The sequence below is a fragment of the Hemitrygon akajei genome, chromosome 5, assembly GCF_048418815.1.
Source record: "Hemitrygon akajei chromosome 5, sHemAka1.3, whole genome shotgun sequence".
Classification (NCBI taxonomy): Eukaryota; Metazoa; Chordata; class Chondrichthyes; order Myliobatiformes; family Dasyatidae; genus Hemitrygon; species Hemitrygon akajei.
In genome coordinates this window covers 89,840,345-89,912,433 of record NC_133128.1, presented here as the reverse complement: position 1 = coordinate 89,912,433, position 72,089 = coordinate 89,840,345, and the positions used below count along the sequence as shown (strand labels likewise).

General features: G+C 42.0%; 1 protein-coding gene across 1 annotated transcript; it reads right to left on the bottom strand.

The window, feature by feature from the left end:
- Positions 1-11,464: 11,464 nt before the first annotated feature.
- On the bottom strand, positions 11,465-60,908 carry LOC140727334 (coiled-coil domain-containing protein 122). The gene is made up of 5 exons (XM_073044602.1): positions 60,864-60,908; positions 58,070-58,188; positions 44,155-44,553; positions 33,497-33,613; positions 11,465-11,614 (listed from the first exon to the last, which is right to left on the bottom strand). The coding sequence occupies exons 2-5, from the start codon at positions 58,184-58,186 to the stop codon at positions 11,465-11,467; spliced, it is 783 nt and encodes a 260-aa protein (XP_072900703.1). The 5' UTR covers positions 58,187-58,188; positions 60,864-60,908.
- Between the last annotated feature and the right edge of the window lie 11,181 nt (positions 60,909-72,089).

The following is a 72,089-nucleotide window of genomic DNA, read 5'->3' as shown; positions in this document are numbered from 1 at the left end:
ACAGGGGGAACGTGGACAGCCCGGACCTTGGACTTGGACAGGGGGAACGTGGACAGCCGTGGACCTTGGACTTGGACGGGGGGAACGTGGACAGCCCGGACCTTGGACTTGGACAGGGGGAACGTGGACAGCCCGGACCTTGGACTTGGACAGGGGGAACGTGGACAGCCGTGGACCTTGGACTTGGACGGGGGGAGCGTGGACAGCCGCGGACCTTGGACAATGGGAACGTGGACAGCCGCGGACCTTGGACTTGGACGGGGGGGGGGGGGGGAGCGTGGACAGCCGCGGACCTTGGACTTGGACGGGGGGGGGGGGGAGCGTGGACAGCCGCGGACCTTGGACAATGGGAGCGTGGACAGCCGCAGACCTTGGACTTGGACGGGGGGGGGGGGGGAGCGTGGACAGCCGCGGACCTTGGACAATGGGAACGTGGACAGCCGCGGACCTTGGACTTGGACGGGGGGGGGGGGAGCGTGGACAGCCGCGGACCTTGGACTTGGACGGGGGGGGAGCGTAGACAGCCGCGGACCTTGGACTTGGACGGGGGGGGGGGGGAGCGTGGACAGCCCGGACCTTGGACTTGGACAGGGGGAACGTGGACAGCCCGGACCTTGGACTTGGACAGGGGGAACGTGGACAGCCCGGACCTTGGACTTGGACAGGGGGAACGTGGACAGCCCGGACCTTGGACTTGGACAGGGGGAACGTGGACAGCCGTGGACCTTGGACTTGGACGGGGGGAGCGTGGACAGCCGCGGACCTTGGACAATGGGAACGTGGACAGCCGCGGACCTTGGACTTGGACGGGGGGGGGGGGGGAGCGTGGACAGCCGCGGACCTTGGACTTGGACGGGGGGGGGGGGGAGCGTGGACAGCCGCGGACCTTGGACAATGGGAACGTGGACAGCCGCGGACCTTGGACTTGGACGGGGGGGGGGGGAGCGTGGACAGCCGCGGACCTTGGACTTGGACGGGGGGGGGGGGAGCGTGGACAGCCGCGGACCTTGGACTTGGACGGGGGGAGTGTGGACAGCCGCGGACCTTGGACTTGGACGGGGGGGGAGCGTGGACAGCCGCGGACCTTGGACTTGGACGGGGGGGAGCGTGGACAGCCGCGGACCTTGGACTTGGACGGGGGGGGGGGGGGAGCGTGGACAGCCGCGGACCTTGGACTTGGACGGGGGGGGGGGGGGGAGCGTGGACAGCCGCGGACCTTGGACTTGGACGGGGGGGGAGCGTGGACAGCCGCGGACCTTGGACTTGGACGGGGGGGGGGGAGCGTGGACAGCCGCGGACCTTGGACTTGGACGGGGGGGGAGCGTGGACAGCCGCGGACCTTGGACTTGGACGGGGGGGGGGGGGAGCGTGGACAGCCGCGGACCTTGGACTTGGACGGGGGGGGGGAGCGTGGACAGCCGCGGACCTTGGACTTGGACGGGGGGGGGGGGGAACGTGGACAGCCGCGGACCTTGGACTTGGACGGGGGGGGAGCGTGGACAGCCGCGGACCTTGGACTTGGACGGGGGGGAGCGTGGACAGCCGCGGACCTTGGACTTGGACGGGGGGGAGCGTGGACAGCCGCGGACCTTGGACTTGGACGGGGGGGAGCGTGGACAGCCGCGGACCTTGGACTTGGACGGGGGGGGAGCGTGGACAGCCGCGGACCTTGGACAATGGGAACGTGGACAGCCGCGGACCTTGGACTTGGACGGGGGGGGGGGGGAGCGTGGACAGCCGCGGACCTTGGACTTGGACGGGGGGGGGGAGCGTAGACAGCCGCGGACCTTGGACTTGGACGGGGGGGGGGGAGCGTGGACAGCCCGGACCTTGGACTTGGACAGGGGGAACGTGGACAGCCCGGACCTTGGACTTGGACAGGGGGAACGTGGACAGCCCGGACCTTGGACTTGGACAGGGGGAACGTGGACAGCCCGGACCTTGGACTTGGACAGGGGGAACGTGGACAGCCGTGGACCTTGGACTTGGACGGGGGGAGCGTGGACAGCCGCGGACCTTGGACAATGGGAACGTGGACAGCCGCGGACCTTGGACTTGGACGGGGGGGGGGGGGAGCGTGGACAGCCGCGGACCTTGGACTTGGACGGGGGGGGGGGGGGAGCGTGGACAGCCGCGGACCTTGGACAATGGGAACGTGGACAGCCGCGGACCTTGGACTTGGACGGGGGGGGGGGAGCGTGGACAGCCGCGGACCTTGGACTTGGACGGGGGGGGGGAGCGTGGACAGCCGCGGACCTTGGACTTGGACGGGGGGAGTGTGGACAGCCGCGGACCTTGGACTTGGACGGGGGGGAGCGTGGACAGCCGCGGACCTTGGACTTGGACGGGGGGGGAGCGTGGACAGCCGCGGACCTTGGACTTGGACGGGGGGGGGAGCGTGGACAGCCGCGGACCTTGGACTTGGACGGGGGGGGAGCGTGGACAGCCGCGGACCTTGGACTTGGACGGGGGGGGAGCGTGGACAGCCGCGGACCTTGGACTTGGACGGGGGGGGAGCGTGGACAGCCGCGGACCTTGGACTTGGACGGGGGGGGGGGGGGAGCGTGGACAGCCGCGGACCTTGGACTTGGACGGGGGGGGAGCGTGGACAGCCGTGGACCTTGGACTTGGACGGGGGGGGGGGGGAGCGTGGACAGCCGCGGACCTTGGACTTGGACGGGGGGGGGGAGCGTGGACAGCCGCGGACCTTGGACTTGGACGGGGGGGGGGGGGGAACGTGGACAGCCGCGGACCTTGGACTTGGACGGGGGGGAGCGTGGACAGCCGCGGACCTTGGACTTGGACGGGGGGGAGCGTGGACAGCCGCGGACCTTGGACTTGGACGGGGGGAGCGTGGACAGCCGCGGACCTTGGACTTGGACGGGGGGGAGCGTGGACAGCCGCGGACCTTGGACTTGGACGGGGGGGGAGCGTGGACAGCCGCGGACCTTGGACTTGGACGGGGGGGGAGCGTGGACAGCCGCGGACCTTGGACTTGGACGGGGGGGGGGGGAACGTGGACAGCCGCGGACCTTGGACTTGGACGGGGGGGAGCGTGGACAGCCGCGGACCTTGGACTTGGACGGGGGGGAGCGTGGACAGCCGCGGACCTTGGACTTGGACGGGGGGGAGCGTGGACAGCCGCGGACCTTGGACTTGGACGGGGGGGAGCGTGGACAGCCGCGGACCTTGGACTTGGACGGGGGGGGAGCGTGGACAGCCGCGGACCTTGGACTTGGACGGGGGGGGGAGCGTGGACAGCCGCGGACCTTGGACTTGGACGGGGGGGGGGGAGCGTGGACAGCCGCGGACCTTGGACAATGGGAACGTGGACAGCCGCGGACCTTGGACAATGGGAACGTGGACAGCCGTGGACCTCGGACTTGGACCCTGGGGACTTGATTCACCACCGCCAGACACTTGGATACCATGGATCACTGCAGCCAGAAACGTGGACACCAAAACGGAGGACAAGGCATCTTGAACCAGGACTCCTCTTTCAGATCAGGCATCGAACCGGGACTCTTCGAGGGATAGATACGGACAACGGGCAGGAACATCGAGTCAGGACTCCGCCTTCCACTCAGGCACCGAGCCGGGACTTCTTTGAGGGGTAGACACGGACAAGGGGCATAAACGTCGAGTCCGGACTCCACCTTCCACTTATCCCTGGTAGATTGACCTTGCCCGGACCCACTCTGGTGACAGAAGGCGAATTGCTGGTACTCCGATGTGGGCTGGATCACTCTTCGCTTGTCGTAGCAGCGGCGACTTGCAAAGGCTTCTTTAACACTCTCACCCCGAACGGCTAAAGCCAGGGGTTTATAAGCTGCCGGTTCGGGTCGAGGGTAGATTACCTTGATTGCCAAACTCAAAGGACGCGTGAAACGAAGTTAAAAGGGAACAAGGCGTCAATGGTCTGGATCGCAACCTAACTAAATTTAAAGGGGAACCGATCCGGACCATGACATTTCCCTTACGTATGAGAATACTGTTCAGGGCCTTGAACTTATTTGTTCTTCCATTTATATCATAGTGACTTTGATAAATTTACCTTTGCTTTCTTCACAAACTTATCAAATTGTATCTCGAGTTTTGACTAAATTTCTGTCTTAACAACTAAGCTTTGTATTAAACTCCACACTTCACTATTTTTTGCAAAACTTGTTATCCCCACTATTCTAATAGAAAATCTGTAATCTCTCATTCATTACTCATCAGGAGCGTGGTAGTCTGTTACTGCATTACCCTTACACAATTCAAAACACCTTTATTGTATTGCCATGTGATCTTTGGTCTCCAAATAAAGTAGAACCAGATAATCATGTAATTTAAAAAATTCTTGTACTTGTAACAGTTCACCTTATCATGAAGTATCCTTCAAAATCTTGAAAACCCTTATGTATCAGGACCCTATTTTACCACTTTAGCTCTTGTGGAGATCCTCATTGTTTTTGACAATTAACCATTCATATCTGCAAAATTGCATGGCCTGATATGGAAACACTTATGGCCAGGAATGAAAAAGACTATAGAAAGTGCCAGATACAGACCATCACAGGCAAAGCCCGCTCCAGCATTTACAAGGATCACTGCCACAAGAAAGAAGCATGCATCCAAGCTATGCTCTCCATTTGCTATTGCCATTGGGCAGATACAGGAGCCTTAGGTCCCACATCACCAGGTTCAGGAACAGTGCCTACCCTGCAACCATCAGGCTTCTGAACTGGCATGGACAACTTCACTCATCTCAACTCTGAACTAATTCTGCAACCTACCTTTTAAGGACTCTACAACTCATGCCCTCACATATTGTCTTCTCTTGTACATTGGTTGTTTGCCAGTCTTTGTGTATGTATAGTTTTTCATAAATTCTACTGCATTTCTTTATTTTCCTGTTAATGCCTGCAAGAAAATGAATCTCAAAGTAGTACAAGTATATGCACTTTGACAATAACTTTACATTGAACTTAGAAAACTGACAGTAAATTCACAATTCTTTTATATCATCTTTCTAAGGTAATCCATAACCTATCCATGTATGTAGAAAACCCACATTTATCAAATACAGGTGGACTATCATTACATTTCTGTAATTGTATTTCATCTCAAAAAATAAAAAAGCGAATTCTTCTCCATTTCCCATCCTCTTTTCCCTCTCTCACCATTTCATTGCCCACCCATTGCCTCCCTCTGGCACTCCTCCCCCCTTTTTCTTTCTTCCATGACCTTTTGTCTCTTTCACCAATCAACTTCCCAGCTCTTTACTTCATCCATCCCCCTCCAGCTTTTACCTATCACCTGGTGGTTCTCTCTCCCCTCTCTCCACCTTTAAAATCTCCTCAGCTTTTTTTCTCCAGTCCTGCCAAAGGATTTCAGCCTGAAACGTTGACTGTATTTTTTTCCATCGATGCTGCCTGGCCTGTTTAGTTCTTCCAGTATTTTGTGTGTGTGTTGCTTGGATTTCCAGCATCTGCAGATTTTCTCTTGTTAAGTCTTCAATTGCATACTTTTTGTCTTGCTATGTATTTGTGAATTGTCTATTTTATGTTTTTATGATAAGGATAGGTGTGGTCCTTGTAGGAGACTTTTAAATTGGAGTAGGGCAAATTACAAGGACATTAGGAAGGAATTATGAAGCGTTAATTGGAAACACCTTTTCTCTGGCAAGTCTATATCAGACATGTGGAGGGTGTTTAAAGATCAATTCCACAGAGTACAGGAAAGGTGTATTCCTGTTAGAAGGAAGGACAGGGAACCTTGGATGTCCAGAGAGGTGATGAATTTAGTCAACAAGAAAGAGGAAAAGTATGAAAAGCTCCAGAAGTCAGGATCAATCAAAGCACATGAAGAGTATAAAGCTAGAAAAGAACTAAAGAAGGAAATTAGGAAAGTCAGGAGGGGCCATGAAAAGTCCTTGGCAGGTAGACATTCTATACGTACATCTTGAGTAAAATGATAACTGGGGAGTGGGTTGGGCCACTCAAGGACAAAGGGGGGAGCATTTGCTTGGATATGGAAAATGTGAGTGAGGTACTTGATGAGTATTTTGCTTCAGTATTTACCGAGGAAAAGGGTATGGGGACCAGGAGATCAGACAGACAGACATACTTTATCGATCCCAAGGGAAATTGGGTTTTGTTACAGCTGCGCCAACCAAGAATAGTGTAGAAATATAGCAATATAAAACCATAAATAATTAAATAATAATAAGTTAATCATGCCAAGTGGAAATAAGTCCAGGACCAGCCTATTGGCTCAGGGTGTCTGACACTCCGAGGGAGGAGTTGTAAAGTTTGATGGCCACAGGCAGGAATGACTTCCTATGAAGCTCAGTGTTACATCTCGGTGGAATGAGTCTCTGGCTGAATGTACTCCTGTGCCTAACCAGTACATTATGGAGTGGATGGGAGTCATTGTCCAAGATGGCATGCAACTTGGACAGCATCCTCTTTTCAGACACCACCGTCAGAGAGTCCAGTTCCACCCCCACAACATCACTGGCCTTACGAATGAGTTTGTTGATTCTGTTGGTGTCTGCTACCCTCAGCCTGCTGCCCCAGCACACAACAGCAAACATGATAGCACTGGCCACCACAGCCTTGTAGAACATCCTCAGCATCGTCCGGCAGATGTTAAAGGACCTCAGTCTCCTCAGGAAATAGAGACAGCTCTGACCCTTCTTGTAGACAGCCTCAGTGTTCTTTGACCAGTCCAGTTTATTGTCAATTCGTATCCCCAGATATTTGTAATCCTCCACCATGTCCACACTGACCCCTTGGATGGAAACAGGGGTCACCGGTGCCTTAGCCCTCCTCAGGTCTACCACCAGCTCCTTAGTCTTTTTTACATTAAGCTTCAGATGATTCTGCTCGCACCATGTGACAAAGTTTCCCACCGTAGCCCTGCACTCAGCCTTATCTCCCTCGCTGATGCATCCAACTATGGCAGAGTCATCAGAAAACTTCTGAAGATGGCAAGACTCTGTGCAGTAGTTGAAGTCCAAGTTTTAGTGCTGAGTGCTGAGGTTTTAAGTGTGTTAGGGCACTTAGAAGTCAAGGAGGAGAAGTATTGAGTCTCATAATGAGTATTAATATGGTTAAGTCCCTAGGTTATTGCAGGAGGCAAGAGACGAGATTTCTGGGACCTTGACCAGTATCCTCTCCAGCCACAGGAGAGATCACAGAGGACTGCTGAGTGGCTAATGTTGTACCTCTATTTAAGAAAGGAACAAGGGAAAATCTGCGAACTATAGACTGGTGAGTCTCACACTAGTTGTAGGGAAATTGCTGGAGAAAATTCATAGGGATAGGATATGTGAGCATTTGGAAACCTATGGCCTAATTAAGGAGAGCCAGCATAGCAAAATGTAGATGGGTAGATTAGTAAATTTGCAGATGAGTTGCAGATAGTGTAGAAGGCTGGCAAAGAATACAGCACGATATAGATCAGTTGCAGATGTAGGCTGAGAAATGGCAGGTGGAGTTTAACCCAGATAAATGTGAGTTGTTGTATCTTGGTAGAGAAAATGCATGGAGACAGTACCCTGTTAAGGGCAAGGTCCTTATCAGTGTTGTTGAACTGAGAGATCTTGGGATTCAAGTTCACAGCTCCTTGAAAGTGGCTACATGGGTTTATGGGGTGGGGTTAAGAACGTTTATGGAATGCTTGCTTTTATTTGTCAAAGCATTGAGTTCAAAAGTCAAGAGGTTATGTTGCAAGCTTATAAAACTCTGGTTAGACCACATCTGAAGTATTGCGTACAGTTCCGGTGGCCCTACTATAGGAAGGATGTTGAGCTTTTGGAGAAGGTGCAGAAGAGGTTCACCAGGATGCTGCCAGGTTTAGAGAGCATGTGCTATCACACAAGGCTGGATAAACTTGGACTGTTTTTTCTGGACTCCTGGAGGCTGAGGGGAGATCTGATAGAGGTTTACAAGATTATGAGAGACATAGATAGAGTGGACAGAGAGCATCTATTTCCCAGGGTTGAAATGTCTAGTGCCGGAGGGCATGCATTCAAAGTGAGAGGGCATAGGTTCAAGGGGGGTGTGAGGGCTAAGTTTTTTACTCAGAGAGTGGTGGATGCCTGGAATGCACTGTCTGGTGTGGTGCCTGAGGCTTTTAAGAAACATTTGAAGAGGCATGTAAGAGGAAGATAGAGGGATATGGTCATGGTGTAGGTAAGAGGGATTAGTCTTTGGGTGTTTTTGATTTGCTTTTTACCTAGTTCGGCACAACAATATGGGTTGAATGGCCTGTTCCATGCTGTACTGTTCTATATTCTTAATCAAAAATACAGTATCAAATAAATATTTCATATTGCAATTATATGCTAGTAATTATAGTCAGACAAGTTACAAATTAAAGATTTCCTGAAACTCAGTGATACTCTAAAGGATACCTGTGTTTGGTAACATTGTTCACCCTTAGCATATTTCCAAATAAATCTTTCATTCTGTGTGGCATTTACTAGATTTTCAGTTTTCTGACTCATTCCGTGCATCAAATACTGCATCAGAGAACCAAACTGTAATTTAAATTCAAGGTCTTTTTCCCATACACGTTCTTGATTACAATGCTCCTGAGCATTATATTAACAGGACAAATTTCCAGTACATTTTTCATAATTTCACCACAGAGCTCCCGAATCCCAGGACTTCTACAATCTTCCAATGGTTCCATATTAACAATCCTCTGTTCAAAGATTCAAAGCACATTTATTATCAAAGAATGTATAAATTATACACCTCGAGATTTGTTGCAAAGCAAGAAACCCGAATAACCCAATTAAAAAAAACCAAAACCACTCTGTGGAAAAGAGAGAAAATAAAGCACACACATCATATAAATAATAGAAGCAAGCCAACAGCACCCTGAACCAGATTGAGTCCCAGATCCATTCCCGGAGCAGCTAGAGTAGGCCCAAGCCTCAATCTCCAGTACTTCAAACCAATGGGGCAGAAATGCACAGTAGCCGGATCAGTTCACAGCCTCGGCACTGCAGCAAAAGGAATAAACATTCACGGGACAGCAAGCAGAATCAGCCTGGCCCTCGTCTCCATACCTGATGCTTGGGCCTACAGTCTATCCCCCACCTGCCATCTTCTCTCCCAACCTTACTTCCCTTCACTTCTCACACTTGTCTTTCCAAGTTAGGCTGCATCAAACACAGCTTTGGCTATAAATCATCTCTATTTCAGCTGGGGAGTATCCTGTGGTGGATAGTGAGTGGTAATAATTAGAAACAAAATGCTAATAAGCTTCCTGATCATCAGTAGAAAGCAGATACCCTAGGAGGTCATGTGCTACAAAGTCCAAGCTTCAGTGGTATGTTCTGCAGAGGTACACAATTAAATGGGAATGCTAATAATCACTGAATGGTTGTCAACCAGCAAAAGAAAATTAAAATCAGACAAAAAAGTGCAGATGCTGCATTTCTGAAATAAAAACAGAAAATGCTGGAAACACTGGCTTTATCTGATTTACTGAATCAGGCTGGAGACCCTTCAATCACAGATACTGCCTGACAAACTATCTGTATCCAGCTTTTTCTAGCAAAAGAATGTGGTTTAATTCCAGCTGAAGGAAGTTGATATGTACCAAATAGATGAGACAACCCAGGAAGCTCCACATTTGGACCAGAGCAGCAGGCAAATATGGCACACAATCTTAACAAATTATATGGGGCTTTCCCAGATCTTCAATATCCTAATCCCACCTCAGAATAATATATCTACCCTCTGGCCACCACTATCACATGCATCACATTCACGTCCTGTGCATATTTGTCCTTCAGTATATGCACATTTGAAATTATTTTTCTGGGTTCTCCAAAGGCAGCTTTGACACACCAGCAGTTTATACTTTCTTCACCAGGAGGGTCTGATCTTATCACTCATTTTCATTTCTGATTCACTCCATCCTGACACAGTATATTCATACACCTACCACAGGGAGCATCAGTAAAGTGGCTTTGGCAGTCTTATTGTCTATGATTAAAAACCACCTCCACCAAGTTACAATTGAAAAGAATATCATTTTTTAAGAGCAACTATTGCTTTTGTTCTCAGAGCATACTGCTTCGATGTACACTAATAGCATAATCCGGATGAGACAACAAAAAAGTTCACTGTAGCTCAGCAGCTGCTATTGTCAGAGTATCGAAATGTGGTGCTCAGATAGCCACTAATGGTTATGCTTTGTAATAAAGTAAAATGCTTGCCAACCAAAACCCTTACCACAAATGCTGATGGCCAATGCCACCTCTGGAAATTCAAAGGTTACAGGGAGAAGGCAGGACAAGGAGGTTGAGAGGGAATAATAAACAGCCATGATTGCATGGCAGAGCAGACTCAATGGGTCAAATGGCCTATTCCGCTCCTATGTCTTATGAAGTTAATCAGATGAAAAAAATATGGCATAAAAATGCTGGGTGAATAACATCTTGTTTCTCACCACCATCCTTAAGGGAAGGAGTGGAGGGAGAGAGGATGCAAGGTTTAGGCCAGACTTAGTAAAAATGCAGCCATGGATGTGTTAAGTAGAAAGCAAAAATGAATAGTGAAGAGAATGAATGTTATGGCATGAGTATAGAGGGATGGAACATAAAGGGAGTGATGGAAGCACATGACATGACAGAAATAAGAAAGAGGCCACTGCAAGTTGTAACTTCCCAGTGATATCTACCTAACTGCAGCTAGTAACGGTTCATTTCCCTGCTGTAAAAAAAGAAAAAGATAAAGCAGGTGTGGAGATAAAGTGGAACAAAAACAACTAAAAGAGGAAGCATCAGAGAACAGGATGCAAAAAAAAGTGTAAAAGAGTAATTTCAATAGAAACAAAAATAAAGAAATATCATCACTATGTTCTCCAATGTATTTGTGCACAGTCACAAGAGTATTTATTAAATATTTATTAAAATTGCAGATGAAATTCTATTTCATTGTTTTGTGAAGCTCAACAAATTAAAAGGTTGTAAACAAAACTAATAAAATGAAATGCCCTGAACTAGAATAAAAGTGACATTTCTTAACTCGGCCGAGAGCTGAGAGAAATCTCTTATGACCAAATAAAATTTTAAAAGGTTATCAAGTGTACTCTTTGAGATATTTTTAAAGGTTTATGTCAATCAAAAATATATTTTGACAGTTTTGCAAATGATAGAAGTTACAATAGATTCATGCATTAATGTTAAGAATATATTTGGACTGAAATACTACCATTCCATTTTAGAACATGTGCATTACTAAATCCTTGAGATCCCTCTACCCAACATTTTAAAGAACACACTACAAAACAAATTGCTAAAATAACTGACAATGGTGCATTTGTCTCTATCATCCTGTGAAATTTCAGTCCTATATGAAGTTTATTCACAATATCAACAAGTTTAAACAATATATATTTTCTTACATTGGATTTTAATTCAGTACAATTTTTAAATCTTCAACATTAAAAGTTTTTACTGTGTTATTCCTAGACAACTTCTCAGGAGTGCTGCATTTTTTTCCATCTGTTGAATGTCCCAAGTCAACTGACGTTTGTTGGACTGAATTTTATTCAACTGAGAATATAAACGCTTAAGTATCGCTTCACATCTTTTGTTCTGCACCTGGAGAAATTAAATGAAAATTATTTCTTTAATCCATTCAAAGGAAATAAAATCCTTTGATTACTAAGTGAAAAGCATCTTCTAGGAATTTCTTTTTGGTAGAATATAAGGCCCAAGGGAAAGATAATGATTGCTCTCTTGACTATTGGTTAAATAGCTTGATTATGTGGACTTTATCTCTTACTTGATGTTACCAATTATTCCACAAATAAACTATGCAAAATATGTTATAAATAAATCACTGCAATCAAACAGTTGGTTAGAAAGGTAATTCTGTATTTAAGAATATCTTCTTTGCCTTCATCCATAGGAACAGCTCCTGAATGTCAACATACTTCTGCCATAATTCTCTTATTCCTGTGTCAGAAGGGGATTTGAACAACAAAGTAATAAGTGACCTGCCACTCCCAAATTTACGTACATGTCATCTGACATTTATTGCTAATTTAAAATACAAAAAGCCGTATACTAAGGATGCTGGAAATGTGACATAAAAACAAAAAATAATGGAAATACACATAAAATAAGGCAGAATTATACTTCTGATCTATGCCTTCCATCAATCAGCACTGGGAAACATTTGATTTAAAATAAATGTTAACATAGACCTTAGAACAGTGTAGCACAGTATAGGCCTTTTGGACACAATATTGTGCTGCCACTTTAACCTACTCCAAGATCAGTCTAACCCTTCCCTCCCACATAGCTCTCCATGTGCCAGTCTAAGAGTTTTTTAAATGACCACCATGCATCTGCCTCTACCACTACTCCTGACAGCGCATTCCACGTACCTACCACTCTTTGTGTAAAGTACCTACCTTGGCTATCCCCCCTAAACTTTCCTCCTGTCACATTAGCCATTCCCACCCTTGGAAAATGTCTCTGACTGTCCACTATATCTATGCCTCTTATCATCTCGTACACTTCTATCAAGTCACTTCTCATCTTCTCTCTCTCCAAAAAGGAAATATCCCTGCTTGCTCAGCCTATCCTCCTAAGACATGCTCTCTAGTCCAGGGCTGGTAAATATCATCTCCACCCTCCATAAAGCTTCCACATCCTTTCTATAATGAGGTGATTATAACTGAACACAGTAAGTGCCTCTTACCTATCACTCTGGCTCCTATTCCCCTGTCAAACTAGGTTAAACGCTCCCCAACAAATCTAGCAAAAATTCCCTCAAGTTTAGGTGTAACCTGTCCCTTCTGTACAGGTCATACCTTGCTGCAAAGAGCCACACATTCATCTGGCAATTCATTCTATTCTTACCCAAACTGGTGCATAGCACAGGCAGCAGTCCAGAGATTACCCCCCAGGAGGTAATCACTTTTAGCTTCCTACCTAGCTTCCTCAATTCTGTCTTCAGGACCTAATCCTTTTACCTACCTATGGTGTTGATACGAACTTTGTACTATGATTTCTGGCTGCTACCTCTCCCTTTTAAGAATGCTGTGGACCTGATCTGAGATGTCCCTGGCCCAGACAGCCGGGAAGCAACATACCTTTGGGGAATCTCTGTCACGCCCACAAAGTCGCCTGCTTATTTCCCTATTGAATATTCCTTCAGCACCACTGTTCTATTCTCCCTTTTCCATTCTGAGCCACAGAGCCAGACAATGTCAGAGACCAGACATTGTGGCTTTCCCCTGGTAGGTCATTTTCCTACACACACCCTCCCCCAACAACATCCAAAGCAGTATATTTGTTATTGAGGGAAATGGCCATAGGAGTACTTGGTACTGTCTGCTTATTCCCTTTCCCTTTTTCTGACAGTCACACAGCGACATGCCTCCTGCAACTTAGGTATGATTGCTTCCCTGTAGCTCTTATCTATGAAATCCTCATTCTTCTGAAAGAGCCGAAGGTTATCCAGCTACAGTTCCCAAAACATGGTCTGTAAGGAGTTGCACCTAGATGAACTTATCGCAGATGTAGGAATTAGGAAGATTGGAGATCTTCCACATCTTGCACGAGGAGCACACTACTGACCTAGGATTTATTGTCACTACCCTAGCTAGGCACTAACAGACAAAGAAAGAGCAATCTGACAGAAACTTCACTTTAGCCTCCATCTCCTTTTGCCAAAGCCTCATTTCCCCACTCTAACCCTGGCTACTCCACTTAAATTAAACTTTTTTCTACTGGCCTTTGCCAAATGCCTATTAACCAAAAAGTATCTCAATCTTGGCAGAATGTCCTGAGAGGTCCTGCTCACTTTTAAAATCTGGTACTCAAACAGTGCAAGCAGCTGTCTCTGTAATCTCAATTTCCACATTTAGGTTATACATGTGACAAATATTGTATTATCATCCTATCAGTTTAAAGTACGGGCTGAGCACCACCAGATGAGGTGCTCCACAAGGTTGTGTGCTTAGCCCCTTGCTCTACTCACTTTATACTCATGACTGTGAAGTTAAGTATAGCTCCAATGCCATATTTAAATTTGTTGATGACACCGCTGTGTTGGCCAAATCCAAAGTGGTGTCGAATTGTCATATAAGAAGGAGATTGAAAATCTGGTTGATTAGTGCCACAACAACAGCCTCTCACCCAACGTCAGCAGAACTAAAGAGATTCTTATTGACTGAAGGAAGAGGAAACAGAAGGTCCATGAGTCATTACAAAGAAAGCACAGCAGCGCCTCTACTTTCTTAGAAGTTTGCGAAAATTTGGTAAGTCATCTAAAATTTTGTCAAACTTCAGGCTTCATCACAACCTGGTATAGAAACCAATGCCTTTGAACAGAAAATTCCACAAAAAGTCATGGATACAGTCCAGTTCATTATGGGTAAAGCCCTCTCCATCACTGAGCCCATCTACAAGGAGCACTGTTGCAGAGAAGCAGCATACATCATTAAGGACACCCATCAACCAGGTCTGCTCTCTTCTCACTGCTGCCATCTGGTAGGAGGTACAGGAGCCCCAGAACTAACACCACCAAGTTCAGGAACAGTTATTACCCCTCAACCACCAGGCTCCAGAACCAAAGGGAATAAATTCACTTGAATTCAGTCACCTCAACACTGAAATGTTCCCACAACCTGTGGAATCATTTTCATCTCATATTCTTGACATTTATTGCTTATATATTATTATTATTATTAATATTTTCTTTTTGTATTTACGGTTTGATGATTTGCTGTTGTGTGCAGATTTTCATTGATTTTATTGTGTTTCTTTGTATTTACTGTGAATGCCTGAAAGAAAATTAATCTCTGGGTTGAATATGGTGACATACATGTAGTTTGAAAATAAATTCACTTTGAAGTTTTAAGTGCCATTACACAGAAGGCACGAACAGCACCTCTATTTTCTTAGAAATTTGCAGATTCGGCATTTAAAATGTTGGCAAACTTCTAGATGCACAGTGGAGAGTATCCTGACTGGTTGCATCACAGTTTGGTATTGAAATGCTAATGCCCAAGAATGGAAAAGCCTACAAAATGTAATGTCCAATCCAGTCCATCACAGGAAAAACCCTCCCCACCACTGAGCACATCTACAAGGAGCGCTGCCACAAGAAAGCAACATCAGGGACTCTCAACATCCAGGCAAAGCTTTCTTCTTGCTGCTGCCATCAGGAAGGAGGTACAGAAGCCTCTACCAGGTTCAGAGCTATTCCCTTCAACCATCAGGCTCCTGAACCAGCATGGATAACTTCACTAACCTCAACACTGAACTGATGCTACAACCAATGGACCACACACAAAATGCTGCAGGAACTCAGCAGGCCAGGCTGCATCTATGGGAAAGAGTAAATAGTCAACGATTCGTGTTGAAACCCTTCATCAGGACTGGAAAAAAGATGAAAAGTCAGAGCAGGAGGGGAGGAAGAAATACAAGGTGGTGGATGATAGGTGAAACCAGAAGTGGGGGAGGGTGAAGTAAAGTGCTGGGAAGTTGATTGGTGAAAGAGATAAAGGGCTATATAAGGGGTAAATCCGATAGGAGAGAGTAAAAAATCATGGAAGAAAGGAAAGGGGAAGAGAAAGTAAACATCAGCTGTTTACTCTTTTCCATAGATGCTGCCCGGCCTGCTGAGTTTCTCCAGCATTTTGTGTGTGTTGCTTGGATTTCCAGCATCTGCAGATTTTGTCATGTTTATGCTACAACCTATAGACTCACTTTCAAGGACTTTACAACTCATGTTCTCAATATTAATTAATTTATTATTATACTTTTTTTGTATTTCCAGTTTGTCTTTTGCGCATTGGCTGTTTGTCAGTCTTCTTTGTGTGTAGTTTTTCATTGATTCTATTGTATTTCTTTGTTATACTGTGAATGTCTTGAAGAAAATAAATCTCAGGGTAGTATGTAGTGACATATTTAAACTTTGAAGAAGGGAAGAGATAACTGATCTTTGTCAGTATATACAACATGCATTACATTCTTTAAACACATCATTACTGAGCATGGCACTCCAAGCCCTCAGTTTATATCAAGGAAAAATTATATCACCTTGAACTTTGGTGATTTTCTCCTATCACACTCTGTACTCCTTTCTTGCATCTTGTTAATCCCCATCATTGTACAGAGAATATAAGGATTGAATACCTTTGTCTAAAATTACGGGTGTATGGAAGAATTTGCCTTTTCCAGGGAGGTGGTTGATGTATGCAATATCCATCTAAAGGTCATTCTCTGAGACTTCTTGCTCAAGCTTCTGCTGTTGTAGCAATGAGTATACTGTGTTGTGCAAAAGTAAAGCTGCTCTGTCTTCTACCAGAGCTAATAACAGCATCTGTTTTATTATGAATGTCAGCAGGAAAAGCTGTAATTTTCTTGACATTAGAAGCTGTGCACAGTAACATTAAGCCATCTAACATCAATAACAGCCTTTGTCAACAGAAAAGGTATCATTCAATTAATGTGCAATGGGTCTGTGATCAACACATTGGAATAATGCACATTTCTGCTTGTTTCCTTTTTTCTGAATCCCTTAACAATTCAACTTCAGAAGGTAACCACTAGAGAAGAGAAGCTTTCTCTGCACATATGACTCATGGAGCATGTCTATCATAGGAACTCAGCTCAAAGGGGAAGATACACTTAATGCAAATTCATGCACTATTTCGGCTGGATGGATTATCACTGTTATTCTTGTTCAATATATTCAGACTTCTTACTTTATCTGTGATGAACTGTGTCCACTACTCACTTCAGCTTCTTTGGTTCTTTTGCATGGGAAGTGCTTAACCAGACCATGATGCAACTAGTAAGGATAATTCCAACAGTGCATCTTTAGAAGTTTGTTTGCATATTTGGTGACACCCCAGATCTTCCTGAACTTCTAATGAAGCAAAGGTGCTGGTGTGCCTTCTTTGTGATTACATCTATATGCTGAGCTCATGACAGTTCATCTGAGATGTTAACACCAAGGAATTTGAACCTGCCTACCCTCTCCACCTATGAGAACAGGCATGTGATCTCCTAGCTTATTTTTTAAGTCTTTGGTTAGCTTCTGGATTTTATTGCTGTTGATTGTGAAATTGTTATCGTAGCACCACTCAATCAGATGTTCTGCCTCACTGCTCTGGCCTGACTCATTACTATCCATCATTCGGCTAACACAAGGACCCAGTTTGAAAGGGAAGCCCAAAGGTCCAGGTTTTGGTGCTTGGTGGTGAGATTGGAGGGGTAATTGCGTAGGTTTTGAACATCATCCTGATATATGCATTACTGTTGAACAGAGGGTCCAAAACTAAGTGGAGAGCCAGTGAAATAGCATCTGCATTTGACCTTTTGTGGTGATAAGAAAATTGAAGGTAATCTAAGTCACTTCTGTAGCTGGAGTTGATTCATTCCATAAACAATCCCTTGAAGCATTTCATTATGTTGGATGTAAATAGTAAAGGATGGTAGTCAATGAGGCAGGTCACCATGTTCTTCTTAGCTATCAACATTTTCTCCCTCTTGAAGCAGGTGGAACCTCAGACAGCAAAAAAGAGAAAGGTTGAAGATGTCCTTCAATATACCAGTCAGTTGGTCTGCACAGATCTTCAGCGCTTAGTCAGGTAAACTGTCTACGTTAAACATTTTTCATGGAATCACTCTCTTGAAGTATGCTCTGATGCTGGTCTCTAATACGAAAATATTAGGGCTGTGAGAACTTATCGGGGTTCTGTTGGAGTGTCATCTTTTTCCCTTTCAAAACATGCAGAAAATGATGTGTCATTTCCACTTGTGCTGTCCCATTCTACCTTGTAGTAAGCGATAGTGTATATGAAATTCTGTGGTGTACATATACTTAGCATGCACTAGTGCATGAATAGAATAGCCTCAAACTTTGGATTGAGTTCAGAAGACCACTTCAGCTTTCATATGTCCATGGCACTAGCAGAAGGGTGGGATCAATACTTAGAGTATGACAATGTTCTTGGATCTATAAGCTTACAATGTAGGTCTGCAGGAAAGAAGGAAGATACTTCTTTTATATAATCTGTTGAGTGTTTAACACAACTTTTAAAGAGAGTTTCAAATGTTCCTTAATAGATTCTAAAAATTCATCAACTATGAATTTTTTGCAGAAACATTTAAGTGCCTTTATAATTTTAACAGATGGTAAAATTGGGGTCTGAGCTTGACTAGTTGTCAAAGCTTCCACAGCAATTCATTACATTGTCAGCACCCTGTTGTTGCTTAAGAGCCTTACTGCTTGACTCCAGGACTGGCTAGACAAGTAAGATAACTTTTCTGAACTCAGCTCATTTAAGTTTATGGAAGTGGAGATCTTGGGTAGGGTGCCTATGTTGGTAAAATCAGGCCATTATTTTATCCCTATTTACTTTATTATTTTCCCTATTATTTTATTCCTATGTTATCTTATAAATTTTGCCCCACCAGTAACATTTTCACATTTGGATTATTTATACAATGGATTCCGGTTAATTGGGCCATTGGTTAATCAGGGCAGGCACTTATTTGGGACAACTCTTAAAGGACAAAAACTAATCCAGAAGATAGCTGGGATTCCCTTTGTTCATTTGGGACATTACACCACTTAATTAGGACAGGAAACCAAACAGTTTCTAACTAGCGTCAGTCCTGTGCACTTGTTAGACATTACACCGTGCTTAAGAGTAAACGGTTTTTAAATAGCATCAGTTGTGTGCATTTGTTTTCAAAAACCAGTTATTTTCGTCCCTGATAGTTGGCGCGAAATAAGCATTAAGACTATTCAGAACTGTTTTGTTAACTGCGGTTTCAAGCATTCAAGCTTGGAGATCCCGGAAATGGTCAGGAGTGAAAATGAAACGATTTCACTACTTCTGTAAAGAATTTGAAGGTATCACCAATCATCTTGAATGCTACAATGAAAATGAAGATTTGGAGGATACAAATGTTGAAAGCATTGTACGAAGGCAGTTCTTCATTTGCACTGATTTTGTTCATTTACAGTCAATCAAAAGAACATAGCAGCATACACTGGATGAATTCTTCCATCAATAAACATTAGGAACTAATATACAGTTTTATAGTATTGTAGTAGTATTGTTAGTGATAGTTGAAAAGGTATAAAAAAGATAAACTATTTCCATGAAACTTTGGCAAATTGGGACAGCCACTTAATTGGTCCAAGTGTGTCCCAATTAACCAGTATCAATTGTATTTGTATAACTATTGGAGTTGCTTTATTCAAGTGTCATTTGGTGGTTTTGGTAAATAAACTGTTGTGGGAAACATATATTTTCAAATAAACAGTTTTGGAATTGATGATCATAAAATGCCTAGATATGAGAAAAGCCATTTATTATTTGTTCATTCATTCACTAAGAAGAGTGATCTGAATATTGGGGCACAATAGGAGGGAGAAAGGAATAGAGTGCCAGTTTATCCCACAAAGCCGGGTGCAGCAGCAACGTCTTCATTGTGGTGATTAGGAGCAACAGCAAGAGATAATCAGCTAATAAAAAAGTGAATGATATTTACTGATAAAAATATAAAGGTTCTTTCCTTCTCAAGATGAATGGGAATACTCTCTATAGCAACTTGATTTTATATTAGAGCTGCCAAGAACAATTTGGACCTAGTCTGACTTCGGTGGTGGGCAAATTAATGGAAAAGATTGTTTGAGACAGGATTTATAAGCATTTGGAAAATCATAGTCTGATTAAAGATAGTTAGCATGATTTTGTGAGGGGAAAGTTATATTTCAGGAGACTGATTGATTTTTTTGAGGATGTGACAAAGCCCATTGATGAAGATAAGAGCAGTGGATGTGAAGTGTATAGATTTTAGTAAGGCGTTGGATAAGTTTGTCATGGAAGGCTCGTTCAGAAAGTGGAGACATGGGATCCAGGGAATCTTGGCTGCGTGGATTCAGAATTGGCTTGCATAGAGAAGGCAGAGGGTGCTTTTAGATGGTGTGTATTTTTTCTGCCTGGACAAGTGCTGTTCTGCAGGGATCTATTCTGCGGCCCCTCCTCTGTGATTTTCTACATTATTTGGATGAAGAAATGGAAGGGTGGGTTAGTATGTTTGCAGGTGACATTAAGGTTTGTGGAATTGTAGATAGTTTAGAAGGATGTCATAGGTTAAAATGGGATATTGACAGGATGCAGAGCTGGGCTGAGAACTGACAGATGAAGTTCAACCTAGAAAAGTGTGAAGTGATTCACTTACTTTGAAAGGTCAAATTTGAATGCAGTATACAGGGTTAATGGCAGTATTCTTAGTAGTGTAGAGGAATAGAGGGATCTTGGAGTCCATGTTGATATATTCCTCAAAGTTGCAGTGCAAGTTGATAGGGTTGTTAAGAAGGCTTATGGTATATTGTAAACACAAGAGATTCTGCAGATGCTTAAAATATGGTGTGTTGGCCTTCATTAATGGGGTGATTGAGTTTAAGAACTATAAATTAATGTTGCAACTCTATAAAACCCTGGTTATACCACACTTGTTCATGAATGTTGTTCACAGTTCCAGTGGCCTCATTATAGGAAGGATGTGGAAACCTAGGAGGGGATTTGGGGGATAAATTGAGCTAGCCAGGGCTTTCCTCTTTGGAAAAAGAGATAATGAGAGATGACTTTATAGAGGTGTACAAGATGTTAAGAGGCACAAATTCAGTGGATAGCCAGAGACTTTTGCCCAGGGCAGAAATTGCTAATACAAGGGGGCATAATCCTGATGAAGGGTCTCGGCCCAAAATGTTGACTGTTGATCCATAGATGCTGCCTGACCTGCTGACCTCCTCCACAACATTGTGTGTAATAATTTTCAGATGACTGGAGGAAAATATAAGGGGATGCCAGAGGTAAGTTTTTTTTACATAGAGGGTGGTGACTGCATGGAATGCACTGCCAGTGGTGGTGGTAGAGGCAGATATATTTGGGACATTGAAGAAGATTTTATATAGGTGTATGGATGATTAAAAAAATCAAAGTGTGCTATACAGGAGGGAAAGGTTAGATTGATTTTAGAGTAGGTTAAAAAGTCAACACAACATCTTGGGTCAAAGGGCCTCAACTGTGCTTTTATGTTCTATGTTCCAGTGATCATAATTTCATTTATTTCAACATAATTGTGGAGAAGGGTAGGGCAGATACTCACTTTGAGATTTTAAATTGGAGAAAGGACAATTTGGATGGGAGCAGAAAGTATCTGTCAGGTGTGGATTGGGAAAAGATGTTTGGGTGTGTCACCTTCAATGGTTTTAATCCTGTCTTTGGCCAAGGTATTAGCAATGGATCTATGGACGGAAGTTAGCACTGTTTCCTCCATAATGGCCAGAACAGTCCACTTCTTCCAGTTTTTTGGACAGCTGCAACTGTGTGCAAATTGAAAGATCTGAATGTGACCCTTGCATGTTATATGGTTGGGATAGTGGTTGACTGAATAAATTACTGGACTGATAACCCAGGTGTCTAGACTAATGATCGAAAGACCAGAGCTCAAATCATATCATGGCACCTGTAGAATTTAAATTCAGTTAATAATTTCAACAAAAACTAGTCATTAGTAATGATGACCATATAAATATGGTGGTAAGAACTTATCTTTAAGGAAGGAAATCAGCTGATCTTGACTGGCCTTGCCTATATGTGACTCTATACACACATAAATGTGGTTGATGTTTAACTGCCCTTCTGAAATGGGCTAGCAAGCTACTCATGGCAAAGAGTGATACCTAATAAATGGTAGTCGAAACCTCATTTGTTGACCTTAATTGCTATTGAAGTTATTTACTATGTTGAAGTCAAAGTTGCGCTTATTCTCGTATGCACATGTACAAATATGCATAACAAATTGCAAAACTTGCTTACAGCAGCATCACAGGCATGTGGTATCTGATGCACAACATTCATTAGCAAAACATGAATTAAACATTAATTAAGCAAGAAATTAAGTGGCGCATGTAGAAGGGCATCCAGGACATCACCAATTACAGGACAACATCACCTGACTGTGAGGGTGATGCCTCTCTCCCAGATGCGCTGAATAACTTCTATACCTGTTTTGAGGTGAAAAATGATGTGGCGGCAAGGATGTCCACCCCTCCTACAAATAACCAGGTGCTGTGTCTCACCGTGGCCGATGTGAGAAGAACCCCGTGCGGGGTCAACCCACGGAAGGCTGCTGGACCAGACAACATCCCTGGTAGAGTGCTCAGAGGATGTGCAGACCAGCTAGCAGATGTTCTCACTGACATCTTCAACATCTCCCTGAGCAGCGCCACTGTTCCAACGTGCTTCAAGGCCATCACCACCGTCCCCGTGCCGAAGAAGTCTTCAGTGTCCTGCCTAAATGACTACCGTCCCGTTGCACTTACATCCATCATCATGAAGTGTTTCGAGAGGCTTGTCATGAGCATATCAAGACCCTGCTGCCCCCCTCACTGGACCCACTACAGTTTGCATACCGTCCCAACTGCTCAACAGACGACACCATTGCCATCACCTGGCCCTAACCCACCTGGACAAAAAAGACACATACGTTCGGATGCTGTTCATAGACTTTAGTTCAGCATTCAACACAATCATCCCTCAGAAACTGATTGGAAAGCTGAGCCTACTGGGCCTGAACACCTCCCTCTGCAACTGGATCCTAGACTTCCTGACTGGGAGATCTCAGTCAGTCCGGATCGGGAGTAGCATCTCCAACACCATCACACTGATCACAGGGGCCCCCAGGGCTATGTGCTTAGTTCACTGCTGTTCACTCTGTTGACCCATGACTGTGCTGCAACACACAGCTTGAACCACATCATCATGTTCGCCAATGAGACGATCGTGGTGGGTCTCATCAGCAAGAACGACGAGTCAGCTTACAGAGAGGAGGTGCAGTGGCCAATGGACTAGTGCAGAGCCAACAACCTGTCTCTGAATGTGAACAAAAGAGATGGTTGTTGACTTCAGGAGGGCATGGAGCAACCACTCCCCGCTGAACATCGACGGCTCCTCGGTAGAGATTGTTAAGAGCTCCAAATTTCTTGGTGTTCACCTGGCGAAGAATCTCACCTGGTCCCTCAACACCAGCTCCAAAGCAAAGAAAGCCCAGCAGCATCTCTACTTTCTGTGAAGGCTGAGAAAAGTCCATCTCCCACCCCCCATTCTCATCACATTCTGCAGGGATTGTATTGAGAGCATCCTGAGCAGCTGCATCACTGCCTGGTTCAGAAATTGCACCATCTCAGATCGCAAGACCCTGCAGCGGATAGTGAGGTCAGCTGAGAAGATCATCGGGGTCTCTCTCCCCGCCATCACGGATGTTTACACTACATGCTGCATCCGCAAAGCAAACAGCATTATGAAGGACCCCACACACCCCTCATACAATCTCTTCTTCCTCCTGCCGTCTGGGAAAAGGCACCGAAGCATTCGGGCTTTCATGACCAATCTATGTAACTGTTTCTTCCCCCAGGCTATCAAACTCCTCAATACCCAGAGCCTGGACTGACACCTTACTGCCCTATTGTCCTGTTTATTATTTATTGTAATGCCTGTACTGTTTTGTGGACTTTATGAGGTCCTGGGTATGTCTGTAGTCTAGTGTAGTTGTGTGTTTTTTTTTGTGTAGTTCAGTCTAGTTTTTGTATTGTGTCATGTAACACCATGGTCCTGAAAAAACGTCTCATTTTTACTATGTACTGTACCAGCAATTATGGTCAAAATGACAATAAAAGTGACTTGACTTGACTTGTCTTGAATAATATTTAAGCAACAAACAAAAAAGTCCAATGGAATGCAGTTAGCAACGTGGTAATAGTGTTATTATACTGAGATAGTGGTTAGAGTTATGTATGTTCATTCAAGAACTGTACGGTTGAAGGGAAGTAGCTATTATTGAACCTGGATGTGTGGGACTACAGGCTTCTATATCTCCTACCCGACAGTAGCTATGAGAACCTTGCGTGGTCTGGATGTTGGGGAATTTTGATGATGGATGTTATTGCCTCACATAGATACTACCAATAGTGGGAAGGGATGTCAGTCATTTACTGACTGCATCCATTACTCTCTGCAGCATCTTATGTTCCTAAAAACTGCTGAACTAGACAATGATGCAACCAATCAGGATACTTTAAATAATACATCTGTAGAAGTTTGTTAGAGTAGTCGGTGACATGCTTAATCTCCTTTACTTTTTAAGACAGTAAGTACGCTAGCACATTTTTCTTATGATTGGATCTATGTATTCAGCCCAGGACAATCATCACATATGTTAATGTACAGACATTTAATGCTGCTGATCCTCTGGCTGGAGTATTCACTGAGCTCCTTAACCTCTTGCTTCAGCAATCTGAGGTACCCACCTGCTTCAAGCAGGCTTCAATTATTCCGGTGCCCAAGAAGAGCATGGTGACCTGTCTCAATGACTGTCACCAAGTCGCACTTACATCCACAGTGATGGAATGTTTTCTGAGCTTGATGATGAAATATATCAACTTTTGCCTGAGAAGTGACTTTGATCTGTTCCAATTTGCCTACCAGAACAACAGGTCCACAGCAGATACTATTTTGTTGGCTCTTCACTCAGCCTTGAGACCACTGGACAGCAAAGGTGCATACATCAGGATGCTCTTATCAACTACAGCTCAGCATTCAATTGCATCATCCCCTCAAAACCAATCATGACCTTGGCCTCGATACCTCCTTGTGCATTGGATCCTCGATTTCCTCACTTGTAGACCCCAGACAGTTCAGATTAGCAACATCTCCTCCGTGACATCCATCCGCACAGGTGCACCACAAGGCTGTGTTCTTAGCACCCTGCTCCGCTCACTTTACACTTATGACTGTGTGGCTAAGCACCACTCCAATGTCATGTTCAAGTTTGCTGATGAGCTGGGACCAGCATACAAGTGCAATTATGAAGAGAGCAGCACCTCTAAACTTTAGGAGTTTGTAGAGAATTAGCATGACATCTAAAACTTTAACTTCTATAGATGTGTAGTGGAGAGTATATTGACTGGCTGCATCACAGTCGATATGACTGGCTGGAACACCAATACCCTTGAACAAAAATCCTACAAAAAGTAGTGGATATGGCCCAGTCCATCACAGGTAAAGCCTTCCTCACCATTGAGCACATCTACATGAAACACTGGCGCAGGAAAGAAGCATCCATCATCAGAGACCCCTATCACCCAGGACATGCACTACTTTCTTTAATACTTTTTATAAAATTTGTACTTCTTAACAAACATGTATTTTTCACAGTATGTGATGGTTCATCCCCACTCACTGACTGAAAGTGGTATAGCAGCTAAACTAATGGTTTATCACCTTTCTCATTTTTAATTGGCTAGGTATTAGCACATTACCCACATGATGTAATTGTTTTAATTATGTAGCCTATTAACTAGCTTATCCCTATTTCAATAATTTCTTACCTTAGCTGTACAAGTTCCTCATGTCCTCACCTACCACACCACCAGCCTCCATGTCCAGCACGTAACCTCTGCAACTTCCGCCATCTCCAAATCTCCCGCCCCTCCTCCCACTTTTTGCGTTCCGCAGGGATCTATATGACTCCTTTGTCCGTTCGTCCCTCCCCAATGATCACCCTCCTGGCACTTATTCTTGCAAGCACAACAAGTGCTACACCTGCCCCTACACCTCCTCCCTCACTACCATTCAGGACCCCAAATGTTCCTTCCAGGTGAAGTGACACTTCACCTGTGAGTCTGTTGGGGTCATATACTGTATCCGGTGCACCCAGTGTGGCCTCCTGTATATTGGTGAGACCTGATGTAGATCGGAAGACCGTTTCACTGGGCATCTACGCTCCACCTTTCAGAAAAAGCGGGATTTCACAGTGGCCATCCATTTTAATTCCACTTCCCATTCCCATTCTGATATGTCTATCCATGTCTATCCTCCACTGTTGCAACGAGACCACACTCAGGTTGGAGGAACAATATTTCATATTTTGTGTGGGTAGCCTTTAACCTGACGGCATGAACATCGATTCCTCAAACTCCCTTCAGCATTTTCTACCTGCTTTTCCCTCTCTTCATCTTATCTCCTTGCCCACCCATGACCTCTCTCTGGTGTTCCTCCTCCCTTTTCTTTCTTCCATGGCCTTCTATCCTCTGCTATTTGATTCTCCCTTCTCCAGCCCTGTAGCTCCTTCATGAATCAACTTCCCAGCTCTTCACTTCATCCCTTCCCCTTCTGGTTTCATCTATCACCTTGAATTTCTCCCTCCCCTCCCCCCACTTTTAACTCTACACATCTCTTTCTTTCCCCCCAGTCCTGCTGAAGGGTCTCGGCTTGAAATGTCAACTGTACTCTTTTCCATAGATGCTGCCTGGCCTGCTGAGTTCCTCCAGTATTTTCCAAGTGCTGCAAAGACTGCTGGAAAAAGACGCTAGACAGGTAGTAATTGTGGACAACAAAATGGCGAACAAATTAAATAAATATTTTGCATCAGTATTCATGGGTTATGAAGTGTGTGAAGATACCATAACTAGAGATAAGGTTCTTGGGAAACTGAAAGGTTTGAAGGTGGACAAGTCACTTGGACCAGATAAGGTACACCTCAGAGTTCTGAAAGAGCTGACTGAAGAGACTGTGGCGGTATTAGTAATGATCTTTCAAGAATCACTAGATTTTGGAATGATTCCGGAGGACTGGAAAATTGCAAATGTCACTGCACTCTTCAAGAAGAGAGAGGGTCAGAAGAAAGGAAACTATAGGCCAGTTTGTCTGACCTCAGTGGTCAGATGTTGGAGTCAATTAAGGATAAGGTCTAGGGGTATTTGGAGGCACATGATAAAATATGCTGTAGTCAGCGTGGTTTCCTCAAGAGAAAATCCTACCTGACAAATCTGTTGGAATTCTTTGAAGAAATAACAGGCAGGATAGACAATGGAGAATCAGTTGATGTTGTGTATTTGGATTTTCAGAAGGCCTTTGACAAGGTGCTACACATGATGCTGCTTAACAAATTACAAGCCCATGGTATAATAGTAAATATTCTAGTATGGATAAAGCAGTGGTTGATTGGCAGGAGACAAAGAGTGGGAATAAAGGGATCTTTTTCTTGTTGGCTGCCAATGACTAGTGGTGTTCCACAGGGGTCTGAGTTGGTATCTATCATTTTTACGCCATATGTCAATGATTTGGATGATGGAATTGATGGCTTTGTTTGCAAGGTTTGCAGATGATATGAAGATAGGTGGAGGGGCAGGTAGCTTTGAGGAAGTAGAGAGGGAACAGAAGGACTTAGACAGATTAGGAGAATGGGCAAAGTAATGGCAGATGGAATACAGTGTCAGGAAGTGTATGGTCAGGCACTTTGGTAGAAGAAATGAAGGGGTTGACTATTTTCTAAATGGAGAGAAGATACAAAAATTGATTTGGAAAGGGAGTCCTTGTGCAGAATTCCCTAAATGTTAATTTGCAGGTTGTGTCTGTGGTGAGGAAGGCAAATGCAATGTTAGCATTCATTTCAAGAGGACTAGAGTATAAAAGCAAGGACGTAATGTTAAGACTTTATAAAACATTGGAGAGGCCTCACTTGTGGTATTGTGAGCAGTTTTGGATGCTTATCTTAGAAAGGATGTGCTAAAACCAGAGAGAGTTCAAAGGAGGTTCACAAAAATGATTGCAAGATTGAATGGCTTGTCATATGAAGAGCTTTTGATGACTTTGGGTCTGTATTCACTGGAATTCAGAAGAATGAGGGGTGACCACATTGGAACCTATTGAATGGTGAATAGCCTTGATAGAGTGGATGTGGAGAGAATGTTGTCTATGGTGGGAGAGTCTAAGACCAGAGGACACAGCCTCAGAATAGAGGAGAGTTCTTTTATAAGGTAGATGAGGTGATATTTCTTTAGCCAGAGTGGTGAAACTGTGGAATTCTTTGCCGTAGGCAGCTATGAAGGCCAAAAACACACCACCAAAATCTTCTTCCCCACAGCACATATCCCTGCAGGCTAGAGAAATGCTGCACTTGCCCATTTGCCTCCTCTCACCTCCATTCAGGGTCCCAAAGACTTCTTCCAGGTGAGGCAACACTTCACCTGGGAATCTTTTGGGGTCATCTGTTGGTGCTCCAGATGTGGCCTTCTCTATATTGGTGAGCCCCAACATACTATCAAGCACTTCTGTTCCATCTGCCAAGAGTGGAATTTTCCAGTGGCCAACCATTTTAATTCCTATCCCTTTTCCTGTTCCAACATATTGATCCACACCTCATCCTTTGCCACAATGAAGCCACTCTCTAAGTGGATGAGCAACACCTTATATTCCATGTGGGTAGCCTCTAACCTGTTGGCATGAACATTGATTTCTTTTCTGGTAATTTCTTTTCCTTTCTTTATCCCCCTCTCCCTTCTCTTATTCCCCACTCTGGCCTCTTACCTCTTTTCCTCACCTCCCACTGGCACCCCTCCTTCCTCCCTTTTTTTCCATGGTCCACTCTCCTTCCCTATCAGATTCCTTCTTCTCCAGCCCTTCACCTTTCCCACTCACCTGGCTTCACCTATCAGCTTCTACTTAATCCTCCTTCCCCTCCCTCCCACCTTTTTATTCGGGAGTCTTCCTCCTTCCTTTCTATTCTTGAAGAAGGGTCTTGGGCTGAAACATCTATGGCTGGTTTTAAATTTCCATAGATGCTGCCTAACCTGCTGAGTTCCTCCTGCATTTTGTGTGTGTTGCTCTGGATTCCCAGTATCTGCAGAATATCTTGTGTTTATAACAACTGTTATGTTTATTAAATCCAGAAACCAGATCCAACATAGGATTTCATCGAGAGGGTGGTGAATCTGGGAATTCACCACAGTGGATTATGGAGGTCAACTCATTGGATGCACTTAATTCAGAGATTGATTAGTTCTCAATTGGTAAGGGAGTTAATGGGGAGGTGGGAGAATGAGTTCAAAAATAATCAGTCATGTTTGAATGATAGAGCAGATTCAATTGGCTGGATGAGCTAATTCTTCTCCTATATCTTATGATCTTCCTGGAATCAATCAAGTATGCCTTCCTTGCACTGTTTGGAGTACAAGAATGTATCCTACCTTAAAAAAGGTACTGAAAATGAGTTCCCTGTGGAATCCAAAACTGAGAGGACAAATACAAATCAAACAGTCACAGCTGGGATATGTTCCTCTGACTTAACTTAAAAATTCACCAGATAAAAGCATCATGGCAACTACCTAAGAATCACGTTGCAGATGCAGGTAGATCAAGAGTAGACCTTTAAGACTAATTAACACTTCTAGGCAATACATCTATTAAATGCACCTTAATTATCATTTGTACAGTCATTACATTCATAGGTAGTCAGCCTTGATAGTATACATCAGAGAGCTTATCTGGAAGAAGAGAGTGTTCGTGATGATAAAATTGTGTTCAGCACATTTAGTGAAAAGTAGTATTCCATTTGAGTTGATCTTGCTTATGCTTTCCTTTCCTATGGTACTCTTCCAAAGGTTGAAGTCCCAACAGACCCTGGCACTAATTTCCCGAAGAATTGAATTGACTTTATTTCTTACATCTTTTACATACATGAGGAGTAAAAAAATCTTATCCTCCTTGGGAATGCTTGATACCTTCATGTCTAGGCAAGTATAGGTGGCCTCTTTTTCATACACATTTGAGTCCAGAATTGGTGCATTAGTGCTCACAATGGTTGCCATCTGGTTGTTGGCAAGCACCAAGCAGATTGTTCTGAGACATTCACTGATCCCCATGGAAAATTCGGATTCCTTCTTGCAAATCCAACATCATGGATCCTGGATCCTTAGTTATCTCCCCCATCTAGAAGAAGGTGTAACCACCTTTCTCCACCCTCAGCTGCCCTTCACCTGCCAGACTGGTTACAGAAAGAGCAGCTAGGTCAACCTGGCATCTCCTTAGTTCTCTGGCAATGATTGCAGTTTTCCTCTCCAAGGCTATTGCACAATGGCATGTCAACCCTCACGGTGAAGACAGGAGTCAAACGGGGCTGTATCATTGCACCCATGCTATTTGCCATCTTTCGCCTCATTGGCCACAGGATATCCTAATTATGTACTGAATGGACAACAGGCTTTTCAACCTCAACCAGTTCAAGGCCAAGAACCAGATCAGTACCACTATTGTTAGATTTTGTTACTACAAAACATTAAACTAATTAAAAGGAATACATGAGAGCAGGGAATGTGAGTCTAACTTAGTTTATTTTCTCTTTAAGTGAGGTGCACTTGTATCATGTGATACCATCGTGATGTATGTAATTCTTGTAACTTTACATATAAGCTGTAATGAATTATTTAACTCAATCAAACAATATACTTACAACATTACTCAAATACAAAACAACCACTATCATGGAGCTTCAGTATGTGGATGATGCCATTACAGCACACTCTGAAGAAGGTCTCCAATGTATCCTGAATACATTTGCAAAGGCATATTGTGCTCTGGGTCTTGTGGATATAAAAAAGACAAAGGTCCTATATCAGCCTCCACCCAACCAGCCATCTATCCATCCCTCCATAAAAGGTAGATATTGCCCTTGAAAATGTAGACCACTTTCCCTACACTGGCAGCATTCTCTCCTCAAAAGCAGACATTGACTCAGAGATCATCTCCATCTGAGTAGTGCTGGTGGAGCCTATGCAAGATTAAGAAAAAGAGTCTTCCAAGACAGAGCCTATAGGTCCAAACAAAACTTTTGGTCTATAGAGCAGCTCTCCTTCCTACATTACTGTATGGAACTGAGTTATTGACCACCTACAGTAGACATTTGAAAGCCCTGAAACAATACCACCAAAGAACTTTATGAAAGGTTTGAAAATCATCTGGAAGGACAGAGGCATTAACACTATCAAACTGGAAAAGGCCACCGGGAACAGCATTTCTACCACATAAAGCAACACCAACTCTGTTGGATAGGTCATGTAATTTGTAAGGCTAACTTACGTCTCCCCAAACAAATTCTTTACTCTGAGTTTAAGGTCAGCGAACTCCTGGTGGGCAAAGGAAACACTTCAAATATACATCAAAATCAGTTTGAAGAATTTCAACATTACATCTAAAAACTGGGAAGACATTACATTGAATAGATGCACCTGGACAAAATCTTTACAAGACGGAGTTGTGCTACATGAGAGCAACCTCTGCTGTGCTGCAGAGAACAAGTAGCAGTTGCGAAAGGAGAGAATGAACAACCAGAAGATTTGACCACTAACCACAGCCACAATTATTTGTGTCCATTCTGCACCAGAATATGTGGATGCCAGATCAGTCTCTACAGCCATCCTAAGACCCACCAGTACACAACCCCTAACCCACATCTTACTCGACTCGATGACCACACTACAGGTAGTCAGCCAAGACAGAAAATTCAAGTGCAAGCTAATTATCCATAGTTAATACTCTCTTGTGCACTTAATGATGGAAGAATTATAAATATTGTATTATTAGGATCTCTGTCTCTCTTGCAAAAAGATCGCAGTGTTTGGAATGAAAATCCCTGCTAATCATCACCTGCAAACTGCATTAATTAGGCACCAGAATTAGTCAAAAGCATTTGCCTTGATGTTTAATTGATCCAAGGATAATTTTAATGAAAACGTATTTAAGAGTCAACACCAGGCATTCTGTTCATCTGGATGTGAAGTAATCTCTGTAATGTAATTTTGTATAAATATATTAATTTCACAATCTTGGTTTGGTTTCTTTAACATTCGTCATTAGTATGTTTGTATACCATGGTACCTATCTGAGGATTATCAGCTGGAAAGTTGAGTTCCTTTTGAAGTGTGTGGAGATCAAGAAATTTCTACTGGTACCTTGTTATTGTTAGAAGTTGATCATACGAAATGCTGAGTTTGCATAACCAGGCATTTCTGTGGATAATGTCATCTTACTGCAAGGTTATCATAATGATAGAAATCTTCAGTCATCTATTTGCATGGAAAGGCTCTAGATTCATGTAGAGCAGATCTGTACACCAGCTTTCACAACAGGGCTACCAGTATCTGACGCTTCCTTATTTCATTGAATATATTCCTATGTCAAATTATTAAATGCCTTTTTAGTATACTTTAAGAGCACATTCAATCAGCATTTTAATTGCTTGAAACTGAAGTCTGTTTATGATTATATTTAGTAGGTTTAGAAACTTTTAAAAAGTATGCATGTAAATTTACATGAAGTTACTCTACAGTGCTAAGAGACACGTGTCATTAATTTGTGTAGGTTTCTGTCAATTGATTGAAAATCTATCTCTATTCCTGATTTAGGCTATGATATTTAGAGATCTATTTATTATTTCTATCTAAAGAGGTAGCATAACCTAAGTTTTAGACTGTCCTGTTGTGAATTTGTAAGAATTTTAGTGTCAATTAATTATTGCTCTTGAATGAAGGCTCTGTGTAATGGGTTGCATCAATACCATATTTACATGGAATATTATAAAAGTTTGCATCCAATTATAAACATTTCAAAAGAAACAGAATTATATCTTTTTAAGCAATCTGTAAGCATGTGTTTCATTTATATTCAAGACTTAATAATCACACAACTCTGCCTTCAGACACCTATAATAGTGATTGCTTTCTAACATTCAACACACTTACCACCTGTATACAAATACCTTGTTCAAATTCAATATATATCCCCCATTGTTAGGCATTATTTATTATAAAATTACAGGAATATACAGCACAGGAACAGATTTAACCCCCTACTTTCCCTACAAACTCTCCAGCTACTGACTTGCTGCTCTGATTCCTACATCTCTGCCATGCTAGTTTAAACCCTCCCAAGTAGCATGAGCGAACTTCCCTGCAGGGATATTGGTGCCCTTCCTGTTTAGTTGCAACCAGTCCTTATTCTACAGAATCCATACGTCATGTAGGAGAATCCAATGATCTGTGTACCTGAAACCCTCTCTCCTGCATCAGCTCCTAAGCCACATATTTAACTGCACCTTGTTCACATTTTTTTGCCTGATTAGCACACGGAAGATCATCCTTGAGTTACTGTTTATTGACTTTCCAGAGAAAGAGAAAAGGAAACTTGATGTTTGTTTGTAATGGCAAAAAAATGTTGGGTTCTCCAAAACTGAATATCAGAGCCAGTATTAACATGTTTAGAATGCTTTATGTTCTGTTACATAGAAAGTTCAAATTTGGCCAGGCTGGGGTTGCTTAATCTTAAATACTTTTACTTCATTTCAGCATCACCTCTGTTAGAAATGTTATGAGCTAACCTTTGGAAATACAAGATATTACTAACAAAGCCCGAGGTCCTTGGTAACCCACTTGTTGAGAATAGGACCTGGTCAAATATTATTATCTGCCACTGCGAACACAAATCTGAAGGAGTACAAGTGGCAGACTGGCATTGCATTTCACAATGTTTAATTTGTATCAGACTCTTTCAACATGCTCCAACCCATCAACCTGAAAATTAGTTTCCATGTACCTTAGCTTACCTCAATTTCTTTCTTAAGATGAATCTGATTTTCTTGTTCCTTGCTTAATTGAACAGATTTTTCATTAATCACGACTTTTATTTCTGATATTTTAGCCTTTAATTCTATAATTTCTCCCTGTTTAAATAAATAAAAAATAATCCTTTAAATAGACATTAATTGAATTTTGAAAATTCTAAAACATCCCAATTTCTTTAATTTTGCAGTGAGGGCAAAATTAGTACATATATAAAAATACTCTATCAACATTTATTAAGGTTTCTATCTATTTTGTTGTTTTAGAAAATAATTCTGTCTATTCAGCTATAAAAATGTAAACATAGCATACTAGGAGTGCCTGAATTTGAACTGAGAATTTTTGTACATTCCAGCAATTCCAATGTGCTAACATCATGCACTGAATTGTTATCTAAGTAGCAAGCAGAAGAAAGTCGAGGTTATTGTCACATGCTTCTGTGCGCAGGTGAGAAAGTTATTGAGGAACATCACTGGCACATAGCGTCAAATGAGCAACATTCACGAGAAAAACATAAATTAAACACACTTCTTTTCAAGATGGAACAGAATTAAAACAAGAAGTCCTTTGAGTGTAAAGCGATCAAAGTGGTCATAGTGTTACTAAAATGAAGGGATTAAAGTTATTCCGATTGGTTCTAGAACCAAATGGTCCAAGGGAAGTATGATGTGGGACTTCAGGCTTCTATACTCCCTGCCCAATAGTAGCTGTGTGGCCTGGATGGTGGGTATCTTTGACAGTGATGTTATCTTCTTGAGGCAGCACCTCCTGTTGGTGGGGAGGGATGTGCCAGTGATGTATTGGGCAGAATCCACTGCTCTCTGCAGCTTCTTACACTTTTATGTATTTGAATTGCTGTACCAGATCCCAATCAGTCAGGATACGTTCAAGAATACATCCATATCAATCTGTTAGTGTTCAGTGATAAAATGAATCTTCTTAATATCCTAGGAAAGTAAATATACTGGAATGCCTCCCTTGTGATTGCATTTAAGTGCTGATTCCAAGGAAGCCATTTGATATGTCAAGGCCAAGGATTTTAAAGCTGTTGTCTCTTCCACCCTCCTTCCCCTTTCTGAAGTCAATCAGTTCTTTAGTTTTACTGTATTGCATGAAATATTGTTGTTGTGGCAACAATATCTTGAAGGATGCCCATATGTTGGCCTTGGAGACTGGCAGCATTATCTGAAAGATTAACATCTGGGTAAACTGAGGAGCAGAGAACACCATGTGCTGAAAACTGAAAGCACTCTAGTGCAGGGATCCCAACTTTTTTTACGCCATGGACCCTTACCAAGGGCTTCAAGGATGCCAGGTTGGGAAACCCTCCTCTGGGTTTTCCAAACTAGAAAAACAGGGCTATGCGCTAGGGAAATTCTAGGCAGTCTCCTAAAGTAGGTTACATGGTTGGCACAACATTGGCTGAAGGGCCTGTAATGTGTTGTAAATTTCTATGTTCTATGGTGGAATCGTGTAGACGTGTGTACTGAACTGACAGAGAATCAGTGCCATCTCCAACACTAACACAGAAATGCAAAAGTGATTGAATGAACATTTAAATGTATTCAAGTTATCTTTGGCATTAAAACTCCTCTATAACTCAAACTGTCATTCATCTCACCTCCAATTAGTTCCCAAGGGAATACTATTCTACACCAGACAATAGTTGTAAAAACCTTAAGCATCTTCTTTACTCCAAATTAACTCAGTTTCTCTAGAACCAAAAATATAAAACATAATGTGAATTTAAATCCCACTCCAGGAATAATCGCGAAAGTACTGGAGGATACTACAGTTTAGCAATGCTTTGACCACTTTGAACACTTAGTACTAAAATTGACTCTGTTCTTTTTGTTCTAACTGTATTCTTTCTTATAAAAATGTGTATAATTATTGTGCCCCAACAATGAATACATTGGAAAAGTTTAATTTGTTCTAAAGCACTTTGTGACATCCTGAGGTCACACTAGGCACTGTATAAATAGAATTCTTTTATTCTAAATATTACACTAAGATTGTGCTATACAAATATAAATCACTGATACATATTGGAATCCTATATGTATTAAGGGCACATTGTTGTAGTACAGAATAGCACATTTACATTGAATTTTCAATGACAGTTTGCAATGACCCTGAAGCTTAAAAATCCATCAAATGAAAATTTGCCCCCAGTCAGCAGCATTAAAAGTGGCACCTGTATAGCATGCTTTACTTCTGAGATCAGTTTCATTGATTTTCCAATCACTTTCATGAGTCAAAAGCAGAAATGTACTGAACTTGAATTACTTTTCTACTGAGTTCAAGAAGTCACAACTCAGCCACTACTTCCTCAGATATGTGTGATTTGTGTAATCCACAGATAAATGGTCTTGTAGATGAGCAGTATGAGAATCTTTCCGGATACGATGCAGTCTATTTTCTCTTTCAGTCTGCTGCTTGTTGTCCAAATGTACTAGGTTTAACCAGCAATGTGGATGATTCTCAACTGGCCTCTGAATTTGACAAGCAAGCTACTCAGTTGTACCAAACTGCTACTACAAAATATACTAACTTCATCAAAATTGATGGCATATTGACCAAGGCAATGAAAATGAGAAAGATAAAAATATGCCCAGTCATCCAAAGAAAACCCTCCTCACATATATCTGACGAGGTGTCGAAACTCTGTTAACCTTCGCATAGCTTAATCAATCAGAAGTCTTATACAAAAATAAATGTGAATACTCTGAACTTCCTCTAGCACAAACCTGTAGATGTCATCATTGATAGGACTGACAAACCAAAAAACAGCTTCAAATAGGACATTGTAGAAAATAAATGCTGGTCTTTCCAGAACCAATGCTTGAGTAATAAAAGTACCACCAGCAATTTTACACACAGAAGAAATATCACTGAATCAACAGCTAACTCAATTTTCTCTATTCTCATTTCATTTCTAGCTCATTATTGGGTTCTGTAGGAAGTGCCACTGATCAGCAAGCTGAAAATAGGAATTTTTGTAAATTAGCACCAGAATTCTAGCAGAGCTAAATCCACATCTCAACAAACTATTTCAAAATTTCATTAATCAAAGGAAGAATAATCTGTACATATTAAATAAATGTAACTTCATGCCCTTGTGCTTAGATATGATTAAAAAGAATAATGCTCCTTTTAATTATTTCTGTTCATCCAAAACGAATGTCTGTCAGGATAAGATCAACTTTCTTATGAATTAATATTGCTTTCTGGATGATACTTTCCACAATGCCTTTCTGCTTTTGCTTTCCAGTTCCATCAGAAGTTGTGGTTAATGCGTTAAAGTTATAATTGGATAAAATACTCTTCAGGCAATCTATGTGATCAGAACTATGCAATGCACACGATCTTTATGGGAAAACATGTTTACTAAAGGATTTTAGATAGCACTTCTGAATGAGCGTACAAGCAATTTCTTCAGACTCAGAAACAAATTTACGTGATATGAAATATGTGCTTTGTGGCTGCAGTACAGTGCATTGTTGAAAATCCTTCATATGCAGATAATTAGAATTTCTGTCATAAATCTGACAAAGTTCTAGAGGAAAACCAGGAGTATCTCTGATGAATTTTCAGTTTTTATAGGCTCCTCAAACTTTGAGAAAGGGGCTGTTTTCAATTTCACTAGTTGAGAAGTAGAAACAGAGCAAAATTTTAACAAAAAGCTAGCCTCTAATCTCTTGTAGCAAGTCTCTTCCAATTTGTACTATAGGACATACTCTTAAGAATGATAGGAGTGTGCTATTCAACCTGATGGCATGAAAATCAATTTCTCCTTCTGGTAAAAAATATATATTTCCCTCTCCCTCCCCTCTTCTTCTATTTCCCACTCAGGCTTCTTACCTCTTCTGACGTCCTTATGGGTCCCCTCCCCTTCTTCTTTTTCCCACAGTCCACTCTTTTCTCCGATCAGATTCCTTCTCCAGCCCTTTACCTTTCCTACCTACCAAACTTCACCTATCACCTTCTAACTATCCTCCTTCCCCTTCCCCCTCTTTTTCATTCTGGCATCTTCCCCCTTTCTTTCCAGTCCTGATGAAGGGTCTCACCCTGAAATGTTGACTGTTTCAATAGATGCTATCTGGGCTGCTGAGTTCCTCCAATGTTTTGTCTGTGTGTATGTGTGATATTCACTTCTTTCTTTGAAGGTGCTAAGTATGACTATCCTTGTGCCAGTAACCTGCGGATTTAGACCAGAAACTAATTTTTCATAGCTACAAAAACATTTTACATTATTCAGCTGTATGTGCAGTCATAATGGAATCCAATACTATTTCCAAACAATGTCCAAAAAACAATTAGTAGACTACCTGTGTTTGGAAAAATATTTCAAAAATGGAGCCAACAGCAGAGATGCAGCTTGAAAACTATATAGCCATGAAAAACAGAGTGTATGGATACAGAGTTGATATCCCAAAGAAATATGAATATGTCTCAAGGTATCACTTCAGGCAATTGTCTTGGACTCACTGTCCAAGCATTATTATTGTCTGTAATGCCATTACCTTTCAATGGTCTACATCTTTTCTGGGCTCCCCATATTAACTGCTTATGGATGGTACTCAGGTTAAATTAAGGGATCCTTAGCCTTGAACTTTAGGCAGTCTTCCATTGTCAGAACTTATTGCAATTTATGCACCCTTAGAACCTCAAGGAGCATTCACCAACTATGAGTGTTTCTATAAATGTGCAAGCTCCAAAGTTGTGTATACAAGTGTTTTCATGCAACTATGTTTTTACTGCAAATTTACAGTAGAAATCCCTTGTGGGAATTACAATATAGACATGCCTTATGACACTAGTGAAACACACTGGTACTGATATGAGTGTTACATCTCCACCAAATGTGGGACTGGGCAAGTTTCAGGATGGTAGTCCCAGTTAGGATCACCAGAATGGTTACAGTGCACTAGATAAAACGCTGAACAACGGTGGGCCTTGCATTTGCTGGGGAAGCAATGTGAAATGTTAAGAACCTTGTCAAACATTATGGAAGGTGATGTGTAAAAGGGATGGTATGGGGTAGAATGTATGAGAATAAAAAAGACGGGGAAGGAGATGAAAGCAAAACACCTTCTATTCACATTTCTGGTTGGAATGCCATGATTAATGCAGGGTTCACTAAAGTTGTTCCAGTGTGCTATAATCATCACAATCTCTCAGGAAAAGCAATGGTGACCACTGTCCCTCCTGTATTTGAAGGAGGAGAAACAGAGTTAACATTTCAAGTTAGCATTTTCTGCTATTTTAGATTTCTATCATCTTATGTTCTGTTTTCCCACTTTGGTTTCAAAAGATGGTCTCACTTGATATCCTGTGTGGTTTGGAGGTCTTTGAATGTTGTACTTCCCTGTCTCCACAGTTAAACTGAATGTCACATATGTTGTGCTGAAACATGTAAGTGAAGTAAGGCCAAGGTTAAGGTAGGCAATATCCTATTTATGGTGTTGTCATTTTGTCATTCAAGTTTATATACCATGACAAAAGCATACATGGACTCAGTTGTTAGTTGGTCATACCCTTTATGAAAGGAAACATTATGAAAGTGACCCATTAGATTATCCCACTCATTCTCGAGGTGAATTCCTCCATTATCTTTACAAATCGTGGCTTTGTATGCTTGTTGATGCATTCAAACATGTCTGCTCCTGCTTAGTGGTTCTCCACTTCATCTACAACCCAAAGGAACTGCATATATCCAACTGACTAGAGCTCGTTCAGAGCTGTTCCTCTAATATTGATTTTCCACTACTTTCAATGCTCATCTGTGAAGTGTGAGTCACTTAATAAAAATTCACTATCTATAAATGCGAAGACACCCCATTATCAGAATGCAGGAACAGGATTCTTTAATGTCCACTGACTTCTACAGCAAGCATAAAAGTATTTTTCCACACAAATTGACACTGGAGGGGAAAAACCCCAGACAGATGGAAGAAATTAGCAGGTCAAGCAGCATCTGTGTAAGTAAAGGAATGGTCAGCGAGATTAAGACCCTGCATCAGGACTTCCTCATTACAATAACTGCAGTCCATTGCAGTTCCACAAATTGATACTGGTAAGAATGTTGCAAATAATCATTAAGGTGATCCCATTCTACACTTTTTAATCAAATTAATACCTGAGTGTTATTTGACACATGGGTCATGAACGTTTGTGTCATAATGGAAGTGAGAGACACCCTCCACTCCTCATTCACATTTTTTCCATGATTACTAAATGCTGGGAGATACTTAAGCACCACTGATCTCCAAATGCAAGGAGATGGACCGCTAGAGATCTTTATCTCCCTTATGTTTACCTCTTTTCTCCTGCAACAAGAATACAGGTGTCTGTGTATAAATTGTATTTAACTATTCTTAGCTGGTTAGGTCATTTAAGCATTAGTTGCACTGAATCCAGAGTGCAGGATGTAGATTCTGACATATTACTTAGCCTTTAGCCTTGTCTTCCTTGCAGTGGCAACAAGGTTCTTCATCCATATGCTGAGGAAAAGTACTGTATCTGGCAATTCCTCACTAATCCAACAGATGATCAAAGGGAGCTTGAAATCGCAGAAGTTGTTGCTTGTGGAGTTTAGGCACAGATTCAAAAAGTGTGTGAGGCCTGGCAGGACCTTCTGCGGAGCTTGAGCTACTGAGCACTTGGCATGGGCCAATAAAAGAAGTGAGGTAGTCATTGTGGGAGTGTGTCAGAATTGGTATGGGGAGCTGAGGCTTTGATGAGAAGTGGCAGAGGCTAGATTGAGATTTTTATTAATTAAAAAAAAAAATTCCCAGCTAGAGTCCTGAGAATAGATCCCAGGTCGGTGATGTGCTCTTTATGGAGGATGTGGGAGATCCTGGAGACCTCCAGTCCGCATGATTGCTACGTCTGCAGAGGTGCACCTAGGTGCAACTCCTTACAGACTGAGTTAGGGAACTGAGATGAAACTGGATGACCATCAGCTCATATGGGAGAATGAGGAGGTGATAGATAAGAGCTGTAGGGAGATAGTCACACCCAAGTCTATTTATTTATTGAGATACAGCGTGAACTAGGTCTTTCCGGCCCTTTGCGCCACGCTGCCATCAATCCCCCAATATTAATTTTCACCTAATCACAGAACAATTTACAATGATCAATTAACCTGCCAACCAGTACAGCTTTGGACTGTGGGAGGAAACCTATGCGGTCACAGGGAGAATGCACAAACTCCTTACAGGCAGTAGCAGAAAGTTGCAGGAGGAAGGTAGCTGGGTGACTGTCAGGAGAGGGAAAGGAAATAAGCAGATAGTGCAGAGTACCCTGCAGCCATTCCCCTCAATAACAAGTATACCGCTTTGGATACTGATGGGGGAAACTACCTACCAGTGGAAAGCTGGCATTGTCTGGTTATGTGGATCAGAAGTGAAGGGGAAAGGGGAAGAGGAAAGTGGTAGTGATAAGGGATTTAATAGTAAGAGGAACAAACAAGAGTTTCTGTGGACATGAAAGAGACTGCTGGATGTTGCTTCCTAGGTACCAGGGTCGGGACATTTCAGATCAGGTCCACAGCATTCTTAAAGGGGAGGGTGAATACCCAGAAGTTGTGGTCCATAGTGGTACCAACAACATATACAGGAAAAGGGATGGAGATCCTGAAGAGTGGATATAGGGAACAAGTTAGGAAGCTGAAAAGCAGGACCTCCAGGGTGATAATCTCTGGATTGCTGTTTGTGCCACATACCACTAAGGATAAAAATAGGATGATTTGGCAGATGAATTGTTGGCTAATGACTTAGCGTAGGAGGTAGGGTTTCAGATCTGTGGATCGTTAGGATATCTTCTGAGAAAGGACGTGTTACATCTGAACTTGAGGGGGACCAAAATCCTTGTGGGCAGGTTTGCTAGAGCTATTTGTAAGGGTTTAAACTAGTTTGGCAGGGGTTGGGAACCAGAGTGATAGATTAATGGATGAGGCAGTTGCTGCAGCATGTAGAGACAATAAGGAAAGATAGGCAGTAGAAAAGGCATAATTGCAGTCAGTTGGATGGGTTGAAGTGTGACTTTTTAATGCAATAAGTATCAGGAACAAGGGTAATGAACTTAGAGCATGGGTCAGTACATGGAATTATGGCACTGTTACCATTAGAGACGGGTGTCACAAGGGCAAGAATGGCTGGTAAATGTTCTGGGGTTTAAGTGTTTCAAAAACGATAGAGATGGTGGTAAGAGGTGTGGAGGAGTGGACTGCTAATCAGGGATAGTATCGCAGCTGCAGAAAGGGAGGATGTCATGGAGATATCAACTACTGAGTCAGCATGGGTGGAAGACAGAAGCAGGAAGGAAGCAATTACCCTATTGAGAGTATTCTATGGAGTCCCCGCCATCCTTCCCCCATAGCAACAGAAACACTGAAGAGCAGATCATGAGGATGATTTTGGAAAGGTGGAACAATAACAAGGTTGTTGTTTTATTTGATTTCAACTTCCTTAATATTGAATGGTACTTTCTTAGTGCAAATGCTTTAGATGGGGCAGAATTTGTTAAGTGTGTCCAAGATGGATTCCTGACACAATATGTAAATATGCCAATTAAAGGAGAGGCCATACTGGATCTAGTACTAGGCAATGAACCTAGTCAGGTGACAGATCTCTTGGTGGGTGAATGTTTCGGAGACAGCGATCACAACTCCCTGGACCTTTACTGTAGCAATGGTGTACGTACTATGGAAGCAATGTCAACATGGGCACCAGCTTAAGCATCCTTATTTTATCTTGAATACCACAACTCTTTCAAACTCACTATAGAGATAAATGCATTATGCAGTGCATTGATGTAGTACAGAGTAAACCAATGACAGAATGCAGAATAAAATGTAACACTTACAGAGGAAGTCCATTGCAGGTAGACTATAAGGTGTGAGGTCATAACATGGTAGACTGTGAGGTCAATACTTATACTTAACTTTATTATCACCAAACAATTGACACTAGAGCGTATAATCATCACAGAAATATTTGATTCTGTGCTTTGTGCTCCCTGGAGTACAAATCGAAGTAAATATAATAAAAATTTAAATTATAAATCACAATTAGAAAATAGAAAAGGGAAAGTAAGGTAGTGCAAGTCAGGTCCAGATATTTGGAAGGTACGGCCAGATCCGGGTCAGGATCCGTTCAGCAGACTTATCACAGTTGGAAAGAAGCTGTTCCCAAATCTGGCCATAGGAATCTTCAAGCTCCTGAACCTTCTCCTGGAGGGAACAGGGATAAAAAGTGTGTTGGCTGGGTGGGTTGTGTCCTTGATTATCCTGGCAGCACTGCTCCGACAGCGTGTGGTGTAAAGTGAGTCCAAGGATGGAAGACTGGTTCGTGTGATGTGCTGGGCTATGTTCACGATCTTCTGCAGCTTCTTCCAGTCTTGGACAGGACAACTTCTATACCACATCGTGATGCATCCTAGAAGAATGTTTTCTACGGTGCATCTATAAAAATTAGCGAGGGTTTTAGGGGACAGTCCAAATTTCTTCAGCTTTCTCAGGAAGTAAAGGCGCTGTTGGGCCTTCTTGGCAGTGGACTCTGCTTGGTTAGACCAAGTCAGGTCATTTGTGATATTCACTCCGAGGAACTTAAAGCTTTTGACCTGTTCCACCTGTGTACCACTGATGTAGATGGGGTCGTGCGGTCCGCTACTCCTTCTGAAGTCAACAACCAATTCCTTCGTCTTGCTGACGTTGAGGGATAGGTTATTGTCTTCGCACCATGCCACCAGGTTCTTAATTTCCTCTCTGTACTCCAACTCATCATTACCCAAGATACGGCCTACAATTGTGGTGTCATCAGCAAACTTATATATTGATTTTGATGGAAACTTGGCTACACAATCATGGGTGTACAGTGAGTACAGCAGGGGGCTGAGTACACAGCCTTGTGGGGAACTGGTGTTCAGAGTGATTGTAGAGGAGAGCTAATTTTATCATACTAGGAACCATTCAATAGTCTTATAACAGCAAGGTCATAGCCATTTTTGAGTCTGTGGTATGTGCTTTCAGGCTTTTGTATCTTCTGCCCAATGGTAGAAGAGAAAACTTAATGATTCTTTGAGGTTCAACATACAAATGCTAAGAAGTACATGGTCATCTTTAACTGAGTGTTTTGGCTCCTGCTCAGTACAGCAGGCTAAATAATGGCAGGTCAGCTTCTGGTTTCAGGAATATTGACTCTGATGATTTAGTTGTACATTTCTGATTTGTTGAAGAGGTTAACTCACTCCAATCTTTTCAGCTTACTTTTAATTCAAGAATGTAGATGGAAGAAAGTCTGATACAGTGGTATATGACTTTTTCTATATGCCTGCTTACATTTTGCTGTTTAAAACTTAAAACAAATCTGATATGTTGCCCTATTATTTTCAATGACTATGGCTAAGTTTCAGGGGGAAGAATATAGTATATCTAGTGGCTTAAAATAATTACCAGACTGCATTAACAGTTCAATTTCTAGTAATATTATTGAAAGTTTAGATCTCAAAGGAAGAGCCAATATTTAAAGGTATGAGGTCTCGAGGCTCATTATAAAAGCAATATACAACAGATAAAAAAGGTAAATAACAAAGAAGTATAACACATTATTTAATATTTTGGGAGAAATTTTCAGACCTGTACTTGTTTTATTGTATTCCCTTCAGGATTCATAAGATCTATTATTAGTTCTTCTTTCTTTGCTTTTAAATCTTTGACCATCTGTATTTTTTCTTCTAGCTGCATCATGATTGGAGTTCTATTTTCTAGCTGACTAGTCATTTCTTTGTGAACCAACATTTTTTTACGATATTTTTCATTTTCAGATAACAACTTCAAATACTTTTGTTCTTCTTCTTGTATAGCAAACTTAAGTTGTAAATTGCTTGCATTAAGACTCCAGAGTTGGGCCTCCAGTTCAGCGCAGCTTTGTTGGCGATTCTCCAATTCATTTTGTAACTGGTATGTCTGAATCTCGGTTACTCTAAGTTCTTGAAGAACAGATTTATTGTCTTTCTCCATTTCAAACAATCTGGCCTGAGAAAAAAATAATGTGAATTTATATTTGTATTGTCAGCCATTTAGTTATCAATGAAGCAAACATACCTTAGATTATTTCAGTGTTATTTTGTAATGAGGCCCTTCACTGGTTGGAGTCAACCATGGTTGTTGTGCCCACACGATACGCAAGTGTGGGCAGTATGATACGGAGAGCAAGCTGTTTGTTGCCCGCTCTCCACACAGCTGATGAATCCAAAGGAATGGCAGAGACTGATATAGTTTGGCACCAGCAGTATTGGGTATTGCAGGGATTAACATTCAGTGTTGAACTCAACACAGGACTACTTCAGGGACTCCAGCTCTGGATTTTACTCCAGAATTCTGCCCCATGAGTAGGTATACAGTAGTGCTAGAAGGATTGTGAACCCTGTAGAATTATCTCTATTTCTGCATAAATATGACTTAAAATGTGATCAGATCTTCATACAAGTTCTAAAGCAAGTTAAAGAGAACCAAATTAAATAAATAATACAAAAAAACATTATACTGTTCAGTTATTCATTGAGAAAAATTATCCAATATTAAATGTATTTGTTGGAAAAAGTAATCAGCCGAAAAGCAGAGACTTGAACCTGGCACCTTGACTCTGCTTCACCTCAGTTCTGCCTCTTCAAACCATCTCCAAGTCCGTTCTAGCAACAGCCAAATATTGGCTCATTCCGTGATCTTGGGCTTGGGCCCTGGCACCTTGATTCAGCCTGTACCCACCACGCCACACAATCCTGCACCTTTGAAACTTCAGTTCACACCACAAAATATACCAGGTTGTACAAGTGGGTCAAAAGTTCAACTCTGAAAGGGAAGTTACAGGTTATTGACTGCAGTGATCATTTCTGAGAAGAAGTGTGATTAATAAAGTAGTTAATAGTTTTGTTTGCAACTAGCAAGTCAGTGCTGTGCTTCACTAACGCCATCTTAAACTGACGAGTGAAGGTAGAATTACAGAAAATGACATAGATATAATGAAGGAAAATCATTGGACAAGGGAATTTGAATTTGAATCTATTTAAATCTTACATTCGTTCCTCAACGTGAAGGAGTAAAAATCTTTGTGAAATGACTCCGTTGCAATGTACAGACATGTGAATTTATAAGTCTAACGGCTTTAGAAAAAAAGCTGTCCTGTAGCCTGTTGGTCCTGGCTTTAATGCTGTGGTACCATTTGCCAGACAGAAGCAGCAGAAACAGTTTATGGTTGGGGTGACTGGTGTCCCTGATGATCTTTCAGGCCTTCTTTACACATCTACTGCTGTAAAATATCCTCAATAGAGGAAATACATATCCACAGATGCGCTGGGCTCTCTATACCACTCTCTGCAGTGATCAAGGATGGTGCAGTTCCCGTACCAGGTGGTGATTACAATCAGTCAGGATGCTCTCAATGGTGCCCCTGTAGAAGATCTTGAGGATTTGGGGGCCCATGCCGAATTTCTTCAGTCACCTGAGGTGGAAGAGATACAGTTGTACTCTTTTCTTTTGCCACACAGCCGGTGTGTACAGTCCAGGTGAGATCTTTGTTGACATGCATACCTAGGAACTTGAAACTGCAATCCCACTGATGTTGATCAGGATGAGTCTGTCTCCATTCCTCCTGTAATCCACAATCAGCTCTTTTGCTTTTTGGAAAATGAGGGAATGTTTGTTATCTTGGCACTACTGTGTTAGGGTGTTAACCTCTCCTCCGTAGGCTGTCTTGTCACCGCTAGAAATAAGGCTGATCAACGTTGTGTCCTCTGCAAAGCTGCTCAGCAGATTGGAGCTGTGTGTGATAGCACAATTTTGGTTGTAATGGGGGTAGAGGAGGGGACTCAGCACACAACCCTGGGGACCACCTGTGCTGAGGGTCATGGAGCCCATTCTTTCTGCCTGTTGGTGACCCGACAGGAAGTCTAGGATCCAGCTACACAAGGCAGGGTGCTGGCTGAGGTCTCTGAGCTTCCTGTCGAGTCCGGAGGGAATTATGGTGTTGAATGCTGAACTGTTGTCCAGGAACAGCATTCTAACGTATGCATTCCTCTTCTCCACTTTTGGATGGTGTGTAGTGCTGTGGCTATGGCCTCATCAGTATATCAGTTTCATCAGAGGGTGAATTATAGGAGGTCTACTGTGGGTGGTAGCATGCTACAGATGTAGTCCTTAACCCGTCTCTCAAAGCATTTACTTATAATCGATGTGAGTGTGACAGGGTGCCAATTGTTCAGGCATGCTACCTCGGTTTTCTTAGGTACAGGGACAATGACTGACAATTTGAAACAGGAGGGCATTACACACTGGGAGAGGGAGAGGTTAAGAATGTCCACAAACATACCAGCCAGCTGTTCCGCACATATTGAGGACCCGCCCTGGGATGCCATCTGACCCCGCTGCCTTATGGCTATTGACACGTAGCAATGCTCTATGTACCTCAGCAATGGAGATGACCAAGGTGCAGGTCTTGTTGGCCGCCCTCATCAGGGGTTTAGTCCTGTTGACTTTGAATCAAGCATAAAAAACATTTAGCTCGTCCGGGAGTGACGCAGCAATGTTGGCTGTACCACTATGTTTCCTCTTGAAGTCCGCGATGGTGTGCAGTCCTTGCCATAAGCTGTGTGTGTCATTGTCACAGAATTGTGACTGGATTTTGTCTGTGTTGCCATTTTGCCACCTTGATGGCTCTCTGTAAATCATAGTGGCATCTCTTGAGCTCCTGTTGGTCTCTGGAGGCGAAGGCTTTATCCCCTGTGCTGAGAACAACACACACTGAACCCTTTACCAAGGCTTGTGGTTTGGGTAGACCCAGACCGATTTTTGGGGTACAATGTCTTCAATGCACTTCCAAATGAAGCTTGTGACCACTTCTGTGTATTCGTAGATGTTCTCAGCTTGAAATACCACCCAGGTGACGCTGTCAAAGCAGTCTTGTAACATTGGGTCTGTTTGGTTGGACCAGCAGTGGATGGTTTTCAATATGGCCGCTTCCTGTTTCAGTTTCTGCCTGTAGGTGGGCAGGAGCAAGATGGAGGAAAGTTCAAACTCTCCAAATGGAGGGCGGAGAAGTGCTTTATAGGTGTTGCGGAAGGGAGAGTAGCAGTGGTCGAGTATGCTTCTTCCCCGTGTGCTCACCTGAATGTGTTGGCAGAACTTTGGATAAACTCTAGTCATTGATGTTTGGTAAAGTCTTGGGCAATGATGAAAGCAGCCTCTGGGTGTGTGGTTTCATGGATATTGATGGATTCGCATAGTTCATTGAGAGTCAGGTTGGTATCAACCTGTTGTAAGATGTACATAGCTATAATAATAAATATGTGTATTCTCTAGGCAGCCTGAAAGGTCGACAGATCCGGGGAACAAAAGGATTTGAGGGTGTGCATGGTAGCCAAGTCACATCAACCATTGTTCACCATGAAACATACTCCCCCACCTTTACTTTTCCCAGAGAGGTCTTTAGACCTGTCCACTCTGAACACAGAGACAATGGATTCAATGGCTTGGTCTGGTATCTCCTCCAACAACCAGCACAAGACGTTACAGTGCTTTGTTTCCCATTGGTGGGAGATTCTGGCTCTCAGCTCACACAGATTGTTGTCCAAGATTGTACATTGGCCAGGAGTTTGCTAGGAAGTAGCAGCCGAATTTCGCACTATCTTGACCTAACCAAAACGCTGGCTCTTCTTCCTTGCCTCCAGCAACACTTCCTTGGTAATGCCAGTGTGGTGAATGACCCTCCTGTAGTTCAAGAGAGCAACATATTGGAAGTAATGGCACAGACTGTGCAGTTGTCAGAACAACTGTGATAGACATGAAGAAACTGACATAAAAGAAGGGGTTCTACAGAAAGTGGGATGGAAAGCGTAATTAAAATAATTCTGGGAGTCTGGGTTCTTAATAGGTATTGACATATTCTGAAAAATGAATAGAAAGCAAAAGGAAATTAGGAACAAGATAGCTATGGACCAGAAAACAAAGTGAGAAAGGTGGAAATTAGCAGCAAATTTGATGAAAAATACAAAAACACATTTTTTAATGTAAGAGTGAAGAAAAAAAGCTTTATCCAGATAATATGCAGTGGAGTATTATACTGTGGAGTAAAGGGAATTACAGAGGTATGAAAGAGGAGTTGGCCAGATCTGATTGGAAAAGAACACCGGCAGGGATGACTACAGAACAGCAAAGGCTGGAATTTCTGGAAGCAATTCAGAAACACAGGATATAAATATCCCAAAGAGCAAAAGTATTCTAAAGGAAAGATGACACAACCATAGCTAACAAGAGAAGTCAAAGCCACCATAAAAGTCAAAGAGAGAGCATATAATAGAGCAAAACTTAGTTGAAGGTTAATCTCAATGGCTCTCCACACAGCTTTAGACAACTTAGACAATACAAACACCTATGTCAGGATGCTTTCATTGACTATAGCTCAGCATTTAATACCATAATTCCCACAATCCTGATTGAGAAGTTGAAGAACCTGGGCCTCTGTACCTCCCTCTGCAATTGGACCCTCGACTTCCTAACCGGAAGACCACAATCTGTGAAGATTGGTGGTAACATATCCTCTTCATTGACCATCAACACTGGCGCACCTCAGGGGTGTGTGCTTAGCCCACTGCTCTACTCTCTATATACACATGACTGTGTGGCTAGGCACAGCTCAAATACCATCTATAAATTTGCTGACAATTTGTAGAATCTCAGGTAGTGACGAGAGGGCGTATAGGAGTGAGATATGCCAACTAATGAAGTGCTACTGCAGCAACAACCTGGCACTCAACGTCAGTAAGACAAAAGAGCTGATTGTGGACTTCAGGAAGGGTAAGACGAAGGAACACGTACCAATCCTCACAGAGGGATCAAAAGTGGAGAGAGTGAGCAGTTTCAAGTTCCTGGGTGTCAAGATCTCTGAGGATCTAACCTGGTCCCAACATATCGATGTAGTTATAAAGAAGGCAAGACAGTGGCTATATTTCATTAAGAGTTTAAAGAGATTTTGGTATGTCAACAAATACACTCAAAAACATCTATAGATGTACCATGGACAGCATTCTGATAGGCTGCATCACTGTCTAGTATGGGGGGGGGGGGGGGGGCTACTGCACAAGACTGAAAGAAGCCGCAGAGGGTTGTAAATCTAGTCAGCTCTGTTTTGGGCACTAGCCTACAAAGTACCCAGGATATCTTCAGGGAGCAGTGTCTCAGAAAGGCAGCGTTCATTATTAAAGACCTCCAGCACTTAGGGCATGCCTTTTCTCACTGTTACCATCAGGTAGGAGGTACAGAAGCCTGAAGGCACACACTCTTCAAGAACAGCTTCTTTCCCTCTGCCATCCAATTCCTAAATGGACATTGAACCCTTGGACACTACCTCACTTTTTAAAAAATATTTTGTTTTTTGCACATTTCTAAAAATCTATTCAATATACATATACTGTAATTGATTTATTATTATTTATATTTATTTTTTCTCTTCTATATTATGTATTGCATTGAACTGCTGCTGCTAAGTTAACAAATTTCACGTACATGCTGCTGATAATAAATGTGATTCTGATTCTAAAGATGGGATATGAAAGTATCCAGCCAACAATATTAAAAAGTATACCAAAAGTTTCTTGAAATACAAAGTGTAAGAGAGTGGTGAGAGTGGATATCGGACTGCTGGAAAACAATACTGGAGAGGTAGTAATGGGGGACAAGGAAATGGCGGATGAACTGTATAAATACCTTGCATCAGTCTTCACTGTGGAAGACACCAGCAGTATTGTGGAAGCTCCAGGTGTCAGGAGCCATGAAGTGTGTGAAGTTACCATTTCTTTGGAGAAGGTTCTTGGGAAACTGAAAGGCCTGAAGGTAGACAAATCACCTGGACCAGATGGTGTAAACCCCAGCATTCTCAGATTGTGGAGATATTGGTAATGATCTTTCAAGAATCACTAGATTCTGGAATGGTTTTGAAAGACTGGAAAATTTGCAAATGTCACTCCACTCTATTGGAGGCTCATGATAAAATAGGCTGTGGTCAGCATGGTTTCCTCAAGGGAAAATCTTGCCTGACAAATCTTTGGAATTCTTTGAAGAAATAACAAGCAAGATAGACAAAGGAGAATTGGTTGATGTTGTGTGTTTGGATTTTCAGAAAGCCTTTGACAAGATGCCATACATGAGGCTGCTTAACAAGCCCATGGTATTACAGGGAAGACTCTAGCGTGGATAAAGCAGTGGCTGACTGGCAAGAGGCAAAGAGAAGGAATAAAGGGGTCCTTTTCTGGTTGGCTGCCAGTGACTGTTGGTATTCCACTGGGATCTGTGTTGGAACTGATTTTTTTAATGTTATTCGTTAATGATTTAGATGATGGAATTGATGGCTTTGTTGTAAATTTGCAGATGATACGAAGGAAGTTGGAGGGGCAGGTATTTTTGAGGAAGTAGAAAGGCTACAGGATGCCTTAAACAGATTAGAAGAATGTGCAAATAAGTGACAGATGCAATGCAGTGTCTATAAGTGTACAGCCATGCACTTTGGTGGAAGAAATGAAAGGGTTAACAATTTTCTAAATGGAGAGGAAATAAAAAAACCTGAGGTGCAAAGGGACTTGGGAGTCCTTGTGCAGGATTTCCTGGAAGTTAATTTGCAGGTTGAATCTGTGGTGAGGAAGGCAAATATGAATTTAGCATTCATTTCAAGAGGATTAGAATATAAAAGCAAGGATGTAATGTTGAGACTTAATCAAGTACTGGTGAAACATAGAAACCCTACAGCACAATACAGGCCCTTTGGCCCACAAAGCTGTGCTGTACATGTCCCTACCTTAGAACTACTTAGACTTTATCCATAGCCCTCTATTTTTCTAAGCTCCATGTAACCATCCAGGAGTCTCTTAAAAGACTCTATCATTTCCGCCTCCACCACCGCTGGCAGCCCATTTCACACACTCACCACTCTCTGCGTAAAAAACTTACCCCTGACATCTCCTCTGTACCTACTTCCAAACACCTTAAAACTATGCCATCTCGTGCTAGCCATTTCAGCCCTGGAAAAAAGCCTCTGAGTATCCACATGATCAATGCCTCTCATTATCTTGAACACCTCTATCAGGTCACCTCTCATCCTCCGTTGCTCCAAGGAGAAAAGGCCGAGTTCACTCAACCTATTCCAATAAGGCATGCTCCCCAATCCAGGCAACATCCTTGTAAATCTTCTCTGCACCCTTTCTATAGTTTCCACATCCTTCCTGTAGTGAGGTGACCAGAATTGAGCACAGTACTCCAAGTGGGTCTGACCAGGGTCCTATATAGCTGCAACATTACCTCTTGACTCTTAAACTCAAACCCACAATTGATGAAGGCCAATGAACCGTATGCCTCTTAACCACACAGTCAACCTGCATGCAGCTTTGAGTGTCCTATGGACTCGGACCCCAAGACCCTTCTGATCCTCCACACTGTCAAGAGTTTTACCATTAATGCTATATTCTGTCATCATTTTTGACCTACCAAAATGAACCACCTCACACTTCTGGGTTGAACTGCATCTGCCACTACTCAGCCCAGTTTTGCATCCTATCAATGTTCTGTTGTAACCTCTGACAGCCCTCCACACTATCCACAACACCTCCAACCTTTGTGTCATGAGCAAATTTACTAACCCATCCCTCCACTTCTTCATCCAGGTCATTTATAAAAATCACAAAGAGCAGGGGTCCCAGAACAGATCCCTAAGGCACACCACTGGTCACCGGCCTCCATGCATAATATGACCTGTCTACAACCACTCTTTGCCTTCTGTGGGCAAACCAGTTCTGGATCCACAAAGCTATGTCCCCTTGGATTCCATGCCTCCTTTCTCAATAAGCCTTGCATGGGGCACCTTATCAAATGCCTTACTAAAATCCATATACACTTCATCTACAGCTCTACCTTCATCAATGTGTTTAGTCACATCCTCAAAAAATTCAATCAGGCTCGTAAGGCATGACCTGCCTTGCTTGGATAGCCATGCTGACTATTCCTAATCATATTATGCCTCTCCAAATGTTCATAAATCCTGTCTCTCAGGATCTTCTCCATCAACTTACCAACCACTGAAGTAAGATTCACTGGCTTATAATTTCCTGAGCTATCCCTACTCTCTTTCTTGAATAAGGGAACAACATCCGCAACTCTCCAATCCTCTGGAACCTCTCCCGTCCTCATTGATGATGCAAAAATCATTGCCTCAGCAATCTCCTGCCTTGCTTCCCACAGTAGCCTAGGGTACATCCCATCCGGTCCTAGTGACTTATCCAACTTGATGCTTTCCAAAAGCTCCAGCACACCCTCTTCCTTAATATCTACATTGTCAAGCTTTTTAGTCTGCTGCATGTCATTCCTACAATTGCCAAGATCCTTTTCCATATTGAACACCAAAGCAAAGTATTCACTAACTACCTCCGCTATTTCCTCCAGTTCCATACACACTTTTCCACTGTCACACTTGATTGGTCCTATTCTCTCAACTCTTATCCTCTTGCTCTTCACATACCTGGTAGAATGCCTTGGGGTTTTCCTTAATCCTGTCTGCCAATGCCTTCTCATGGCCCCTTCTGGCTCTCCTAATTTCATTCTTAAGCTCCTTCCTGTTAGCTTTATAATCTTCTAGATTGCTATCATTACCTAGTTCTTTGAAGCTTTTGTAATCTCTTCTTTTCTTCTTGACTAGATTTACAACAGCCTTTGTACACCATGGATCTTGTACCCTACCATCCTTTCCATGTCTCATTGGAATGTACCTACTCAGAACCCCACGTAAATATCCCCTGAACATTTGCCACATTTCTTCCGTATGCTTCCCCGAGAACATGTGTTTCCAATTTATCCTTCCAAAATTCCTGCCTGATAGCCTCATATTTCCCCTTACTCCAATTAAATGTTTCCCCAACTTGTCTGTTCCTATCCCTCTCCAATGCTATGGTAAAGGAGATAGAATTGTGATCATTATCTCCAAAATGCTCTCCCACTGAGACCCGACACCTGACCAGGTTCGTTTCCCAATACCAGATTAAGTACAGCCTCTCCTCTTGTAGGCTTATCTACATATTGTATCAAGAAACCTTCGTGAACACACCTAACAAACTCTACCCCATCTAAACCTCTCAGTCTAGGGAGATGCCAATCAATATTTGGGAAATTAAAATCTTCCACAACAACCCTGTTATTATTACTTCTTTCCAGAATCTGTCTCCCATCTGCTCCTCGATGTCCCTGTTACTATTGGGTGGTGTATAAAAAACACCCAGCAGAGTTATTGACCCCTTCCTATTCCTAACTTCCACCCACAGAGACTCTGTAGGCAACCCCTCCATGATTTCCTCCTTTTCTGAAGCTGTGACACTATCTCTGATCAACAGTGCCATGCCCCCACCTCTTTTGCCTCCCTCCCTATCGTTTCTGAAACACCTAAAGCCTGGCACTTGAAGTAGCCATTCCTGCCCCTGCGCCATCCAAGTCTCTGTAATGGACACAACATCATAGCTCCAAGTGCTGATCTATGCTCTAAGCTCATCCACTTTATTCATAATACTCCTCGCATTAAAATAGACACATCTCAAACCATCGGTCTGAGCGCGTCCCTTCTCTATCACCTGCCTATCTTCCCTTTTGCACTGTCTCCAAGCTTTCTCTATTTGTGAGCCAACCTCCCTTTCCTCCATCACTTCAGTTTGGTTCCCACCCCCCAGCAATTCCAGTTTAAACTGAGGCTTCACTTGGAGTACTGTGAGCAGTTTTGAGTCCCTTATCTTAGAAAGGATGTGATGAAATTGGAGAGGGTTCAAAGGAGGTTCACGAAAATGATTCCAGGTTTGAATGGCTTGTTAAATGAAGAGCATTTCATGGCTCTGGGCCTGTATTCGCTGGAATTCAGAAGAATGAGGGGTGACCTCATTGAAACCTATCAATGATACGCTTTGATAGTGTGGACTTGAGGCGGATGTTTGCTATAGTGGGAGAGCCTAAGACCAGAGAACATAGCTTCCGAATAGAGAGGCATCTTTTTAGAACATAAATGAAGAAGAATTTCTTTAGCCAGAGTGGTGTATCTATGGAATTATTTGCCATAAGCGGCTGTGGAGGCCAAGTGTTTATGTATATTTAAGGCAGAGGTTGATAGATTCTTGATTGGAGAAGGCATGAAGGGATACGCGGAGAAGGCAGGAGATTGGGCTGAGAGGGAAAATGGATCAGTCATGATGAAACGGCGGAGGAGATTTGATGGGCTAAATGGCCTAATTCTGTTCCTATGTCTTATGGTCTTATAATACAATAACTAACACAGTCTGAGAATGTGCTGGGGGCAGCCTGCAAGTATTGCCATGCCTCTGGCATCAACATAACTTGCCCAGAACTTACTAACTTTAACCCAAAGCTCTTTGGAATGTTGAAGAAAATCTGGAGAAATCCATATGGTCACAGGGAGAACATACAAACCCCTTACAGAAAGTTGTGGAAATTGAACCAAATCAGTGATTGCTTGTGTTGTAAAGCATTGCACTCACTGCTGAGGGGTGATGTCACAGAAATTTACATGGAGGATAGATATTCAAAAGGCTCCCCCCGCCCCCGGGGCAGGAGCATTTACAACTAGAGCACAGAGGTTTACCGTGAGAAGGAGAAGTTTAAAGGATATCTGAAGTGTATGTTTCCCGAGGGCACGGTGAATGCATCTGGGAGCTGCCAGTGGAAACTGATACAATTATAGCTTTTAAAAGGCCTTTGGACAGACTCTTGGATTGGAAAGGCAGAGAACGATATGGGTCTAAGTTGGGCAAATAGGATTATTGTAGGTAGGCATCAATCAACCCGGATGAAGAACAGAAAAGGTTTGTTCTTGTGCTGTACATTTCTATATCAAAGCTGCACGTCTTAGGAGACAAGTTATCTCTTATTGTTCTCTGATTTCTCTCTGAAGTATATATGAAATGGTCTCTGTCAAAAGGCACCAAATAAATTAAAGTTTCATATTTATGTCAAAACATCATTGCTGTTCCACTTGTTTTTAAAAATGCCAGTGGAAGTCAATGATCGATAGAACTTCAGGGTGTGCTTTTTCAAATCTCCTGTGCCAAGTTGTATTCTTTATTAGTAACAGTTCACTAGTTTTATTATGGTTGCTCAAGGCTGAAGATAGCCTGGGTCAGAAAAACACAAAAAGAGATTAAGATGGACTGGGGAAAACAACTGTCATGGCACATAAATGTGAATTGGGAGAAGAAATCTTACCCTTCTGGCTTCTCACCCAATGTTTTTCCTTAATTTTTTTCAGGTTCTGTGTTAAGCTGCTTCAAGGCAGGTCAGTCTTAGAGGCAGATCTTCAAGCAGGACTCAAGGTCAATGCGACAACGAGCATGACTTTTGCTGCCTTTACTTCCCTACTCACTCTTTTCTTCTTGCCAGGAATCCTCCCCCCAAGATTGTGGACCCCTTCTCATCTCAAGACAAGAGGCCTCTTTCTCTCCTTCCTGGCTTCTTACCCTCGTTAGATCTATTTATTGCTAACTGCCAGTATAAAATTGACTGCCTCAATCCTGCTCCTGAACTTGCAGCACACTGTTCACGAAAGGTCATCCAACTCCAATATTGTTATCAAACCCATTGTGGCTTGGCAAATTGGCACAGACTCAACGTCATCTCTCAGATAATTCTCACAATTCCTCTGGAACTCAATCACATCACTGACTTTACCTCCTCTAGAAATCTTCCCTTATTCCACAACTAAACACATCCCATTTCTATCACCTCCCCAGAATCTAGTAGCCAGCCAGTATGGGTAGATCTTGTTAGCCTGTTTTTACCACATTCTGACTTAATTCTTTCTCCCATTGTTTAGTCCTTTATCTTTGAATTCCTGTTTCATTCCACGAGGATGGTCTGAGGGCTTTTCATTTCTCCCTTTGATGGAGATCCAACCATTTCTCCTCTATCACCATAATAATTTGATTGGTTATATTTGTTCTTTCATTCATTTACAGACAATAGGTGCAGAAGTAGACCATTCAGCCCTTCGAGCCTGCACCGCCATTTTGAGATCATGGCTGATCATCTACTATCAATACCCGGTTCCTGCCTTGTCCCCATATCCCTTGATTCCCCTATCCATAAGATACCTATCTAGCTCCTTCTTGAAAGCATCCAGAGAATTGGCCTCCACTGCCTTCCGAGGCAGTGCATTCCAGACCCCCACAACTCTCTGGGAGAAGAAGTTTTTCCTTAACTCTGTCCTAAATGACCTACCCCTTATTCTCAAACCATGCCCTCTGAACTGGACTCTCCCAGCACCTGGAACATATTTCCTGCCTCTATCTTGTCCAATCCCTTAATAATCTTATACGTTGCAATCAGATCCCCTCTCAATCTCCTTAATTCCAGCGTGTACAAGCCCAGTCTCTCTAACCTCCGGACATCCCAGGAATTAACCTTGTGAATCTACGCTGCACTTCCTCTACAACCAGGATGTCCTTCCTTAACCCTGGAGACCAAAACTGTACACAATACTCCAGGTGTGGTCTCACCAGGGCCCTGTACAAATGCAAGAGGATTTCCTTGCTCTTGTACTCAATTCCCTTTGTAATAAAGGCCAACATTCCATTAGCCTTCTTCACTGCCTGCTGCACTTGCTCATTCACCTTCAGTGACTGATGAACAAGGACTCCTAGATCTCTTTGTATTTCTCCCTTACCTAACTTTACACCGTTCAGATAATAATCTGTCTTCCTGTTCTTACTCCCAAAGTGGATAACCTCACACTTATTCACATTAAACGTCATCTGCCAAGTATCTGCCCACTCACCCAGCCTATCCAAGTCACCCTGAATTCTCTTAAGATCCTCATCACATGTCACACTGCCACCCAGCTTAGTATCATCAGCAAACTTGCTGATGTTATTCTCAATGCCTTCATCTAAATCGTTGACGTAAATCGTAAACAGCTGTGGTCCCAATACCGAGCCCTGTGGCACCCCACTAGTCACCACCCACCATTCCGAGAAACACCCATTCACCGCTACCCTTTGCTTTCTATCTGCCAACCAGTTTTCTATCCATGTCAATGTCTTCCCCCCAATGCCATGAGCTTTGATTTTACCCACCAATCTCCTATTCAATAACTTCTCCTTCAACTCCCCTTATTTTCTCTAAAAATGTCTGAATCAAAGGAACATCCATGGGAACTTGCATGTACCCAAATATTTGGGAGTTGCAAATTTCTCAGCTCTCTCCTCTATTTCTTGGACTGTGCTCTCACATTGTCTTCTTCCTGCCAGAGCAAGATTAGCCTTTTCCTTATCCTCACCTTTAGAATTTCCACCACTTTCAATGAGATTCTATAACCAGACACACCTTTCCCTTCCCTCCCAGTATGTTTTCTGATTATGATTCAATGTAAGAAATGAAATTTATGAACAGCATTCAAAGCGTATACTTTTGACATCTTTCTTTTAATTAACATATATCCTTGATCTCGTAATGCAATATAAACTAATACCTGCAAGTGACCAAGAATGATCTTATTTTTGTCTGCTTCAACTGTTTGTTGTTGCTGTTGTTGTGCTACTTCTTTAACTATTTCTGAAAGAGAAAGTTCTGTGCTTTGGACAGCCATACCTTAAAAAGCAAAAGACATAGCAAATATTAATAACATATGGGAATTAAGCTGGTTGAACAAAATACATCATTAATAAGCAAAATACTGAACTGTTAAGTAAGGTTTGATTTCCTCTATAGTTTTTGTATATTAATAGTGTTAAACAAAACGGGAGATTTGTATGGTGATGAATTTCATGTTGGAAAATGTGCACACCTTGCCTTTAAAACACTCCTTTTTCTGTTTCTGACTTTTCTGGTAAATGCTTATTGCATAGCTTAATTTTCATGTACTTGAAGAACCAATGGTGTGGCACCTGCAGGCATTCTATACTTGCACTCTGGATAATTTTGACTAAGTTTTGAGATTTAACTTCTCAAGTCAAGTCGCTTTTTATTGTCACTTTGACCATAAACTGCTGGTACAGTATACAGTAAAAACGAAACAACATTCCTCCAGGACCATGGTGCTACACAAAACAACACAAAACTACACTAGACTATGTGAGACAACTCAAGGCTACACTAGATGATGTGAAACAACACAAAAACTATGGTAGGCTACAGACCTACACAGGACTACATAAAGTGCACAAAAACAGTGCAGGGCAGTACAATAATTAATTAATTAATAATTAATAAACAAGACAATAGGCACAGTAGAGGACAAATTTCAATATAATAATAAATGATGCAGATGTCAGTCTATTCTCCAAATACCAGATAATATGAGTTAGAATTTCTGATATGAAAATAGTTTTGAGTATATATTCTCATAGTTCTAATACATTCCTGAGACTTGTGTTATCAGCTATCAACAGCCAATTCTAAATTCTCAGAGAGGATGCTGGGAAACTTTAATTTTCATTGTGCGGGCAGCATCTATTGGAAGAAACAAGTTAAACATTTGAAATCTTCGAATTTTTATAATGTAATCTATTTCTGATGTGCAGCTCATCTCTCTCTCTCTCTCATTTTCAAATGAATTTTGATTCAAATCTACCAGAGGACAAAAGAGTAGCTCTTTATGTCCCTACTTAAAATGCCAATCACATTTGTCCCAGTTCGAGTGACCCAGGTGTCATCCCCAATTTGGAATCTGCATGTTCTTCATGAAACAGCAAATGTTCCTAGAGTTTCAAGTTTCTCCCTGATCGCAAAGGTAGTCTAATTAGCTACTGTAAATCACTTGAGTAAAAGTGGCAAAAAATTCTAAAGGCAATTGATAGGGATTTGAGAAAGATTAAGTTGTAGAGATACAAGAAAAGGGGAAGTGGGACTGAAAGAATTACTCTGCTGGGAGCTAGCATGGATCTGATAAAATAACTGGTCTCCTTCTGAGTCAGAAGAAAGCAAGCACTCCTCTGACTTAAGTTATCAGACTTAACTGCACTGTTTCCTGGATGCCCTGACAGAATTTCATTGCACTTTCTACTTTCACAGAACTGCCAAATGTTACAATAAATTCACTCTTTAATTCTTGTGCTTTCTAAAAAAGAATTATTGCTACCCTGAAAAACAGAAAGAAATATAGAAGAATTCAGCTAATTCATTCTAAAGAATTCATGGAACTACTGTGTTTTTTATATAGAAACATAGAAAACCTACAGCACAATACAGACCCTTCAGCTGTGCCGAACATGTCCTTACCTTAGAAATTATCTCGGGTTACCCATAGCACTCTATTTTTCTGAGCTCCATTTACCTATCCAGGAGTCTCTTAAAAGACCCTGTTGTATCCACCTCCACCACCATTGCCGGCAGCCCATTCCACGCACTCACCACTCTCTGCATAAAAATCTTACTCCTTTTGTGGCAACTTATTGTTCACTGGATTTCTACAAGTAACTGTTGATGAACAGATTTTGCCTGTCAGTGTTACTGATGTTGCCTTCTGAGAATTACGGAAAGGTACCCAGCGGGTACTGCTGTTCTCGAAGGCGACAGCATTAACCAGATTGATTGTAGTTGTCATTCTTATAGACTGTATTAATTTCCAAGATAAGCAAAACAGTGATGCAGCTAGTAGAGCCATTGCATCACAAATCCTGACCGTTAGTACTCTCTGTAGATAGAGTTCTCTATGGCCATGTGGGTTTTCTCCAAGTGCTTCTGTTCCCTCCCACATCCTAAAGATATTCTTGTTCAAAGGATAATTGGCTGCTGTAAATTGCCCCTGGTGTAAAGGTGACTATACTTGTTTTGCTCCTTGATGTAGGAAAAGTGTTGGAGATTCCCACTGGAGTCACAACTCAGTGTGTCCGGGAAAAGGGCTCTGAGAGCTGCTTTAGTGGAGTTCTGTGGCTTGGTGTCATAGGTTGATGGTTGGGTGGCACAGAAAGCTGACCGTAAACACAGTTAAACAGAAACATATAAAGAATTATCCTACTGGGGGTGAGAAGCACAACAGATGACAGAACCATCAATTCAACGTTGGAAATGTGACATCAGATAGAAAATGCCACAAAAACTCAGCAGGACAGGCAGTATCTGTGAAGGGATTAAACAGACCTCAAGCAAAGAATAAGAAAGGATAACGAATCGGGAAGTTGATTGCTCACGTTTTAAATATTAAGTATTCCCACCTCGTCCCGCCGGGACTGGCCTCTATGTAACAGGACGTGCTTTAATCAATTTCGTCGGTCTAACAACAGTTGATTTTCGGTCGCGAATTTGCTCGGTTGACGATAACTTACCATCGAGCTTCCCCACACGCTCGGCGATCAGACGGACGGCTTGTCCTTGCCGCCTCTCCGCGGCGTGGCTGGTGCGCATGCGCAGGGAGAGGGAGCGGGAGCGCGGGGGGGGGAGGGGAGCGGGAGCGGGAGCGCGGGGGGGGGGGGAGGGGAGCGGGAGCGCGGGGGGGGGGGAGGGGAGCGGGAGCGCGGGGGGGGGAGGGGAGGGGAGGGGAGGGCCGACCCCGACCCCGACCCCGACCCCGACCCCGACCCCGACCCCGACCCCGACCCCGACCCCTAGGCCCAGAGAGCTGCTCCTGCTCCGCTGCCGTCTGCCCGACTCACCTTGGTTGTGGGTGCGAGGATGGGGAGGAGGGACGGGGGTCGTGGTCTCAGTGGCATTTGGGCGGAGTTGGGGTCGTGTTTGGAGGGAAGGAACTCTTGCCGTGTAAACTAGTTGTTGAGCTGCAGTGAGTGCTGGTACTTTTCTTCTCGCCTTAGTGGTTACCGCTTTTCATCGTGTGAACCTGTTTCATGGCGGTGGCTATATTTGTCTCAGTCTGATTCCCGCGGTTTGATTTCGCTGTCGAAGTAATGTTTCTTTCGTTTATTTGTTGTTGTGAGACAACCGGAATTATGCTTGTTGTGGACCTGTTTTCAATGATCAGTGCTTGGTCCTGTTGACTGGTTTCTTTGCCAAAGTTTGAATCTTATGCATAAGTCTATGGGAATTGTCCTGGTTTACATTTTTTTTCCTCAATAGGCCTATTAAGAGTAAAAGAAAGGTACTTTGAAAGTTGATGCCAGCTTAGCAAACAATCCCGTTTCCCTTCATTCTTTCTCTGCAGACCTATTTACTGCCCGTTGTTTCTCACAGGTGCCCATAACTCACCTTAGATTCCTCCTGCTATTAAATCATGAGCAGTTTAAAGCAGCCAAATAATCTACAAGTAAATCTCTGGAATATGAGAGGTAACAAGAACGCTCTTTTATCTATCTTACTTGTAATCTCCTCAAAGAATTCCATCAGGTTTGTCAGGCAAGATTTTCCCTTAATGAAACCATGCTGATTTTGTCCTGTGTCACCAAGTATTCCATAATCTTCTCCTTAACAATTGACTCCAACATCTTCCCAACCACTGAGGTCAGGCTAACTGGTCTGTAATTTCCTTTCTGCTGCCTCCCTCCCTCCCTCCCTTCTTAAAGAGTGGAGTGACATATGCAATTTTCCAGTCCTGTGGAACCATGCCAGAGTCCAATTATTCTTGAAAAATCATTACTAATGCCTCCACAATCTCTACCGCTACCTCTTTCAGAATTCTAGGGTGCAGTTTATCTGGTCTGGGTGACTTGCACACCATTAGGTCTTTCAGCTTTTTCAGCACCTTCTCCCTTGTAACTGCAATCACTTATCTTCCCTTACACCCTTTGACACGTGGTACACTGCTAGTGTCTTCCACAGTGAAGTTTGATGCAAAATATTCATTTGGTTCACCTGCTGTCTCCTTGTCCCTGTTATTATTTCTCCAGCCTCATTTTCTAGTGATCCTATATCCACTCATCTCCCTTTTTAAATACTTGAAAAGGCTTTTTCTATCCACCTTGATATTGTTTGCTTTTATATTTAATCTTTTCCCTCCTAATGATTCTTTGAGTTGCTGTCTGTAGGTTTTTAAAAGCTTCCTAATTCTCTACATTCCTGCTAATTTTCACTTTGTTGTATGCCCTCTCTTTTGCTTTTACATTAGCTTTGACTTCTCTGGTCAGCCACAGGTATACTATTCTGCCATTTGAGTATTTCTTTGTTTTTGGAATACATCTATCCTGCACCTTTCTCATTTTTTCCCCTAGAAACTCAAGAAAATGTTGCTCTGCTGTCATCCCTGTCAGCATCTCCTTCCAATTTACTTTGGCCAGCTCCTCTCATACCACCGTAATTTCCTTTACTCTGCTGAGATACTGCTATATCAGACTTTCTCACTATCAAGTTGAACTCAATCATATTGTAATCACTGTCTCCTAAGGGTTCCTTTACCTTAAGCTCCCTAATCACCTCCAGTTCATTACATAACACCCAATCTAGTACTTTCTTGGGATTCATTACCCCACTCAATCTGCATGTTAAACTCTCCCTTGACTATCATAACATTGCCCTTTTGGCAAGCCTTTTTGATTTCCCGTTGTAATCTATGGTCTATATCCCAGCTGCTGTTTGGAGGCCTGTATATACTGCCATCAGGGTCCTTTTACCCTTGCAGTTTCTTCACTCAACCCACAAGATTTTTAACCTGTCTTTTTACGTTTCTTTTCCTGTCTGTAATATTCTTAATTAACTTAATCAACTAAGCTGAATAACTCTAAATATTGGGATTACCTGGACAGTCTTGATCTTTAAGAGATATTTGGTCCATCCATACCATTGATATTTTCTCTCCAATTTAAAACGTAATTTGTTTTCTTACTTTCTCAGGATCTTCAACAAGAGACGTTAACTCCGTTTTTCTTTTCAAAAATGCTTCCAGACCACCAGAGCATTTCCAATATTTTCTGTTTTTATTCCATCTGCAGTTTTTTTGACTTTTGAAAGTCAACAGAACATTCAATAAGTTCATTATAGCTCTTGTATTTTGAGCATGTGACTCGATGCCTAAATAGAACCAGTGAATGTAGTGTTTTTTGGATTTCTAAAAATGATTAAGATGCAACATAAAAGCTCAGTTGATGAAGCTAGTGCTCATGATATCAAAAATAGATCAGTAAGAATAGTGATTATGCAGAAAGTTTGATGTTAATAACTCATCTCCTTCTACCTTAGGCCACAAACTTATCAAACAACCCGATGAGTTATTAACTTCAAACTTTCTGCATAATCACTCAAAGAGATGACCTGCATGTGCATGTACCGAGAGCTGGATAACTCATTTCCTTCACTGTAGGCCATGAACTTATCAGTCACCCCTGCTGTTGACACTTTCTGGAGGTCCAAGATCTGTATGCTCCACGACCTCTGGACTAAGTGTGTAAATGAAGGAGGGGACTATGCTGAAAAATAAATGTGCTAGGTTTTCTAAAATTGACTCCTTCTACCTTAGGCCACAAACTTATCAATCACCCCTCATATTATGCAATCCATTGCTTTCTTTGAACCTGATAATGTTGCAAGTTTGTAGCCAAGGGAACCATTTGGTGTGGCATGATTTAAAAAAAAAGAGATGTGTTTCATTGGCGCTGTAATTATCATCTTCACAAAATTTTTGAAGCAAGTCGGGGAGCATTTAGATTTCCATGTTTGTGCCCTTACAGCATCAGCACTCTCTTTCTTGCTGTGTGTTTTCTTGAATTTAATGCGGTGCCAACACTTCCATCGAGGCAATTAACCACCTTTGCTTTAAAATCTTCATGACCAACTTCTTAGCTAGCTCCTCTGAAACTTTTTTTATGATTTTTTTTTTAATTGAAGTTCATCAAACATTTCCATAAGATGTATTTCAGACATTGTACATATATATCATATAATCATATATATCACAAATCTCCACAAAGTATTTACCTGAGGTACACACTTATAGAAAAGAGTGGAAAGAAAAAACAAGCAAAAGGAAAGAATTATGTACAAGTAGGGAGTGATTTTTTTTTTAACAACAGATTCATTGATTTGTGAGAATAAAATCAGGCCTATGAGGCGTTATGTAGTTAAACCATTTTTCCCAGCATGAATCAAATTGTTCCAGCTTATGAATAACAGATGCTGTTATCTTCTCCATTTTGTAAATGTCCATTGTAATTTCCATCCATGTATTTAAAGTTGGGCTCTCCTATGATAACCATTTCCTAGTAAGAGTCTTTTTACCAGCCACCAACAGTATATTCATGAAATATTTATCTCTTTTCAACCATTCTTGAGGTATATATCGAAAATATACGGTCTTACTCTCCAAGGGTATTTCACATTTAAAAATGTCTTGTAGGGCATTGTGTATCCCCCTCCAATAGTTTTTGATAACAGGGCAGTCCCAAAAAATATAATGATTTGCATTTTGATTTCCACAATTTCTCCAGCAAACAGGGAGGTTACTATCATAATGAGATTTCTGAGAGGGTGTAATAAAATATCTTATCAAGTTTTTCCATCCAAACTCCCTCCATTTCTGTGAATTGGTACACTTCCATTGATATCTCCATATTGTTGTCCATTCTTTCTCAGATATAATTATCCCTCCTTCCTTCTCCCATTTTGTTTTAATGTATGAAGTCAAATGTGTTTTAAGATTTGACAACCCCTTATACATACTTGAAATGATTCTACTACCATTATCTGAATTATATGCTTTTCTAAAGGGCTTTATCAAGCATGTATTTGCCTTGGTTACATTTTTAAGCGTCATTAACATATTGTCACATCTGTAAATACCGATAAAAATCTTGTTTTTCTAATAAGTGTTTCTCTTTAAGCACTTCAAAACTGAACAGTGTTCCTTCTTTCATTATGTTGCAAAGAACTGTTATTCCTTTAGCTGTCCAGTCCTTAAATCTAGCATCCAATTTATTTGGTGTAAAATCAGAGTCATATGCACACCATTTAAGAATTGCAATATCTCCCTCTAGATTATATTCTTTTATAGTGGTTTTCCATATTTTAAGAGTCAATTTCACCCATGGGTTATCAATAGTATTTATGTACCTTTTCAGGTTGTTATCAGCCAAAATTGCTTGTATGTGGATAGGAAGTACCCGCTCCTCAATGTTTTTCCATTGAGCGTCATATGGTGGGTTGCACCAACATATTACAGCTCTCAACTGTGCTGCAAAATAATAATCTCTAAGAGAAGGTAGGCCCCATTCCCCCCCTTTTCCTTTGGTAATTGCAAAGTTTTGAGACGAACTCTAGGCCTTTTACCTGCCAAATATACCTTGATAGCATCTTGTTCCATTCATTGAATTGATTTTGATTAATCTCTATTGGTAGGGTCTGAAAGAGATATAACAGTCTGGGCAGTATATTCATTTTAATAGACTCAATCCTTGAACTGAGACTGAAAAAAGGAATCAAGTTCCATCTTGCCATATCTTCCTTAAGTTTTTATATAAAGGCTATAATTACATTCTGATAATTTTGCCAAATCTTTTGGCGTAATGATGCCCAATTATTTGAAAGACTCTGTGTGCCATGCCCAGGGGTATCGACTTTCAATTTCTCTTGGTGGGCTATAGTAATATGAAAGTAATTGGGTTTTATCTATGTTGATCTTGTATCCTGATAATTAACCATATGGTTCAAAAGATTGCATCAATTTAGGTAGAGAGTATGTTGGTTGCCCTAGATAGATAAAAATGTCATCCGCATAACAAGCCAATTTGTGCTCTGTCCCTTTAATAGTAATTCCCCTGATATCTTCATTTTGTCTGATGTTTTGAGCTAATGGTTCCAGATATAGCGCAAAGAGTAGTGGTGACCATGCACAACCCTGTCTTGTGCCCCTTTCTAGGGTAAGACTATTTGATAAATATCCATTGATTTTAATCCTAGCAGTAGGGTTGTCATATAGTGTCTGTATAGTTTTAGTAATTGTGTCTTGGAAACCAAATCTATGTAAAACTCTGTAAAGAAAATTCCAAATAACCAAATCAAATGCTTTTTCAGTGTCCACACTTATCACTATTGCTTCGATTTTTTTTGTATATGATCCATAATGTGAAGTGTCCTTCGTATATTGTCTTGAGTCTGGCGTTGTCGTATAAAACCTGTCTGATCATTACATATCAGAATGGGTAGAAACTCCTCTAATCATTTGGCCGTGATGGAGGTAAATAACCTATAATCTACATTAAGAACGATACTGGTCCAAATGACTCACATTCCATTTTATCCTTGCCTTCTTTCGGCATAGCTGAGATATCGCTTCCTTCGAACTGGGTGGCATTTGTGCCTTTTTTAGAGCCCAGTTCAGTGTGGGGAGTAAAACAGGAATTAGCTCATTTTTAAATTCTTTGTACTACACTGCCGTATACCCATCTGATCCTGGTGACTTGCTTAATTTAAGCCTACTAATTTCAGCTTTTAATTCAACTTCAGTTATGTCAGCAGTCATCCTTCTATTTTGTTCTTCGCTTAAAGTGGGTAACTCTAGAGAATTCAAGGTGGTGTCAATTTGGGTTATGCTTCCCCCCCCCGGAACTTTGGAATATAGCGTTTTGTAAAACACTTCAAAAGCTTCTTGAATTTCACATCTTATTTCTTATCATTTTTGTTCTTGGGTCCCTAATTCTATGAATTGTATTTTCTGCTATCTTGTTTTTCAGTTTCCACGCCAGTATTTTCATAGATTTTGATCCACTTTCATAATGTCTCTGTTTCAGAAACATTTAAGTTTCTCCTGATTTCTTGTGTAGCCAAATTATTTATTTCATTCCTAATTCTTTTAATTTCCCCTAATGTATCCTGTGCCAAATTCAATTTGTGTTTTTTCCTTAGTTCCTTCAGACTATTTTGTAATTCCTCTAATGTTTTATTCCTTATTTTTTCTGATATGAAGATATCACTATAATTTTCCCTCTTAAGACCGCCTTCAGAGTATACCATAAAATGGGAGGTGAAACCTCTCCATTATCATTAAGTTCTAAGTAGAGACCAATTTCTTTTTAAATTTGTTCCTTAAAGTATGGATCATTGAGTAGACTTGAATTTAGTTTCCAAATAGTATTCTTTGGTTGTAGGTCAAAATCAACAGATAAATATATAGGTGCATGGTCACTTACATCTATTGTCCCAATTCCACAGGTGTTTATTTTGTCTTTGTCTTTTCCAAATGTTATGAAATAGTCTATTCTTGTATATACAGAATATGGAGCAGAATAATGAGTGTAATCCCTTCTGTCGGGGAAAAGGTCCCTCCATATATCAATTAAACCAACATCCTCAAAAAGTGTATTAACTTTCTTATGTAAAGATTTTGTTTCATAGGTTTTTCTACTAGAAGAGTCTAAGTTTGGTTGTAATTGTAAATTTAAGTCTCCCCCACATATCAGGAGACCTTCTGTTTCTGTTACCATAATATCAGTAATTTTCTGAAAGAAACCAATATCACTTCCCGGGGGTGCGTATATATTCAATAGAGTAACTGAATTGCCTTCTTTATCTCCCATTTTGAATATTTTTTCAAAATTTAGCTTACTTGAGATAAGAATAGCAACTCCTCTCCTATGTCCATATTTATATGAGGAAAAAAACAGATTAGTGAAACCCATTCTCTTTAGTTTTTTATGCTCATTATCACTTAAATGAGTTTCCTGTAAATATACTACATGGGCTTGTTCTTTTTTCATTTTGGATAAAATTTTCTTACGTTTGATTGGATTTAATAGTCCATTTACATTAAAAGAAATGAATTTTACCTTGTCCTTAGCCATCTGTATTTATCTGTCAATGTATCATTGAAATTAGAATAAAACTTAATTGATCTACTCCCTGAACAAGTAAGAACCAAGAAACTCAAATAATAACAAAAATGGCAACAAATGTGTGATTCCAAGGCTGGGGTCTCTAGTAGAAGACCCTCCGTTGAACTAGAGGAAATGTCTAGCTGTGGGGGATACCCCTCCTATTTGTGAGTTGAGGGCCCCCATTGCAGTATTCATAAAAGTCAGTGAACACATCCATTACACAGAAAAGATTTCCCTGTGTACTCCTCCTATATATACATACACACACGCACACACACACACATATATATATATATTTTCTCATTTTGGTGGGGTAAAAGGAGTAAGTGAGCGAATAAAGAATAACAACTAAGTAATATAAAATCCACATTATAATAAGTATTTCTCGAGATAGGTGTATCACCGTGTACTTTTGCTTCTGTTTAGCTTTTCAGCATTTTTAAAGTTAGCCAAACCTTATGGCTCTTCTGAAGGGGTTGAGGATTGCCTTTGGGAAACTCCAGGTCTCTTCCTGATATGTTTCTCTCGGCTTCCTCCTGTCTCCTGCCTTCTTGTTTCTCGCACTATTTCCCAAGCCGAGCGAGACAATTCCTCAGCCCGGCTTTCTTTCGTTTTGATCATGCTAACGGGCAACCCTCTGGCCTTCATGTCTGTAGTCGCCTCTTCCGCTGTCTGGTACAACTGCATCCTGTTGTCATAAAACACTCAAAGTTTAGCAGGGTACGGAGTTTGAAATCTTATCTTATTTTGCTTTAGTACTCGCTTTACTTCAGAGTATTTGCATTTCTGGAGGACCGTGGGGGGGGGGGGGTAATCTTGGTCGAAATATATTAATTTATCCTCTAAAAACACTCTCTTCTTACCCCAGGCCCTTCGTAGAACCTCTGTCTTGGTGCTGTATGGAAGGAATTTAATTATAATTGAGTGTGTCTTTCTATCCTGGGTAGGTTTTGGGACTAGCGTGTGGTGCGCTCTTTCGACTTCCAGCTCCATAGCTGGGGGAAGATCCAGCACATCCCGCAGTAACTTTCCGACAAACTCCGTCATAGACAGGCCCTCCTCTCCTTCAGGAACGTTGTAGATTCTGATATTTTTCCGCCGTGATCTTCCCTCCAGATCAAGCAGTTTACCTTCTTGGTGATGTATGATTTTTATTGTCTTGCTCAGTATCCGTTCCATGTTTTGAATGCGATCTTCCACCTTCTCAATGCGAGTCTCTGCCACCGCTATTTTTTGATTAACGCTGGCGAGCTCTGCCTTAATATCACGGAGCTGCTGCTTTATATCTTTCTGGATCTCCATTATTTCTTTAAGGATTTCGAAGACATTCGCCGCTTCGTCTGAACGAGGCCCAGCAGCCGCCTCACTCGCACGCGGTCGGGTCGGAGAGCCGTTCGCTGCACTCCTCTGGGATGCAGGCTCCGCAGTGTCGCTTTTTAAATTTCCATTTCTTCTCCCCATTCTTGCCCCTCTTTTCAGTTCAAATATTTTTCGAAAAGTATTATATTTGACGGGTAATTGGGGCTTAATACGCGTTTTTCCAGAGGAGCTAGTGACTTAAGCTGCCATTCTCGACGATGACATCACCGGAAAACCCCTGAAGTTTTTTTTAACATTACTCCACCATGTCTTCCAGTTACAGTAGAAAACCATTGATTGAGGTCCTCTTCAATATCTGCATCCTTACCTTTATGCTTTTGTTTTTGGGTTGTTCCTTGTTTTCCCTCACATAATACCCATTCTTCTCACAGTTTATCTTGCATGTATATCAAGTGTGCCATTGTAGATTTCAGCACTCCAGTTATCTCTGCCAACTGATGATAAGTGGTGTTTGTTCCACTGGGGTAATTTTTTCGCTTAGTATCAAATCATTTTGAGGCTAGTAGATAAGATGGTACATTTGGATTTTTGAAGGCATTTAGTATGGAGAAGGGGTTGAATCGGATGGAATTGGAGGCTAGATACCATACTAATGTAGACTGAAAATTCTTTATTAGATTTAAAACAAATAAAGAATGGTAGTAAATAGTGCTCCGGTTGACAGTCGGGTACTGCAGAGATTGGTGTTTGGATGTTGGCTTTTTAAAATCTCTATCACAGATTTAATTGAGAGGACCAAATGCTAAATAATGCTTCCTTGTTGAACTATCTACTTGCTCCATTTAACATGTTCTCCCGACAAGGCTCAAAATTTCTGCCCCTTCTGAGCCTTCAGCACTAAGATAATCTTTATTAATATTTGGGAAATTCAAATGGACTAGTGCAATAACGCCGTTTATTGTATGTCTCTGATATTTGCCTACATATCTGTTTCTCTGTCTTTTGACCACTGGGAAGTTTGTAATCCATCCCGAACAGAGTGACAGCAACCTTTTGTAATTTCAGAGAAAGCTGTCAACTTGAGGGTGTTTATATAACCGTCCCACTCTGAAAACTGTTGAATTATGATTGGTCTTTTAAATAGCAAGGTTTCTGACGGACCAGATTTAATCATACCTACGGTTTCTGTGAATGCACACAGTGTCTGTCATTTTTTTGACCAACGTAGTTGAAAAATTGCATTGATTTTGTGAGCTGATGATCACTCGTTCTCAGGTTGTATACCCTTCGTCAGAAGCAACCAATAAATGCCATTTTCTTCCTGCAGTTGCAGTTTGACCTGCTGAGTATTTCCAGTGTTTTTTTTTTGGGATTTCCAGTATCTGCAGGTTTATTTGGATTCAAACATAGTAATCATTCAGCACAAAGACAATTTAATATATGGAATTGAAAACTGAAGAAAATACCATTATAGTGATGAGCTCAAACACCGAGGCACAATTGAGTAGGTGCGTGGATGTCGGTGAGTTATTCTGGTGGGAAGAATTTAAAAGGAGAGCACTTTTTTTCAGTGGTTTGATCGAGGCATGACTCAGCAGGTGTGTGGACGTCAGTGAGTTAGACTGACAGGAAGGATTTAAAAAGAAGGATGCTTTGTAAAGTGGACGCTGGAGTAGAGGGAGACAGAGTAGGAGTGCATTGGCCCAATAGGGCTTGAGTGATAATGGGTCAAGGTGAGGTAAGTTACTTGTGAAGAATAGGAAGTATGTCTGTGAGGCTGGTGTTCTGTACTTGGTGTCAGATGTGGGATGTCCTGGAGACTCGCAGCCTCCCAGACGGCCACATCTGCACCAGGTGTGTCAAGCTGCAGCTCATTAGGGAACTGGAGATGCAACTCGATGACCTTCATCTGGGAAAGTGAGGAGGTGATAGATTGGAGCGAAAGGCAAGAGTTCACACCAGGGCCTCAGATAAGTGGGTATCAGACAGGAGAGGGAAGGACAAGAGTAAGGTCCTAAAGATGGTCCCCCTTCCAAGGCTTATTCAGAAAGTAATAAATCATGGGATCCGAGAAGACCTTGCTTTGTGGATCCAGAATTGGCTTGCCCATAGAAGGCAAAGGGTAGTTGTAGATGGATCATATTCTGCACGGAGGTTGGTGACCAGTGGTGTGCCTCAGGGATCTGTTCTGGGACCCCTTTTCTTTGTGATTTTTATAAGTGATCTGGATGAGGAAGTGGAGGGATGGGTTAGTAAATTTGCTGATGACACAAAGGTTGGGGGTGTTGTGGATAGTGTGGAGGGCTGTCAGAGGTTACAGTGGGACATTGATAGGATGCAAAACTGGGTTGAGAAGTGATAAAAGGAGTTCAACCCAGATAAATGTGAAGTGGTTCATTTTGGTAGGTCTAATATGATGGCCAAATATACAGTAGTATTAATGGTAAGACTCTTGGCAGAGTGGAGGATCAGAGGGATCTTGGG

Coding starts and splice junctions, on each gene's coding strand:
- LOC140727334 (XM_073044602.1), bottom strand. CDS start 58,186: ATGGCTGTCCAAAGCACAGAACTTTCTCTTTCAGAAATAGTTAAAGAA. Junction 44,554..58,069: donor TCATTCTTGGTCACTTGCAG/GTATTAGTTTAT, acceptor TTTTTTTCTCAG/GCCAGATTGTTTGAAATGGA. Junction 33,614..44,154: donor ATACAATAAAACAAGTACAG/GTCTGAAAATTT, acceptor TTATTTAAACAG/GGAGAAATTATAGAATTAAA.